Genomic DNA, 72,089 nt, shown 5'->3' with positions numbered 1-72,089 from the left:
CATGCCCAGTTAAAAGGAACAGGTAGCAGGTATTGTGGAAGGCCTCTACCAGCAACCCTGGAAAGGTGATCCCACTCAGAATAGCTAAGCTGTACCTTGATAGACTAGTGGTCTGCCTCAGAGGGCTGGTACAGATGACACCCCCATGGCCCATGAATTCACAGTGACGGAAAGCAGGCACCATTGCTCTGCCCCTGCATCCATGCAATTGCCTACTCATCAAGAGGGTGCAATCACACAAAGGAATTGGCCTTCCAAACTCTGCCCTCACTGTGATCACTGACATTTGGAAAGCAAGCACTTCTTCAGGACAGCTGCACTCTGCAGACGATCAGGCAGGGGGCAGAAGCAGCGTGCTCACAGCCATCAGGACCAGGCTTGTAGGAGGCAGCTGAATGAGTTCATGTCTCAGAAGCAGTGCATTAAGCATGGCTCTAACATTCTTAAAAATTGAACTGGGATGTTTCAGAGAAGGCTGCTGCAGTGTACTGTCTTGAACAAGCACAGCTTGTGACCAGCCTTAAAGAGACAGTATTCATATTTCCCTAAATTGTCCAAGTGGATGTGAAAAGTAGAGGCTTTTCACATGTTTTATGAGTGCATGAAGGGGGACACTAGAAATCATTCCCCCCGCCATCCCAATTTCCATGTGTCTTTTTAGGCCTAGAAAAAGAAAGCCTTCATAAACACAGTGATAATGTCTACATGTAATTACAATGCATATAATGCCTACAGGGGTCTCTGCACATAAATGAATATTCCACTCATTCAGTGTTTCTTAACACTCTGAAAAAGTCCTACATGTACATTTGTACATGTGTCAAGGTTCTATCCTGTTCTTGAAAGTAATGTGTGGAGTGGGAATAGCATTCAGGGTTCCATTCTCCTTTTCTACCTATTCAGTGAAAAGCACTAACCATTTTCTTATGACTCAAGTTCCATAAAAGGCTAGTATGCATAGCTGATGGTGACAGTATGAGAAAGAACTAAAGAAAACTATTTTCAGTTAACAGAAGCAAGTGACCTGTCCTACATAGACATAAACACAGGTGATAGCCTACTGGTGAAAATGGCTGGGGTGGGGGGAATGGTAGTTCATTTATGTATTAAAAAAATAAGCTACCTAACTTTTCCAGTGTCTAGGCTATATTAGTGCATGACATGAAAATTAGAAGCTTCAGATTGCCTAGAGGAAATTGCATTGTTCATCTTCAGCCTCTTGACAAAGGAATAATTTGAAAGGGAGTAAAAGAGCAAAAGTTTCTCTTTAATATTTATCAGAGGTTTAAGTCAACTTGTCACCACCCTGAATACAGAGAAATAGATCAACAACAAGATTTAGCAGGTGTTTAATGTGATTAAAGAGGTGCCTCCTGATGGGATAAGTGTTCTATGTAAATTTCAATAGCAAAGAATTAACTAATCTTCAAATTCACGTTTAAAGGATAAACTGATCCATTAGGAGTTTGTGAAATATCCTGAGTCCTCTTGGGATGACTCTCAGAGGGAAACGAGTCAGCTCGTCACTTGTACATAAGCCAGATGCAAACATTTTATTCTTGCTTTGCTCTGTGGCATTATTCGTGGGCCTGGCTCTCATTTGTTCCTTTTATATTCGGAAATTACCTGAAGGGAGGGTAGGAGAAATTATTTAAAGTTCTCATAAATGCTGTTTCCAAGGAACAAAATCACTAGAGATGGGCAGGGTTCTGTAAATGCTTCCCACCACCCTTCCACTAATCTATCCATCAAAAAATGAAAATAGCTTTGCATCAAGCAACTCCTTGTCATGCCATAAATTAGTATTGCCCACACTATTTTAGTAGTGGCCTGTGCTTTTGTCTGCCATTATGTTTTGGGTTCATAAGAGACAGTTGTCATTACTTTATTATTATATGGCAAGCATGAAGAAGAAATTGCGTTTACACCAATAATGTGAATGCCTTTGCATTGTGGAATTAATTATTCACAAATTATTATTGTTGATTTCTTGTAACAAAATAACTCCAATCTGATATACTACCTCCCAAGGATGCTGTAATATTTTTCTTTCTCCCTACCACATCAACATCCATCTAGCAATCCATATTATTTCACAAAATGAAGTCTACTTGATGACAGGCACAAACAAAGAACCTCCTGCTAAAAGCCTTTGAAAAAGTAACAATTTTAAGACAGCTGCTTGAGACCCAGCAGTAGGCCACTAAAATACTGTGCCTATAATGCAAAAGTAATGGATACTCTAGCCCACATTTTCTGGAAGTCTCAAAGTAGGTACCTATAAATTTATCTTAAAGAATGCATTATTCCAACAAAACCAACTGAGTAACATACAAATTGTATGCAGAATGCTATTAGTTTACTTTTTTTGCTCAGTAAATTTACTACGGTCAATGGGTTGCAATTACTGGTAAATGGGTTTCAGGCATCAGTCTATATTAATCACTAACTGATCATTTTCCAGCTTGGCTCATATTTTGTTCAACAGTTCCAAGCAGAGAGCAGATTTTTGATGGGCTGTTCAACTTGTTTGCAAGGAACTCAAGCTGTTTTGTCATTTGTGTTTGTGTACTCAAACACTATACAGAGCAATTGGCACTATTTGGGTGTGCGCACTGTTCAATAATAGCCCTAAATTTTATACCACAGACTTGTTATTACTCATTGCTTGTCAGTCAATCAAATAAATAAAGAATAAGCAAATTGATTGATCAGCAAGGTATTATAATTTAAATTTTTATTTTAAAAAGTTCACGCTCAAATAACTCTCAAGGTTATTTCATGAATGTGGGTTGTTGAACAGCATTGTGGAATTCATGGAGTGTTTCACAAATGATCTATTCAGCCATCCATGGCCCTTATAGAGAACTAATTTCACTTAGTATGAGGATTGCCAACCTACAGATGGGATAACAGAAGAAGTAGGAATACACAGTGTAGAAAACTCATAAAAAGAAGAAATTGTACTGTGTAAAATATACTAAAAAGTCAGACAACTAATTGTTGGCTAAATGTTTTTCTTTGTCAATGCCCCGGTGACTAGGGCTCCCCCTAGTGCCTGATCCAATTGCTGAGGACCACATCCCCCTTATGGAGGGCTCCAAATGCGTGGTGGGGAGGGGGGTGTCCCTGTCTCAGTCCTCGCCTTCCTCCGCCTTCTCTAGTATATGGGTGGGCTCGAGCTCCAGGGCAGAAGCCTGGGCTTCAAGCTGCTAAGGTATGCCTCTAGCCCTCTCTTGCCTCGACTTTAATCTTCCTTTCTTCATCCATTCTCCCCTTCTCCATCTCTTCTATAGTTTGCTGTCTCTTCCTCCTGTCCATCTTCCACTCTCCTTTCTCCTCCTAGCATCTGCCCCCTTACTACCTGTCTGTCTCTCTTTTATCCTCGCCACCTCCCAGACTACCTCCCCCTGAACCCACCTCCTGAGAACACAAAAACCCTGCCCAGGGTGTCAGTGCTTGTTGAGATGCCACTTGCCATGCCCCTGGAGTCCCTGGGCTGCGGCAACATGGGCACAGCCTGCCTGGCCCTGCAGACCGGATCTGCTCAGCAAGATTGGATGGACTGCTTGCTGGGGTGCCTGCCTCTCATCCAGACTCAGACAGTCCCACAGGCAGGCGGCCTTGTGAGCAGAATGGCTCCACTGTTCAGAGCTGGGGCAGGGCTCTCTAGCTTTCTGTGTTGCAGTTCTGAGGGATTGGCAATCGTACATCAACAAATCTCCTTCGCAAGCAAGCATGCCTCTTTACCTCTGTGAAACCATTATGCCCTCCTTGCACCCAAGCTGGGTACCTGCTCTCAGCATGCTGTCGCCTCCCTCCCATCCAACTATCCCCTCTGCGTTGCCTCCACAGACACCGGCCACCAGACCCCAACTCCCCAATACTTATCTAGCAAGAAAAAGAGGCAACCAAAAGGAACAGGCTGGAAGAAAAAATTGTGGAAGTCAACGTAGCTAGCAGAAAGAGGCAGCATGCATGTCGTGGCTCCCTTTTACCTGCTGCTGCATTCCCCACCCAATTCTGGCCAAGTGGCTAGTGTGCACCATGTGGGGATTCCCCCCCCCAGCCTCGAGCGCACTTTCATCTGTGTTTTATGGCCACCACAGTATTTAGTCAGGAGAAACCACATTTGCAAGGTCAGATTTACAGATTATTTGTCAAATACGAGACATAGTCCAATAGATTTGAAATGTTATGATTAAGTGGATGCAAAACTTTAACCAAAAAATAAATTTGAATTAATGGGAACAGTTATCATCCAAAAATGTTAAATTAACAAAATGTCAAACTGTGAAGGGAAATTTGTATAAAATGTTTTGTATGTGGTATATTACTCCAAAGGTGATTTCAAAAATATTAAATAATCATGATGGAAAATGTTGGAGATGCAAAGACAAAGTGGGTTCATTTTACCATACATGGTGGAGATGTGAAAAGATTAAATAATATTGGACTAACATACATATGATGATTGAAAAAAAGTTAGATTGTAAATTTATGCTACAGCTAGAGTATATGTTATTGAGCATAGTACCAAACCCAGTCTTGAGGCAGCCAAAATAATTGTCCTTCCATGCCACTAGGGCCACAAGATTGTTGGTTGCACAAGGCTGGAAAAAACAGAGCTTGCTGACCATGTCAGTTTGGTTAGATAAGATGGGGGAACTTTGAAAAATTGGCTGAATTAACTAATTTGGCTAACAGATGACCAACTGAAGAATTTCAAGACCATTGGAACTACTACTTGAAATTCATTAACAAATGAGTTACAGATATTATATAATCTGTTATGATTAATATTGGACAAGAACAGTATTATTGATATATAATGTAGCCTATTATTGAACTATTTTCTTCTCTCACACTCTTTTCTTTCTTTTTTCAATATAAGGACCTGCTGCGTACGCACGTTTGTGCAGCGCCCGGATCGTCCTCACCCCCACCAGTCCACAACACAGAAAAGGTTGTGGACCGCTGCAATAGAGAACCATCAGAAGAACCATCAGTGAATGCTCATGTGTAAGGAACACTAGACTCTATTTCAATGTAAAAGTCAAAATGCAGTATGAGAGAGATAAAAGGTAGCTAACAAGCTTACAGTTCCTGTCTGCATAATTTTGGAACTAGAAACAATGCCCCTAGTTCCAATTTCTGCAGGAATTTCCCAACCAGGGGTAGCAATGTAAAGTCTCAATGCTCTTCTAGAAATGTTGGCCATTTAGATATTCTAAAGTTTGGAAATTCAAGAAGTGTGGATAAGAACCATGGATCTTCCTGTGTCTTCATCATATAGACCTGGAATACCGATTATGAGTTTGTTTCACTCTTGATAAAGATAGATTTTCCTTTTCTTTTTTTTTTACCGAAAAACATTAAATCACCTCCACACACATAATGAAGCCCTCCCACATCTTACTTTTATCATATGGAATCTCTTGTTGACAGAATTTAGACTTCATCATGTCATAATTCAGCCCTAGCTCTACCAATTTTACTCATTTTTTCTGCAATTCCCTGCTTTTCAGCTCTCTGCCTACTCCATTTCTTTTTGTTAAGCCTTATTAAGCACTATGTTTCTAAATTTTCCTTACTTCATCTTGGTCTACTTACTGTCAAAAACTCACAATTCTCTAATGTTTTTACGCTTTGTGTGAGTATTTTTATTAAACCATTGACCTTTCATTTCATAGCCCACTTCCTCTCTCAAGCAATTTGAATTCTTATGAAGATTTTATGACATCACAGCAGGACAGCTAGTGGCTATAGCTAGAGAACATTCACAAGCAACAACAAATGACAAGCAGAGAGAGACAGAGTAAGAGAATAATTATAAGAGAATATTTTCATTTCTACATTTTAGTTGTCTTCTTTTACATACAATTCCAAAACTGCTGGACATTCTACAGATGGTAGGAGCAGGGAAGACTTTTGTTTTTGTTTGTTGATATTTGTGTAACATGTTGGGGAATTTAGCAAACATTTATGATATTGTTGGTGTTTTAGATTATTGCCTTCTCTTCTGCTATATAAACTGTGATAATAATTACATTGCTTTGAAAATGCTCTGCCTCATGAGGCCCTTTTGCAGAGTGTACAGTAGGGAGACTACTGAAAGACTATTATGAAAAGATTGTCTTGATTATTGGGGAAATAATGCTATATGTTGTAATTTTCCAGCTTACGAGGTTATTGATTTTTAAATGAAAATTTGAGTTTCCATGCACTCAAATGCACATTTGGGACAATTTCTTTACATGAATCAGGTTAATTTTTTATTTGAACAATCTTTATTCAGATTAATAACCCCTAAAGAAGGCACTTACTTAAAGCATACTGAGAAGAAACTTTCCTTAAAGCATCCATTAGAGTCAATTAAATACTGTTTGAGTTAATGTTTATGTTTAATCATGAAACACTAGAATATTCCTTTCATCTGGACTGATTGTAAAATGTATTTGGATGGAATATCAGTGATTCTGAATAACAAGCCAAGAGATTAATTTCTCAGTTGTTTATGCATCCTGGGTAAGGTGACCAGATTGTTCCACTTTTGGAGGGACATCTGGGGGTACTTGGCAAATTGTACTTATGTTGAAATTAAAAATATATATATTACAATACTATTTTCCCATTCTATGCATTCTATGAAACTTTTTGCTGCTCCATATAGACCAAATTTTTAATCAAGACCCCCCCCCCCCCGTCAATGGTGTCCTGCTTTACCAATGTTACAATCTGGTCACCTTAATCCTGGGGTAAATCAGAGGCTCAGGTCATTTGACAGCTCTTGCCAGGATCAGGGACTTTGAACTTCAGCCATCTCATTTGCAACTTGAAAGACACAGCAGCTAATTCTTCCTTTTGGTTAACATTCATTCATCTGTAGAGCAATGCTTACTTGTAAAGGCCCAGGAGGAATCTCACATGATGATAGCTATTTGTAAGCTATTTATGAGATTATGAAACCTTTCTCAGTGAAAGAGCTGCTAGCCTGAACTTAGACATCACCAAAGCAGATGGACAGCAAAACCAAGTGCTGTCCCATAATTAGCATTTTAAAAATACAAATATGCCTTGTTTCATTTAAAGAATTGTAAAATTAAAAATAAATTCAAGTGCCATTGAAAATACAAGTCTAGCATTTTAAAAACTGTGCTGTTATGGTTGAAGTGTTCAACTAGGACTGGGAAAACAAGGATTTAAATCACCTTGTTATGAAGTTCTTGGCTCTATAGGTTCCAAATTTAAGGAGTAGTAGGGCCCAAATCTAGAATGAACTTTCCCAGAGGTCAGAAGAAGAAGAAGAAGGAGGAGGAGGAGGAGGAGGAGGAGGAGGAGGAGAGGAGGAGGAAGAGGAGGAGGAGGAGGAGGAATTGGTTCTTATTTGCCGCTTTTCCCTACCCGAACAAGGCTCAAAGCGGCTTACAGTTGCCTTCCCATTCCTCAGAAGGACAGGGTGGAGGGTTAGAACTCTTTATCACCATCTTTTAATGCTTAGTGCCAATGTTAATTTTAATGGGTTTTCATTCAGTTATACTGGTTTTTATCTTTTTGTGAACCGCCAAGGGTCTGAATGGAATGTGGCAGTATATAAATACAAAAATAAATAAATTAAATAAATAAATAAAACTCCTCTACTTTCCTCTACCAGGCAACATTACATGGAACCAATATCTTAGTCTTGCTCTGCTTCCTCTGCTGGTCTATGGGTGAGCCGATCAGGTAGATCACAACAAAGATCATTTGATGTTTACCTGTCTCTATCAGATGAACAATCAGTTTGCACGTGATTATTTTCACACAATCCCACAGAAGTAGCATTCTCCACATACCTCCACAGTGTCCCTTAATTATCTTACCAGAATACAGTTTCCAGGTCCCCCCTTGGTATCAATGGGGCATGGAAGGGTAGGGTGGCCAGATCTAGGCTGGGAAACTCCTGGAGACCTTAGTGGGATAGTGCCATAGATTCCATCCTCCAAAGCATCCATTTTCTCCAGGGATACCAATCTCTGTATTCTGCAGATGAGTTGCAATTCCAGGGGACCCCCAGGTCCCACCTGAAGGCTATTGTCCCTAGACCCAACCTTCCATGCTCATGAAGAAAAATCAAGTTTAGCTACTGCTCAAGTACAAAAGTGTCTTCAAGGCATGGTACTTGAGTCATACACAGACAGTTAAGATAAACCAAGCCAACCAAGCTTGGGCTCATGGATTAATTTGATTGAGGCAGAAGGTATGTGTGCCAATTAAGTTTTCAGAATCCCTAGTTTCCACTTCCAGTTTAGAGACAGCTTCAGAGGGTTAAGTGACAGACACTTTATTTCAAAACCCTGCTCACCTGCAGGAATGAATACAAAACTGTTTGTTCCAGCATATAGCATCCAAATAGCATATGGCTATGTTAAAAAACAAACAAACCTGTCTTTGGCATAGTTTTAAAAGTACGTGCACTGGGTTTTAACTTTGTATTGTAATTCTCTGTGTATTGCATGTTAAGTGCCCTCAAGTAGTTTCCCACTTATGGCAATGCTATGAATGAATGGTTTTAAACTTGTTGCTGGAAGTTCATGATGTTGTGGCCTTTCAGCTTTTGCTGTGTTTTAACCAATTTGAGTTTGTGAAGATGAGACAGGATGCAAATATTTTATACAGGGCATTTGTGTTAATACTGCATGCTAGTACATTAATAATCACTGTTTTGTTTGTCTTCATTGTAATCTCTCACAGTCTCAGTCTTGCTGTGTTTTCACTCCTCTATAGCACAGCGATTTCACCTGGATCTGCTTTGTCACACCTTTTGTTCCCTGAAAACCAAGAATAGAATTGATTTTCTCCCACTGCTTTTTGGCAGATGTTGGTGCATTCTTATGTTATGAACAGGCTTACCATTGTAAGGTGCACAGTAACTTCCTTGTTCCAAATAAGCTTTTATTGTCAAAGAACAATCAATGGTCAGAGATTCATATGAGGTCTTTGAACATAAGTACTGCAGGCTATGGAAGTATTTTGTACATTCTCAGTATAGTGAGATTTATAATAAAACAGTGACAAACTGAAAGGCAAAACTATTGCTACTGATTATAGTGGTCTGAAGTGGCATATAATGTCTGGATGTACTCTGAAATCCCCCTTTCTACTTGATGGGCCAAGCTACACAAGATGCTGAGTCCCATGAATGGAGATCCCAGCATTATCAAATGTTTGGAGGCTAGAGCCTTGTCAACAACCCACTTGGCTACTAGCATCCTTTGGTCATCACATTCTACCCTCCTACTTGGGGCTCAACCTGGCATGCCAAGCCTCACAACCAAGTAATCTGGTGTTTATAATGTGTGGGTTTTTTGCAATATACATCTTGAGAGATTTATTTAATGCACTAAGTATCAAGCTTCTATGATCAGATTCTGCTCTACTAACTAAATAGCCCAGTAAATAATAACCCTTCATCTCCCCTCCTGAGAGCAAGGAACTCCTTCCCTTACTGGTCTGGAATGCTTCCTTATTCACAGATGCCATCAGCAAGATGATTTCTTTAACTCAGAATTATAGAAACAAAAAGGTGACAAGGGACCTGAACACTTTCCAGTCTAAACCATGCAAGATGCCCTGAAGAATCCCTGGCAAATAGTTGTCCAGTCTCCACTTAAACACCTCCAAAGATGGAGAACCCACAACATCCCTGGCAACCTTTTCCACCACCGAATTGCCCTAATTGTTGAGCAGGTATTCCTGATATCCCATTAGTATCTCCCCACCCATAATGTAAACCCATTGGTTCAAGTCCTGTCATCCACTGCCAACTGAAATAGCACCCTCTTCTCCAATTGAGAGCCCTTCAAATGCTTACAAAATCATATCCCCCCCTTAACCTCTTCTCCTCCAGGCTGAACATTCCCAGTTCACACAGCCTTTCTTCATAAGGCTTAGCCTCCCAGCCCCTAATCATCCTTGTTCTTCTCCTCTGCTGCTGCTCTAAAGCTTCAATGTCCTTCTCCTATAAAAAGGTCTCTGGAACAGGACAAAATATTCCAAGTGGGATCTGACCACTGCAGTATATAATGTCTTGTGTCCTAGATGATATACTTTTGTTGATATACCCTAAGATCAATTTGCCTTCTTTGCTGCCACATCGCATGAACACCAAAACTCTTAAGCTCCTGTCCACAGATGACACTACCCAGAAGATAACCCCCTACCCAGAATATGTGCATAACATTTTTAATACCCAATTATAAACCTTACATTTATCTTTATAAAATCTCATCAGATCTGTCCATTTTCCAAATGTAGCCAATCTGATTGTATTTTATCTCTATCTTCCGGAGTGTTCACTAACCCACCTAATTTGGTGTCATTTGCAAATTTTGGCAATGATCTATAAATACGTACATTTAATGCAAAATACTACAAAAGAACATGAGGAGTGTTTTGCTACTTATTACTACTACTACTACTACTACTACTACTACTACTACTACTACTACTACTAATAATAATAATAATAATAATAATAATAATAATAATAATAATAATAATATCTGTTGTTTATAGCCCACTTTTCCCCTAGGGCTCAGAGCAGACAAAATATTTTTAAAACAATAGAACAATATTATAATTATTTGTGTTAAAAACATAACAGATCCTTTAAAATAGTTGTCACTTCTGCTGTCCTTGTAGCGAGAAGGTTGATATAGATCAAATATTCAGGCTCAGATTTGACTGGTGTTTTGATCAGCAATACCAGGATTTCAACACTGTGTGCCTGTTAATGGTTCAGCATCCTCTTGGAGAAGAGTGACAAGTGGAGAGCCCCTGGGACCTGTCCTGGGGCCTGTGTTGTTCAACATATTCATAAATTATTTAGATGAGATATTAGAGGAGGTACTTATTAAATTTGCAGATGATACTAAACTGGGAGGGGTAGCAAACACAACAGAAGACAGAATCAGCATACAGGATGATCCTGATAGGTTCAAGAAGTGGGCTAAACTGAATAAAATGAAATTCAATAGGGACAAATGTAAAGTTCTGCATTTAGGTAGGAAAAAACCAATATAGGATGGGGGACATTTGTCTTGGCAGTAGTATGTGCAAAAAGTATCGAGGTGTCTTAGTAGACCATACATTGAACATGAGTCAATAGTGTGACTCAGTGTCTAAAAAGGCAAATAGGACTTTGGGCTGTATCAAATGGAGTATCATGTCCAGATCACAGGAGGTTATGGTGCCGCTTTACTCTGCTTTGGTTCAGCCTCACTTGTAGTACTGTGTTCAGTTTTCAACAGCACAGTTGAAGAGGGATGTAGAGAAACTGGAGTGTGAGGTGTTTGGAGACCAAGACATATAAGAAAAGGTTGGGGGAGCTTGGTCTGTTTAGCCTGGGGAGGAGATGACTGGAGGGGATCTGATAACCATCTTCATGTATTTAAAAGGTAGCCATATAGAGCAGTGGTATCCAATCCCCGGTCCGGAGACCGGTACTGGGCCGTGGATTGGTCGGTACTGGGCCGCAGCTCCTCCTCGTCCTCCTCCCCGGCTGCTGTCTTGGGGGCTTCCCTGCCACTCTGCCGCTGGCTCACCTTTGGTGCTCTCCAGCGTCCGCCATGGTTGGGGCTCCCCCTCGGCGTGGCACTGCGCAGCTGCAGCTGGCAGAGCCCCCCAGCAGGCGGCGGGAAGTCAGGGGCACCAGCAGGAAAGCAAACGGAGCAGGGGCTCAGGCGGCGGTGACGTTCCTTGACAAAAGACTACCTCCCCCCCGGGCCTCAATAAAATTGTCAAGCATTGACCAGTCCATGGTGATTAAAAGGTTGGGGACCTCTGATATAGAGGATGGAGCAGAGTTGTTCTCTCTTGCCCCAGAGGGACGGACTAGAAATATTGTGATGAAATTAATTCAAAAGAAATTCTGTTTAAACATCTGGGGAAAGTTCCTGACAGTTAGAGCAGTTTCTCAGTGGAATAGATTTGCTCAGGAGGTGGCGGGTTCTCCATCTTTGGAAATTTTTTAACAGAGTCTGGATAGCCATTTGATGGAGAGGCTGATTTCAGGGGGGTGGCAGGTTACAGTAGATAAGTGATAGGGTTTTGAGTGTCCTGCATTTTGCGGGGGATTGGACTAGATGATCCATGAGGTCCCTTCCAACTCTGTTATTCTATGATTCTAACACTCTTTTTAAGCCTCAACCACAGGCCTGGAAGAACAGCTCTATCTTACAGGCCCTGTGGAACTGTCCAAGGTCCCAAGAGCCCGGATTTTTCCATGGTGATTGTTCCATCAAGCCATGGTTTGGGCTGAAAAGGTCCTGGCCCTGGTTGAGGCAAATTTGATATCTTTGGGGCAAGGGATTTTGAACAGGTTTTGCTCTCTAGATCTTAAGTTCTTTGGGGGGATATATTTCTACATTGCCCTACCTAAGAAAGGACACAAGACAGAGACACAGATGAGCATACCTTGTTCCTCTAGTTTCAAAGCCCTGGCACAAATTGACAGGGTCTGTATCCTATCCTCCAAAGTCTCACTTCTGAGCTACAATTCAGGGTAACATATTTTATGGATTTTTCTGTACTTAGGACTCTCTTCCTGGAGCCAATCATACTTTATGAAGAGGAAAGGAGCCTAGACACCACTTTTCACTAACCAAAGGAATCCCAAACTGGCTTACAAAAACCTTTCCCTTCCTCTTAGCAGATACCCTGTTGTGAATTAAATGGGGATATGAGAACTCTAACAGTATTGCTCTGCAAGAAGAACCCTAAGAGAACCGTGACTGGCCCAAGGTCACTAAGATGGCTGCGTGAAGAAGAGTGGGAAATCAAACCTGGCTCTCTGGATTAGAGTCCACAGCTCTTAACCACTGCACCACACTGGTGCAAGTTCAAAGTTGCCCTCCACTGCAAAAGTTGGGATTAAAGGAATTTAACCAACCAAAAGAGAACATAGTAATGATCTATTGGAGGTGCTTAATCAAATGGTGAAACTGAGACTGAGATTCAGTTTCCTTCTTCGTATCAACTGATTACCATATACATATGCATTTCTTTCCTGGAATGTATTAGTTACTTCATTTTATCTTGGATTGCCAGTCCCTAGTGGGATCCCCTAGAATTATAGATTGTTTTCTGACTAAAGCCATTAGTTTCCCTGGAGAAAATGGTTGTTTTGGAGGGTAGACTCCATAACATTATACTCCACTGAAGTCCCTCCCTATGAAAACCATAGAGCAGTAAAGAAACCTGCATGAAACACTGAGCCTTAGGGACTATTTATATGATAAAAATCACTGAGGAAGAAAACAACATTGAAAATGGGTTATTTATTTATTTATTTATTTATTCATTCATTCATTCATTCATTCATTTCATTTCATTTCATTTCATTTCATTTCATTTCATTTCATTTCATTTGTATCCCGCCACTCCCCAATGGGCTCATGGCAGGTAACATGGTCTTAAAACCCCATTAAACACCCCCATTAAAAGACTTAAAAACCCATAACATGGCGGATGATCTCCCAACCTACTTCCCCATCCTAACTAGAGGCATTGAGAGCATGGGGCGGCATGATGTCCACAGGCCCACAACCTCCCTTTGCCCTTATTGAAAAAGAAAAAAAAAGTGTTTATCCTGAACCCATTTTGGTTTATGTTTGTACATCATAGATATGAAGGCAATATCTATAGAATAAACTGGAATAATTATAAATAAAAAAGATTATATTTTTTCCCAAAGGGGGCTACCCAAGTTGAGTGAAAAGTGTTGGGACATTTAAGATCTGCAGTGTGCATAACTGTGCAGAATATAAAGGGTGTTCTGAAGGGGGCATCAGAGGAGATGTATATTTAGCAAAGTATAGGAACATCCCGATGATTTTCAAATTATTTCTTCCAGTATCCTGATTGGCTCACCAGGAGACTTCTTGCTTTTTGAATGCATTTCTTCCCTGATTCCCTCTGCAACAGTTGAACAATAGAAGAATGACTGCAAACAACATTTATGGTATGTCTCTATCTGTACATTGGTATTTCTCATCTGAATAATATTTATTTGTTTGTTTGTTTATTTATTAATTTATTTATTTGACTTATTGACCACCACTCTCATAATAGGCTCATGACGGGTTACAACAGTCTGTTAAAACCCCATTAAAACCCCATTAAAACTCATCCGGACATACATTAATACAGATTCCTAAAAACTGACTAATAAAACAGTTAAAATCATGACAGTCACTAACCCGCTAGCCCATCAGAAATCCAATATAGGAGTGGGAGGAGGGAGCACAGATCACATTACAAGTGCTACATTCTTAATGCTGTGGGGCTCATCAGATCTTCCTTACCATGCCGAGGAAACAAGTGAAGTCTCATCTTTAAATCCAACAAGAGAAGCAAATGAATTCTCACCTTTAAATCCAAACACCATACATGACATAGTACATTAGCAAGTTCCGATGGTGATTCAGTATGTGTGGTGAAATGTGAACCTCTACTAGGCTCAAGGAAGAGAGGAGGAGCAAGAAGTCCTAAAAGGAAGGATGAGGGAACAGAAACTGCACAGGGAAAGAACCCAGTAGAGAAATAGTTACTAAAAAGTTATGGAGCAACAGAATCCAAATATATATTTTGCCCCTCATTTATTTTGACAATGATTGTTCTAAACAATTCTCTTTGTGAACTTCATTTATGGAAATATCACTAGAGCACAGTTGTAAGACAGTTACTGCAATGTCAGCAAAAAGCATTCTATACAAAATATGTCCTTTTGCTTCCTGGCAGGGATTCAAGGTCTAACTTATGCTACTCTCTTAACAATACACCTATTGAGCTGCCTCAGGAATGTTCAGTATTCTCTTTTCACAGGCACTAGAATTGTATGTTCCCTGTGTCTTTTCAAGCTATCCTTGCTGTATATGTCATTCCTGGCTGATAAAATGTTTTGAGGATTTTTCCAGCTCTGATATAGCCAAATACACACTCATAGTTATTACTTGCTGCACATCTTAAGGCTTGGATTTCTTGTGACAGTAAATTAGTCACTGACAGGAATTAGTCATTGAGAGGCTCTTGAATTTACTCAGCACTGGAACTTTTTGGGAATTTGTAAGAGCCCAGTTTTCTTTAAACCTTTGTCAAAATGGCACAGGGGCTTTGTTAACAACCAAGAAACAAAAGGTTTTATTTTATAAAGAGGAAAGGGGTAGTTGGAGATTGAGCAAATCAATTATTTTACTGTTTGAAAGTTTTGTGACAAGCTTTGAGAATATTCTCCTCTCCTTAGAAGAATTCTCACTTCTCCATTTGGCCTGAATTGGGAGTATCAACTTACTAACCACATTTCCTCTACCAAAATATCTGTCCCAGTTCTCCAGACACTGTATAAGTCAGATTTCAGCAAAGGTCTTTACTTTAACTAAAATTTCTTCTTCAAGATGATGTTCAGATAAGTGAAAACAGACTCTGTCAGTATATCAAATAGAATGAATTCTCTCCAGCACACAGCTCTGATATAAATTCTTTTTCAGATGAGGATGGCCTTTGAGCAGCCCTTTGTGAAGATTTTAACCTTTCACTTACTTCTTGCTGTTTCTTAATATTTTAGTACTGTCCATCACACCCTGTTTTTCTCTTCATGCATTCTCCTATACAGAGAGATTTTGTCCATCAAAAACTATATCATACATTGCAAGACCATACATCTAACTCCAGTAAGGTTTCCTCTTTCCAGGTTTCTTCAAGTAGTTCCTTAGCTGTTATCAGAAATCAGTATTTTGTCATCAGAAAAAATGCTTAAAAACACTATGCTGGGATAGCAAAGGTATTCTGAGCCCTAACATTGAATTAATTATTACATATATATACATCCAGAATTTATATACTTGGACACTACCACCAAATATGTAGTATAGTTTCTGTTCTGCTATTAAATTGCCAACACTTATTGGAAACCATAGATGATACCTTAGTTATTTATATCAGATAGTACTACCTCTACATCATTTTTAATGTATTTTCTCTTATCCCACATGATAGACATTATTTTATATCTTTAGGTAATTTACTCCAAAGATCTTCTGAACGACTTATTAATAGGTCTTTTACCCATCTATTTTTATGTTATGAATTCTTTTCCTAAATCTGTGAACAATCCAAATACTGTAGCTTCCAACTTTTTCCACTTTATTAATTATTCATGTGCTATAAGTTACTCATCTGAGCTTGCTTAATTTGAACGTGTGGGGGTATTTCCTAATATTTTGTAGCTGATGTTTTGGAGTTGGCTCTACCTCTTGTTGCAGCAGTTTTTTTGGGTTGACTCCCGTCCTGTGGCAACCATTTTACAGTTGCACCCACCAGCCTGTTCCAAAATGCCAAAGGTTCCTGCAAGCTGAAAATGAATGAACACCCTTGACCTAAACTAATTCAACATCCTGCTGGATTTTAAAGTATCAGTTGAATCAGTGTAAATAAGTGAGTAATCTTCCTGTTGAAGCTTGCAAAACTGAACAGTGATTTTCACATTATTCCAGTGCAATTATTCATGTTTTTTAACATTTGAATCCTTGGTTTGCCCATGAAAGCTTTCCCAAACACACCCATCCCCTAGTTTACAGCCTCTCAGCCTATTACCAAAGTGATATTAGTCCCTCTCTATGAGGGCTGAATTTCAAACCATTACCCATGAACATAAGGTTCATGGAAAATGCTTTCAGAATCAATTGGACTTCTTCTTTTTGCTGTGACTATTTTATGTTCCTCTTTGATTTGTTTTACATTTGTATGCCAACCATCCCTCTACTCACCTTTATTTATTCAGTCAAAGATGAAACAGAAATGGGAACCTAACATTTTAGCTTCACATTTCCTGCCTTTATGGTATTTCTCTTCATTTCTCAGACCCAGCAGCAGCAACATATGAGAAGGGAAGGACAAAATGAAACCTCTGGCTTCTAGGTCTGCCATGAACTTCCACCCTTCCCAGCATGCCCAGGCACCAATTGGTCAGCTGCATCACCACCTAGACCCACAGCATGGCTCCCTGCATACTGCCTTAATGGGATTCAGGCTTTGTGCCTGAATTTATCTGTAGACACAACTCTATTAAGATCAGTTGTTTTGCACAGGCAGACAATAGGTATAAAAAGTGAAAATGGGCCACTGCATTTTAAATTGGCAAAAATATGCCCTGGTTTCTATTAAATCTCTTTAAATAGTGTTTTATAACCCAGAAAGTATTCTTCAGTCTTACTAACTATAAATAAATAAAGCTCAGCTATCCCAGTGCTTGTTTCACAGCAGGAATAAAAACACATAGGTCTAGTATATTTTTAAAAGGTTTTCTATATTTTTGCAACAACTGCCCACCTAACATTCCCATCTTGCAAAGATTAGAGCTCACTCACTTTCACAGAGAGAAAGAGAAAGAGAGAGAGATAAAAGAGTCTACCAATAATTATATCATATCTCTCTAGGTATTGAAATTGATCCTCTGATGCTTTTTAAATATACAGCTGTAGCCATAGCCTTTACCAAATACGATTTCAAAGAAAATAACAGTTCTTTTAAAAAGTGTTTTCACTTAAGTTAGTGGGTTTTGATTGTTGCATTATATCAGAGATATATCAGAAACTCTTGAGAAATGAGCATCCAGAAACTGAATATATAACTTTGGATCTTAGATATGATGATTTACAAAATTCATGCTGATAGTAGTAAACCTGGGGAGGGGGGGGGGGTGTTCCAGTGAGGCTGGATATGAATATGTGAAGCTTAGTACAGATTCAAGCAATTGATCCTTACAGTCCTGTACCTCCAAGGGGTCTGCAAAGAATGGAGTGGGGATAATCCCCAGTCTGACTGAGCAGAAATATCAGGGCTCTCTCAGCCTCACCTACTTTACAGGGTGTCTGTTGTGGGGAGAGAAAAGGGAAGGCAATTGCAAATCACTTTGAGACTCCTTCTGGTAGAGAAAATTGGTATATTATGCACGGCCGCCGAAACAGCAATTTCGGGTCACATGGAAAACGCGGAGGGGGAAGACGCGAAGCACACCGGTTATGCACGGGACGGGGCACGATGGCGGCAAAACCCAGAGTAACCGATTATGAACGCGGCGATCCCGGCGCTGCTTCTGGTTGTGCCCCAGTCACCCGAAAGCTGCACTTTCTTCCGCGTTTCGCTAATGCGGCTTTTTCGGCGGCATGCACCGAAGCTGTGGCCGGTTGCAGCCGGCTCCATGCGTTATCGGTGATTTTAGTCGCCGCCATTCCACCCCGAATGTGCGTTATTCCCCCTGTGCATAATGGGTCGAAAAGAACCAAACTCTTCTTGTTCTTCTAAACACTTCCTAGAGATAAAAAAATTAACTTATCATGGAGAAGAATAAAGTAGAACCCTCCTTCCAAGAATCTTTGTTTATACATTCCTTTTTTAATGGAAGAATCTTCTATCTGAAGTGGTACAGCCCACACACAGATTACTACCTCAGCTTGAAGCACTTTACTGTAAGTTAAGTTTGGCTGACGGTGTGTGACTGCCATAAGGTAACCAAGCGAGATTCCGTAGCTGAGTGGGATTCAAACCTTGGTCTCGCAGATCCTAGTCTGACCATTACACTACACTGGAGAGGTAAATCTCTGTCTGCGATATATCCCATCAAAATGTAGATAGTGCTCTTATTACTGAATATTTCCCAATATGTCCCCCCTCCAAAAAAACATCCCAAGTATATAGAAAACTATGAAAGGGCTCCTCAATTCACATTTTCATTTCACTAGAGACACTGTAGAAGAGACTCCACACCCCAATCTCTAATTCTTGTAGCAGCCAACTGGCACGTGGATCCTCTCACCATGATAGTTGTACTGATACAATTAAGGAGTTCTGATTTTTTTTTACAGGTCAGGATAAGGATCAGTAGCTGTTGGAAGGTTGTTTCTGCTTTATCCTTATAGCAACTGTGCTTTTCTGGCTAGCAAAATTCATATCTTCTGACTAGAAAAAGGAATTCATTAACTCTTATCTTCTATGATATTTGGGCCAGGAGAGGAATCTATCTTAAAAAGAGCAATGAAAACATTTTTTAAAAAGAATCTCCTGTGCTGCTTTAAAGAAAGGATGATTTGTGCAACACAGTACAGACAAATTAAATTAAATTGGCCTTGGAATTGGACTACGGGCAGATTTGCATAATCAATTTAGCACACCCAAATGTGCATCTCTGTGCTTATAGTGCACTCTGTGTTCAACAAGAGCACAAATTACCAGCGGGTTCATGCTGAACCATCATTTCATCAGTGAACACAGACATCTTTATGATCAGCCATTTGTATCATTTCTTGACCAAAACCACAGAATTCACCTCCTGGCAGGCTCAGTATTCACATCTCAGTCCACTCCTCAGTCCATAAGGGCTGCATATTTCACATTCCATCTCAAACAAGCTCGTTGTTTGCTTCATAACTTAAAACTCTGCAGTTTGTTCTCTTTTTGTGTTGTGAAGAAAAGTGTACTGTGAGTCCTACAGAGCTGTGGGCTTCCACAGCTGGTGGGCTTCACTGCCAGCAAAGGCAGACCAAAATTTACATTGACATTTCTCCCAAAACATGTTTTGTGCTATTGCCAGCCTCTCCTGAGGAAACTAAATGGCAGTGAGTCTCACACTCAACGGATGAAAGCCACCTGCTCTCCCATCATCAAGCCGCCAGTCTTCTATAACAGCCTCCCTTATGGAATGGTCTTTTCATGCACATCTCATACACTTTTTACATTTATTAGGTTTTGTATGAACAATTGCCTCATCAGCAGTGCAAAGCTGTAAGGTGGCAAATAAGGATAAGGAAATGTCAGCAATAATAATCATTATATGAACATTTGGGATGGGACCACCTTATTCTGTCAGGCTATTGGTCCATCAGAACCTAAAAAGAACCCCTCTGGATCAGTCACAGGAAATCTAATGCCGCCAAGGAGGTATACTTCTGATTCAGTCATCAGTTATTTCTGGTACAGTAACTAGTTTTCAGTTCACTCTGTTTTCTAAAGCAAAGGGATTTGGCAGACAGCTAGAGAGATGTAGAGAGATCTACATCTATATACAACAAAAGCCAATGGCAGTTCTGCTAGTTAAGGGTTTGTGAAATACTAGGCTTTTTTATTTCTTTTTTGCAGCACTGCAAGTTTTTCAAACCTCTTCCCACTCCACTTCAGCCAGTCTCTGTCTCAAAGCAACTTAATCAATAAATAAGTATCTTGCTGTCTCTGGCACAAAGTCCTTTCCAGTCGAGATATGGCATTGATTAGATCATGGGCCAGCATCTTTAAAGTGGGGCTGTATGGAATCAGCTATGCTCTGAGACCATGAGCAGACAACAAACTTTTCCTCCCTTAAACTTGATTTTGAAGTTCATATAGTACTCATTGTATTGTTCTAAAGACACAAGGGGATTGAGCCCTCCATGGGTAGTGCTTCAAAAGGGGCTGTCCAGTACATACTAAGTGCCATTGAAAGGTCCATAATATTTTAAAAATCAAAATGGATTCCCCGGGTTGGCAAAAATTGAGAACCATTGACCTAAATGCTTCCATCTGTGTATGGAACCTTTGCTGATTTTCAGTTTCAGGTGAATCTTATCTCATTGTAGCCTGCTTCAGGCAGCACTGCATGATAGGAAAGTGATGCAGAGAATGTAGTCTGGAAGGGAGTCCTGTCAGGTTCCAATACAAAGGATCCCCAGCATTCAAGGACACAAAGGGCTATGAGGGGAAATATCCTGATCCATGCTAAAAGCCCAACATGCCTTTTGGTTCCTAGTAACCAACTAGAACAGTTAAGAGCCTTGCCTCAAATGTCAGTTTCCATGTGTCCGTAAGAAACAGCAACAAACAAATTGCAAGGGCAAGCACCCACTCCTACCAAAAGCTTGTGAAATTAATCAATGGGTTAGGTGCCTTTTGTGAATAAGATGTAGCAAAACACTGTTAGTTCAACAATGATCATTTGTGGCAGACAACATCATGGGAAAGTATCTCATATATACATTTGGAGAATGTATGGAGCCATCACTGGTAACATATCTGCAAGTAGTGGCTTTTCTCTATAATTTTTTTTATCTTGGTAGGAACTATGCACTATACATGACACATGACAAATCTGAGTGTCCTGCAGCCATTACAGCTTTAAAGGCAAACTAACTGAAATTAATTAGGTTTTCTTCGCTAGTGACCCATCCATGTTTCATTTAGGTCTATCTCTTAGATGAATATCTTCTTGTCCTTTGATGGCTGGGATTATTTTTCTTCTTAATATATCCTGAAAAACTATAGTTAAATGAATTACTAACTTCAGTCTGGAAGTCTCCTTTATCCACTTGCATCCTTTGAACGAAGAAAGAAAAAAAGGAAAAAGTGGCAAGAGCAAAGCTCAAGAAAACAGACAGCTGCCCCCAGGCTATCCTATTTGCATAATGAATGTTCTCCCATCAAGCAGAACACTTAAAGCCCTTTTCTTTTGGACTTAGCTTTAGCAACAATCTTGAAAACTGTCTCAGTAATGTAGAATATGCCTGTGTAATGTGGTTTGGTTTTTTTTCCCCCTACTGGTGCCAGAAATTATTATACCTTAAGGATATTCCAGTTAAGCTCATGACTGTCAGGCACTCAAATGTCTTAAAATACCTTCTGATTGTTCCCATGCTGAATTTCACCACAGATTTGTACAAAATGTTACATATGTAAACAATCTCCAGAGATATGTCATGGGATATTGTGGGCATGAGTGGAGGAACAATAAGGAGGAGGAGTTCCTAAATTTTTCTCTCCCTCCTCATTTTTCACTCAAAGTCACCCTACCCTATATCTCTATATCTCCCTTATAGATCTATAACCTTGTCATGTAGCCAAATAGAATGAGGGGGAAAAAGCAGAAACAAGGGACCAAGGCAGCTCTTTTCTCCCCCACCCTCCTGGTCACAGCTGGCAACACTGGACTTGTCCATGTCTCCTGTATAATTTCTAGACCCTGGTGGATTCTGAGCCAGTTCAGTTCCTTTCTCATGCGCTTGAACATAGTTACAAGAGTCCACAGTTCCGGGGTCCATTTCATTCTTGGAGGCCAGAAGGCCTGGCAAGGTGCCCCTGGAGGTAGTTGCAGCAAAGGTGATCTGATCTTATGTGCATTCTTTAGTCATTTTTCAATTAACAAATCATTGTTTGCCATTAATCAAACTGGCAAAATATAACTTGTGCTACTTGTGCAAAACATGGTCAAGCCTTATCTTCAAGGATTGCAAGATTGCAATGCCAGGATTGCAATGCAGGCTGAAAGGGGGCTGGAGGAAGTTTCATGCCCTTTGCCAAAAGGAAGGCAAAGATGAGAGCCTTGGATGACCATGCTGACTAGCGCCGCATCATTCCAGGGGCAGACCAGAAGTTTCGTAGAGCCTTCCCAGTCCATTTAACCTGCTTTGGCTGGAAGCTTCATCAATGTGGTTTTTCTCTGTGGATCCCCACTCACCCTCCCAAATTTTCTGGATCTTTAAATATGTGTGCTTATTTGTCACAGCTAAGCAGTTTTATACATTTGGTCTGTTCCTTTTTGGGGGAGATGGGTATGCCCCCCTTTGGGGGGACTACCATACAGGATGCTAGCAATAAAGCCCATTTAAGGAGGTTGAGAGGGGACATGATAGCCCTCTTTAAGTATTTGAAAGGTTGTCACTTGGAGGAGGGCAAGATGCTGTTTCTGCTGGCTGCAGAGGAGAGGACACGCAGTAATGGGTTTAAACTTCAAGTACAACGATATAGGCTAGATATCAGGAAAAAGTTTTTCACAGTCAGAGTAGTTCAGCAGTGGAATAGGCTGCCTAAGGAGGTGGTGAGCTCCCCCTCACTGGAAGTCTTCAAGCAAAGGTTGGATACACACTTTTCTTGGATGCTTTAGGATGCTTAGGGCTGATCCTGCGTTGAGCAGGGGGTTGGACTAGATGGCCTGTATGGCCCCTTCCAACTCTATGATTCTATTATTCTATGATTCTATGATTCTATGATTGGATGCTGAGCCCAGCTCAGAAGCTGTGCCTAGGAACCAGGTGTCAAATGGTACCATTCAGCATTAACCACTCCTGTTTTTTTTCCAAGCAGGCAGGCTGTGTGATGGTTATTCAATAGCAGGCAGGTTGCTCAATTTTCAGGAATCCACCCCCATTTTTCACCAATGCTTCTTGTTCTGTAACCAATAAAAGCCGTGGCCTGTTTTTTTATTCCAAAATGTTGTGTTGTATGTTTCATGGTGCTCCTTTAGACCTCTTCTTAATAAGCCCTAGGTCTGCAACCAGGAATCTAAACTCTGCTCCCCATATGTAATCCTGGTTTGCAGGGCAAGTGGGAAGCAAATTTTCCAGTTCAGAAGTAACAACAAACCACAGCATGCCAAAAAGCATTTATTAGTCGGTGAAATATCCATGAAGGCAAAAATGGGATGATGGATTTAGTAAGTCTTGCAAGCCATGGTTTGGGGTTGTGTCGGAACCAATCATCTGATATGACAAGTGGCCAATGCAATAATTACGTGTTGTAGGTATACATATAAACAGTCACTTAAACCAGAGTGGTTAAGACTCAGTTCAGTGTTTCACAAATGACTAGCTCTGTTTTTATGAGTCAGGCAACTATTGCTAGACTTTTATGAATAGCTGCCACAAATTTGCTCAGGTTCCTGTGACTCTGTCATTAGACAAATGGGCTTTGTAAACTCCCACGTCTGCTTTTTGTTTTTAAATGCTCAAAGGTTAAACTAATACTTATTTTTAAGGTGTTTTAAGGCTTATTTTTAACAATATTGGTACATTTCTGAAAAGTGCTGACAGTTTCCAATAAAGCACTTGCACAAGTTTGCCTATTTACCCTCCAGGAACCTTCTTAAATAGATCAGCATTAAAGAACCAGACACCACAAATAAAAGAAGCGGAAACAAATCTCATCAGTCTTCAGCAAGCACCCATCTTTTCATACAAAGGGCATTCAAATAAGATAGCACTTAGTGGAAAAGTTCAGTTCGTGGTGGCTTGGTAATTACACAGAAACTTTTCCTCCCTTCTGCATCAAATTTTGAATGACATAGTCACATTCAGCAAGATTTTGCTTTCCGTTTTCATCATGGAGCTTTGGAATTTGTGAATAAAGGCCTCCAATAGAACTATGTTCTTGAACAGATGGTATGTAATCAGGTCTGCTGACACTGTCATCCTCAAATACATTATTTTCCAACATTTCCTTGCATATTCTTAGCATCTTTCTGTGCAGCTGACAGGACCCCAAATGCCTGAGTTCTAACTATCATGTTTACTCATGTTGTTGCCAATATGCACATGCACAGTACTGTATAAAAACATGTTGGCAGCAGATGTACATAATTAATGGTTAGACAATTAAGTGGGCAGTAAATAGAGTTGACCTCCCTAGTAATTGTATTAAAATTGCAACAGAGGTATCTGAGCTAAATGAGGACCAGCATTTATGTACCTGCTAGCAATAAAGCCCATTGTGCTAAAAAAAAAAAATACAAAGGGCTCTAGAAAACAGTTGTTGGTTAGGGCTGTTCATACTCTCACCACTCTGCCCCCACCTCAGCCTGTAGGCTGACCTTCATCTCTGCCATTACTGCTCATCTCCAGACAATAACAATCAGCTCCCTAGGCAAAACTGGTGGCTTTGGAGGGTGGACTTTGGGCAGCAGAGATCACTTCTCCTGGAGAAAATGGATGCTTTGGAGAGTAGATTAAATGGCATTGTACCTCACTGAGGTCCCTGTCCTCCCTAGGCTCCATCTCCAAATCTTCAGGAGTTTCCTAGCCTGAAGCTGGTAACTCTACCCCCTCTTCTCCTGCAGGTGGGGCCAAGGGGGACCTGGCAACCCTATTGTAACCCTCATCCAGTTCCTCAGCTAATATGGGAGGTAGTATCTTGTCTACACACTAGCTGCTCAAGAAGAAGATGTAGTGGCCAAGAAACTATGCATCCTGAAACTAAATCCTTTGTTTACCGTAAAAACTCCCTTGCTGCCAAGATTACTCTCATCAGCCAGACATTAGATATCAGCTCGTTTCCAGAAACTTCATATATTTCCCTCAGGTATCCCCTTTTGTTAATCCTTTCACTGTGATCAGAGAGCTCGTCTTTTGTCTAAAGGCTCCCCAGCCAATGTGCCTTCTCACCACTGCATGGCTGAGGAAAGGGTATAAGATACCTTTGCTTGGGCCCCCAGTTAACTCTCAGGTGATTATTGTTCTTGGTATGGATCCCACCAGAAGCCCATCTCAAGTGCGGGTTCATTCGTGTTGCTCTGCCTCTTTTCCAGTGTACCCCATGTCCGTATTAATAATTATAAAACTTACTGACTCTCATTTCCCCAAATCTAGTAATTTCCTTCTCTTTGTTTTCCCTTGTGTAAATGTGGTAGTGTAATTGCATATCTGTTAGTCCAGTCTATTATTTGTCTTGTGTGCTGGTCCAAGTACTACTGAATTCTTTTATTTTAATCTGTTGTCTGCCTCATCTTCCTGAAAGAGGGCACTTACCTTTTACAACACTGGCAAAAGGTCTTGCTTGTATAGAAAACATATTAATGCATAGGAATGCAATCCTCATCAGTTAGAACCTTACAAGTCCATTGAAATCACAAGCTCAGTTCCAAAGTCAATGGGTTTAGAAAGGTATAACTATTTGTATGTATTTGTCACCACTTTCAGCCTGGTTGACTAAGTTGGAAAGACCCAGCTTGCTAATTGGTCATGAAATAACTGAGTGCATCAATTATATCCTCAGATGAACAGGTGAGTCATTGAAGTAAACAACGTATCAGTTTTAAAACTCAGGAAAACCCATTCTCTTCAGCCCATTTATGCAAAAAAAAAACCCCAATTCCTTTCTGAGTATAAATGTGTTCTTTTTTCTCAAAATAGCAGAATGTTCTTAAAACACATACAATGGTAGGATACTAATTTTCCAGCACTTGCCACATATATTAAAATATAAAACACTCATATGTGACTCTTCACATCATTCTTCTGCCTCTGGCTCAAAAGGACAATACAAAAGGGCATTTTAACTGTGCTTTAGATCTATGAAATGAGGATTTTACTCATTCTAACAGTTTTATTTTCTTCAAGACATTTTTTCCATTGCCCTTAAGATGCACAATTTCCATTTGTCTTCAAAGAAGAAATGAAATCTGTTACCCTATAGCCTTTCCTCGTGTATTACTCTTTATTAATATTTGGTTTGCTGCTGAGAGAGACAGCCGGAAAATGTTTAGAAAACAAGGCAAATAACACTGCAGCCCAGCCAGACATTTTGCAAACTGTACTTTTCTTGCACCATGTTGAAATAATTAGCAACTTGCATTATGAACAACAGATATTTCTGTGCTTAATAACACACTACTTATTTCTGGGGTGATCTGCAAGATGTAGGACAAGAAATAACATGTGAGAAGAAATAACATGTGTATAGTTATGTGTACTGTGCAGGGGGGGGGTGGATTATTCCTGACTCCCTGGTTGTAGCAGACTGGCTACAACTGAAAGCAGTCCCTCTGATAATCCATATGCTATAAACAGATGCAAAATAGCTATAAAAACTCTTACTTATTTCTTTATTTATCCAACACATTCAGGTTCCACAGTTGGTAGCAAACAAATTTAACTGTATAAAAACAATAATATGGTAAAATCATTAAACACATCATTAAGTAAATAAGCCAGAGCCCACAGAGCTTGGCCAGAAATCTAGGGGTGATTTTTGACGCATCCTTCTCAATGGAGGTGCAGGTCAGCAGAGTAGTCCATCTGACATTTTTCCACCTATACCAGGCGAGGCTACTAGCGCTCTATCTGTTGATGGAGCATCCAGCCATTGTGATCCATACAATGGTCACCTCCAGGCTTGACTTCTGTAACTCACTCTATGCGGGTCTGCCCTAGTCCTTGACCCACAAATTGCAGCTAGTACAAAACGCAGCTGCTAGAGGCCTGACAGGAACATCTTGAAAGGTCGATATCCAGCGAGTACTGGGGCTGCACTGGTTGCCAGTTGGGTTCTAGATCAAGTTCAAGGCTTTAGTATTGACCTTTAAGGCCATCCATTATCTAGGCCCCACATATCTGAGGGACTGCCTATTGCCTTATACCCTCTGCAGGGTCCTTCACTCTGCTGGTGCAAATTGGTTAGTGAACTCCAGCCGGCAGGAAATGCACCTGGCCTTGACCAGGACCAGGGCCTTTTTGGTCCTTGCCCTTACCTGATGGAATAAGCTCCTGGAAGAGATATGAAGATGACACTATATTACTGGCAGTGAAGACTTGAAACGACTCTTGATGAAGGTTAATTCAGAAAGTGCCAAAGCAGGATTATAATTGAATTTCAAGGAGACAAAAGTAACTACTGGGAAATTACATGTTAATATTTATGATGAAGAAATTGAAATTGTGAAAGATTTTCTATTCCTTGGCTCTATCATCAACTAAAAGAAAGAATGCAACCAAGAAATCAAAAAGCAATTGAGACTGAAGAAGGCCGCCATGAAGGAGCTAGAAAAAAATGCTTAACTATAATGATGTATTGCTGGCAACCCAAACCAATATAATAATTTATATAATATTCTTCATTACTATGTATGGATGTGAAGGTTGGATAATTATTATTTTTATTATTATTATTATTTAATTTTTAGAATAAAGCTGAGAGGAAGACATTTTATTTATTTGAAATGTGATGTTGGAGCAGACTTTTATTGATACTCTGTCAAATACTCTGTCAAACCTGTCAAATACTTCCATCCTGACTGCCATGTCAGCTAGTTAGCTGTTTCCCCAATTTGTTTGCTTGAGAGTTTATTTACAATATTTAGTTAAAAATGGAAATACTCTCAAAGATATTCCAGCAATTAAAAAGCAGTAATAAAATGAAGTGTAAAATTCTGAATGAAAACTAAAAGTGAACATCTAAACACCCACAGAAGAGGGTGTCCAGAAATGGATTTATAAAATTCTATCATCTTTCTTATGCTCCTTTAATTTTTTTCTTCCCACTCCTTCATGAGGCTTCACAGAGAGAGTCTGAAGCAAGCAGTAATATATGTAAGCATGACATCCTAAATTATTTCTACCAGTCTGGACTTTTAAAGAAACCTGTAAGGAATTCTTTGCTCTTTTCCTTTCTTTCTTCTTTTTCTTTTCTTTTCTTGATGATGTTTTGGAGAGACTGACCTCAGAAAAACCTCAGAGCTTCCATTTATTCCCTGGAGAGACAAAGGGGCATCACCACATCCTTTCAGGCAATTTTTTCCCTCTGTCATCCTAACTTTCTTCCCTCCAATCAATTTGTTCTGATTACTGAGAAGGTGTTGCAGACACCCAATAATCTTCCCTAGATTATAATAAATTTAAATTTACTACCAAAGAACTTTGACACATCCATGAGATATAATACCTGTACTTAAAACTTCTGGTTTGGCTTCACTTGGAGTACTGTGTTCAGTTTCGGGCACCTCAGTTGAAGAGGGATGTAGACAAACTGGAGCGTGTCCAGAAGAGGGCAACAAAGATGGTGAGGGGCTTGGAGACCAAGACGAATGAAGAAAGGTTGGGGGAGCTTGGTCTGTTTAGCCTGGACAGGAGACGACCGAGAGGGTATCTGATAATCATGTTCAAATATTTGAAAGGCTGCCATATAGAGGATGGAGCAGAGTTGTTCTCTCTTGCCTCGGAGGGACAGACCAGAACCGGTGGGATGAAACTAATTCAAAAGAAATTCTGTCTAAACATCAGGAAGAAGTTCCTGACAGTTAAAGTGGTTTCTCAGTGGAACAGGCTTCCTCGGGAGGTGGTGGTTTTTCCATCTTTAGAAATTTTTAAACAGAGGCTGGATAGTCATCTGACATAAAGGCAGATTCTGTGAAAGCTTAAGAGGGTGGCAGGTTACAGTGTATGAGCAATAGGGTTGTGAGTGCCCTGCATAGTGCAGGGGGTTAGACTAGATGACCCATGAGGTCCCTTCCAACCCTATTATTCTATGATTCTATGATTCTCTTGCCTCTTCACAAAGAGTTCAGCCTCTTTTTGTTCTTACTTTCATGAAATAACCCCAGAGTACACCTCATCACAGTGCTAAGGAATGTGCTGGGTATAGGTTCAGAACAAATCAAAAGAAAGTACATCTTCACACAATGTGTAAATTAACTCGTGGGTTTGCAGACAAAAATTGCAGTGATGCCTATTAACATAGATTATTGTTTTGTTTTTTAAAGGATTAGACGAATTCATGAGGTATAGCTAAGTGCAGGTTCAAGGTTTGTCCCAAGCAACGTACACCTACTGCACTGCTCTTAGATGGGTTCTAACTTAGCCCCGGTGGCCACAAATCCAGGAGGCAATGCCTTTGTCACCTCCTGCGTTGCTGGAAGATGGTAGAAAGCTGAATCCTGCAATGCTTTGATGCCTTTCACATTTTGCCTTTCACTCTGAAGCAGTTGTCTGGAGAACTAGCCCTGATTAATAAGGACCTTTGTTTTCAGAGAACTAACGATAACGAAGGAATTGGTCCTTGTGCCCTGCTTTTGAAATTCCCAGCAGCACCTGGTAGAAAATTGTTAGAAATGTCTGGATTAGAGAAGCCAATTTACCTAGGACTTATCTTATTTGCTTTGAGTGCATCTTCCCCTTAGTATGCCATCTCTTTAACACTATTGCCCAATGTGCCACCTGCCCCATATTTCAGGAAAGTGGGCAAAGCCTTGTATGGTGGGGCATGTGATTGACAGCTTTCACCATAAAACAGCCCCTGCCAGAGGAAAGGCTGAGCAGCAAGGGTCCTGATGTACAGGCCTTGTGGCAGTGACAGAAATAAATGTGACTCTTTGGGTTGATGGAAATTGTGAATAAGCTTTATAGCGAGTACCATTGACTAATAATATCTGAATTGCATATGGACCGTAGGAGTGTGAGATCAAGCAGTAACGTCTTGCTTGTGATGCAGTTTTATAATTTCTAAGCACATCTTGTCATATTGTAAAGTGAGCCTGATATTGAAAATGTATTTCAATATTGTTGTTCTTTACACTGTATTCTGGTATATAGTCATTCATAATAAGAAGGCTCTGATTTTGAATGTCCTCCAGTACGGGATTTTTATTAGGCCTGTATGGCTTTATTAATACTTCAATTTGGAAAGTGCATTGAATTACAAACATTTTACAACCCTAATGACTTTCCTGAAGTACTACAACAAGACTTCCAGTCATTACAAATTTGCCGTTCCAACTTTGAATGAATGAACTATTGACAATCCTCAAAATAAATAAAATATTAGGATAATATATGTTTTTCCCTAGCTTTGGTGTTCATGAATATACATCCTCAATAAGCTGAGTTTCTGATGACACACATACAAAAGCTGGCAAATTACACAGTTTGCCTATTCACACAAAAAGGTGACCATGTGTATTGATCACATAGTATATGCATGGTTGAATGGCCAACTTTATAGGGAATCAGTGAATGAACAAGAGATCATTTATATCAAAAGGTCTTAATCACCTTCAAGTATAGCAAGTAAAATTTGATTCAAAGTCAATGACCCCCTTTTCTCCTACAGAAGAAAAGGTATGAAGGAATGCACATGACAGACTACAACTGAATACAAAATTCCATGAGAAGGGCAGTCAAGAATCTAGAACCATTTCCTGAAAAATGCATAAGGATGTCTTTGATTTTTGGTGTAACAAAGTCCACTTGAACTCTTCTATTAGTATGGCCAATAAGTGCATATCATTCTACATTAAATTTAGCAAAATATTATTTTTATGCTTATTTCCCTCTGCAGCTTAAAGTAATTTTGCATGTTATGCTGCAGCCATTCCTTCCCACAGCCATATCTCTGCACCTTAGAGGAGATCCTCAGGGGACTCAATAGAACTCTTTAACTGCTTTTTCATCAGTTCCACTTGTCATTGACTAGGCTTATGCACTGCTGAGCACACTGTAGTGCAGCTGAACATTCTCTAGAATGATGTACATATGCATGCCTCATGAATACTCCTAATGTCTTGTAGAGAAAGACATTTTACTGATGGTTTAATTACAGGAGTCGTATTCAAAATCACATTGAGATATGTGCAGTGTGGTGCACAGAAACAGATCGATTCCATCTTCCTTTATAGAAGCATAAGTGATTCTCAGCTGAACATATAAGCTACCTTTGCTTTAAAAAATTGAGGTAAGAGGATAGGAAAGATCTATCTTTAGATCAGCATTGTTTGTTTCAGGACTGCAAGTCATAGTTTGATGTGGCAATCACTAAGAGATGAATTTGCTGGTATCTCACCCCAGTTAACCAGGCAAAGATTCTCAGTATGCGTATCATGTTTCCAGTCTGGAAGCCAGACAGCTAAATATTCTCCTTGATCAAAGATATATCAGAAAGATTTTTTTAAACCCAAATATGGGAAATCATGATATCCATAATTTGGGGATGTTACAGAAGGGGATGTTACATGTTGCAGATTTATGAGTCTGCTTTGTTTCTTGTATTGATAATTTGGATCCCACAATAAATTTCCACTAATAAAAGGGGGGGGGCAACTTTGGCCGATTACCCCTTCCCTCCATTTGCCTCTCATGACGTTCCCCCCAAGGGTCCTCTCATCCCAAGGAGAAGGATTGGAGGAGTATTTGCAGCCGTATGAGAAGGGGAGGTAACAAAGAACTGTTATTAACTATGTGTAAAATACTTCTGCTATCAGCACTGAACAGACAGCATATGCCCTTGCTCCACATATAAATTACCCTTCAATCACAATTCAGAGCTTTTGTGAAGACTCTGAGGTCTTACCAGATACATGAAAGTTGCTAGTGGCATACATACAATAAATGTTGGCTATCTGATATTCTCTGAATAGGGCAAAGAATCAACTGAAAAGGCAAAAAGAAGAACACGATTAAAACAAAACAATTAAGCTGGAGAAGATTCACAGAAGTAAAGAAGAAAGCAAAAGGAATTTAAGAGATGTAATGAATTTATGAATAATATGAATTTTGAATTAATCACTTACTGCCTACTAAGGTAACTTATATGTTCAGCTATCAGTTACCACCGTTCCTAAGGAGGGCAGGATTCATGCACCACCACTGAACTGCTGCTAATCCACATTCATACTCTGCCCCATGGAGGATAGGAATGCATTCCTCTGTTCAGCAGTTCCCACGATGTCTGGAACCTAGTGTAGATGGAAGAAAACTATAGTGATATAGTCCTATGGTTAAGTCCAATTATAATCACATGTACATTTTGGACCTTCCTCCCATTTCTTCTGCCCTCCCTTCCTCTTCCAACACCTCCTAGTACCTAACACTAGGCTGGCTATTAACTATCGATCCAGTACTCTTGGCTGATGTTATTGTGTCCAATTTGTGGTTCAAAAATTTAATCTGTTTTATAATGATTTATATGAATATACTGGTTTTATAGAAGAGCCTCTTGTGGCGCAGAGTGGTAAGGCAGCCGTCTGAAAGCTTTGCCCATGAGGTTGGGAGTTCGATCCCAGCAGCCGGCTCAAGGTCGACTCAGCCTTCCATCCTTCCGAGGTCGGTAAAATGAGTACCCAGCTTGCTGGGGGGTAAACGGTAATGACTGGGGAAGGCACTGGCAAACCACCCCGTATTGAGTCTGCCATGAAAACGCTAGAGGGCGTCACCCTAGGGGTCAGACATGACTTGGTGCTTGCACAGGGGATACCTTTACTGGTTTTATTGAGTTTTAGTTTCTGTAAGCCACCACAAGACAGTATGTTCGAGGGGGGCAGTATATAAATCCCTAAATAAATATATAAAGGAAGAGGTGAGGCTAACATACATAATCATGGCTGGGATGTGGGCCCTAACTTGGCTCTCAGACTCCCTCCAAGGAAGTGATCATCCAATAATTCTTGCCCCTTCCTGCCTCTAAAAGCATGATCGGCATTGTTTCACCTACTCCAAAAATATTTGGAACAGAAAATTTGTTGTCCTCATTTTCTTGTGTTTTATGACTATTCCCCTTGCTTGTTTATCAAAATACAACACAGGATCCCAACATGTTCCACCTAAACATTCTTAAATATCAACTAAAGCAATTAACTTGAAGTGAGGTATATCTATGATGCAGCTTCAGATCTCAGTGCCCTCCTATTTTTCCTCACTTATATTGTTTTATAGGAACTAAAAACTAAGTTTCAAACTTCATAACAAGAAGATATATGGAGTAATTGCTTTGGTATACTGTTGTACAATGAGTAACTTAATGGAAAAGAAATTTACTGACTGCATTTCAGCTGTCATCATGTCTGTCTGAAGAACATTTTAAAAATAAGAATTTCTTTCACTGAGTGGGAATGCTTGTATTCAAGGCACTGCCTATCCTGGCCAAATGCTTTGAAATCCAATCAGTTACCCATGTTGCAAATAAATGTATCTCTGACAAAATTAATTAAGATTAAGTATGAAGACTTTGATCTTTTCAAACAATTGTATATTCAAGTTATTGCCCTATATTCCAACCCCAGTATGTTTTAATTTGCATCTTGTCAATCATCCTGTGTTTTCAGTGATAATGTCTTCTAGCATATATTTCAGTTGTTGAAGTTTCTGACAAAATGGAGGAAAACAAAGTGATTAATAGACAATAATGAAATTTCCAGATTACTGACTAACATCCATTGACTGACAGGAAAGTTCCCTCCTTTGACACAGTACGTCCTCTCCACTTCCTGGCTTTTGCAGTTCTCAGACTCAAAACAGCCAAAAGATGCCAAATTTCTGCTGGAAGAGAGCTCCAGGCTAAAAGGCACCACACCATGTAAGCAAGACAGTTAGTTACTGCAGATGACTGTGAGTCATCACACAGTAAGGACTGAGAGGCTGCTGACAGCCTATATTAACTTTAGTCTGAAAGGCCTGGGTTATGGACACAACCTGTGACCTGCTCCTTCTGCTGATGCCCTTGGATACCTGAATGAACCCTTGACTGAGTTAAAATATATATTGCATTCTGTCTGTCCCTTGGCATTCTGTTTTTGAAATACTGATTCTTGTTGCCTGCTTTCTTTCCGTGCTTCCTTCCAGCAAAGAACCGAAACGTGCTTTTCACTGCCCAAAGGAGTCTTGGAGTGGTTTATAATCCTTTCCTCTCCCCAGAACAGAGACCCTGTGAGGTAGGTGCGGCTGAGAGAGCTCTGAAAGAAACTGCTCTCTAAGAACAGCTTCTAACAGGAATGTGACTGGCCCAAGGTCACCTAGCATGTGGAGGAACAGGGAATCAAATCCAGCTCACCACATTAGAAGCTGCTGCTCTTAACCACTACACCAACCTCTGCTCCTAACCACTACACCACTACAAATTGCTATTGCCTTAAAGAGATGTAGGTAGAACACAGACAGAAGGAGCTGTTGGAGGAGGATGGTGTAAATCTTTTTTGACTTGCTCATTGACTGTTGTGGGATTCTTTTCCTTTAAATGGAGCTTCTCTGAGCAGTCCAAGGAGGGAGACTCTCAGGTATTTCTTACATGGAAAGGTGATTGTTTGGTTAATAACATTTGCAGTTTCAGAAGGGAGGAATGCTTTTGTCTTCTGCTCTCCCTCCCTCCCTCCCTCCCTCCCTCTGTCTCCCCCTCTCTGTGTGTGTGTAGAAGGGAGTGTCACACACACACAGGAGGCAAAGGAAATAGCTGGCTTCCCTCCCTTACCTGGGGGAGATGGAGGATGGGACAACGTACCAGCAGCTAAGCCTTTGAGAAAAGCCAGCACCTCCCAGCAAGCAGCAGGAAGAGGACAGATAAGCCCTACAATTGGCCCTCATTGGAAAAGTGCTCTCTCCCTATTTGTGGCACACCCCCAGGAGTGCAAATTAGGTCAGGAGTGAGTTGCCTGCAGGTAAATTCAACTGTATGTTTAGATGACTTTCATAAGTAGCAATGTGTAAAATTATTAGTAAAATTGGTAAAATTATTATCATTTGTTAATTTCTTGTACATGGTCATGCAAAAAAGGGGATAGAATTTCAAGATCAAAAGAAAGAATGCATTAGAACTTCAGAATTCAAACCTGAAGGTTGTCTTTAAAGTTTCTACAATTCTTCCTATTTCATCTGTACTACCTCAGCACTTCTCATACCTATCGTCACCTGGATTATGCCCAGTGCTGTATTCTTTCAGCCTCACTATCTTATCTAGAACAGGAGAAATGGACAAAACCTATAGAAGGAATTCTGACACTAGTCCTGTTTGCCTAAACCTAAAAATGGATTTCTGCAGAAAAATCCTTTGGCAATTTAAAATTTACTTATTTTTGACCTACTGACCATTGACTTTTCAAGTATTATTAGATACGAGTTTTTATTTACAGATTCTGTACTCCTAAATTTTAAACTTTTTAAAAAGATCCTTAGTTTCTACAGCTGAAATTCTCACAGCCTCATTTCCCAGGGAGTTTGTTGTGAGGAGAGGAAGGGTAGGTGATTTTAAGCCACTTTGGAACTTCTTCATGTAGTATAAAAGAGAGATATAAAAAGGCAAGTGTTCTTCTTTGAGACTTAGTGTGATGTGTTGGTTAAGAGTGGCAGAAGCTACTCTGGAGCACCATTTTGATTCCCCACTCGACATGCAGTCAGCTGAGTGGCCTTGGGCTAGTCGCATTTATCTTAGAGCTATCCTCACAGAGCTGTTCTTCTAGAGCTCTCTCAGCCCCACCTACCTCATAGGGTGTCTGTTGTGGGGAGAGAAAGGGAAAGTGTTTGTAACACATTTGGGGATTACAGGTAGTGAAAAGTGGGATATAAAAACCCAGCTCTTCTCCTTTACACCAGGTTCAGCCTCTTCATTTCTCCCTACCTAATCCAGCAGCCCTCCTTTTATCCTATCTTTCTGGCTTTAACCTTGTTCCGCTTGGGGGTCTGGGCCAATCCTACCCCATATTCCCTGGGTCTTGGTCTAGCTCATCCAGGACATATTCCCTCTCTCTTTGTCACGGCACCACCCATTAGGCTTCACCTAAGAGCTCTGGCCAGCTGCCAAGAACCTCTATCATGGCAAGGGAAGGTTGCTGGCTCTGTGAGAGCCAGTTTGGTGTAGTGGTTAGGAGCGCAGACTTCTAATCTGGCATGCCGGTTTGATTCTGCACTCCCCCACATGCAGCCAGCTGGGTGACCCTGGGCTCACCACAGCTCTGATAAAACTGTTCTGACCAGGCAGGGCTCTCTCAGCCTCACCTACCTCACAGGGTGTCTGTTGTGGGGAGAGGAAAGGGAAGGCGATTGTAAGCCACTGTGAGCCTCCTTCAGGTAGAGAAAAGCGGCATATAAGAACCAACTCTTCTTCTGTGTCACAGGCAATGATGTTATAAGCAGGTGAATATAAGTTGTTACAGGAACTAGCTGTTGTGAGGGCTCCCAACCAGCGCAGAACTTAGCACTCAGATAGGGCCCCAGCACAGCTCCATACCCAGCATCCACCATTCCCCCCAACCTAAGGATGGTGGCAGTACTGGGCCCCATGTTGTCAACCCTGTTTTGGGCAATGACAGCAGTATTGGACCCATGGAGCCTGTCTCTCCAATGGTGGTGAGGCTGAGCATGGTACTGGGGCTTCCCCATGTGAGGGTCTCCTCCCATTGGACCAAATAAGAATGATGGGCCCAGGGCCCTCTCTGGATAGAAGGTAGGTGGCGTTCTGCAACCAGACACCCCCCATTTTCATCTTTCCCCTGACATTCTTGGGAATAACCTAGCAGAGTTGCACTGTGGCTGCCTGTTGTACAGGAGCTGCTGTCAACATCAGGCTGAGCCCATTTGTGTAGTGGTTATTGTTGCCATACTGGGCTGAGTTGTTTCGGTGGTTAGTCTTCAGTGGTCACTACGACACCTTTCAATGGCAAGTCCTTCATTGGGAGATATAACTGGGGAGAGGGGCAGGATATTTTCCAGATTGTTTGGGCCTTCAAGTCCCTACTCCCCTTTGCCACAGTTTTGCTTTACAGAAACCAAGGCATGGGAGGTTTAGTTGTATTTTGTGGTTGCCTAGCTTATCTCCCAATGGCCACCAAGACCTCAGAGGTCATTCTTTTCTTAAGTGTTGTTTCTATTATTTTGGGAAGAGTTATAATCCCCCAATATTTGTCTGTTTTAGATTCCAGATAGTTCTGAAAACCTGGGATTTCTTTCACATGGGCAAGTGGGGGTAACCCAGAATCTGTCCCTAGTTCCATTTTGCAGAGTTGTTGATTATCTTCTCTATTAGATATATGATTATTCTAATGTAGCATAGTAAGTCTTTGAACCAAGAAGAAATATATATATATAATACTTAGGTATGCCAAAAAGTAGTTGTTGAACTACAGTCCAATTGTTGGCAATCAACCAGATTTTTTGGCATTAATCGTGAATGTGCCATTTTTAGTGTGTAGTGCTTTGCAATCATTATCTCATTCAGTGATTATTACAGTGAATCATTACCTCATTCTTCCCAACAATTAACTCCTTGGTGGACCATTATTGTTTCTCACTTACAAATGAGGAGCCAGTATTGGCACACCAAACCTATTCTTCATTATAACTGTAGTTTTTGCCTACTTATGTAGCAGCATCTCATTTCCAGCCTTGCTTGACCAGAGTAGATTGCATGTGCCTTTTCTTTCCAAGCAACTGGGACTAAAATTCATATTGCATCTTCGGACCAGTTGTATTTCCAGAAAGTTATTTCACTGGAAGAAATGTCTAATTTATTGCTTTGAACACAAATTTATTAGCAAAGCTAATGATTGTTATTTTTTAATGATTCCTGTTCTTACATATTTCTAGCAATTCAGAACTTGGGAAATACTCTTCCAAAAAATGCTGGTACTCAGTATTAGGGAGCACCACCATAAAAAATAATCCCAGTATAGCCACCCCACCATTTTTTTGTAACATGATATACAGTTGAGAATTTCAAAAGAAAGATCATCATGTAACATGTGTGTAATGCACTGGGTACCACAGTATGAGACAATCAATATAAGCCCTATCCCCCCACACACACACACACAAACTTTCTGTCACAATAGAAAGTGAGGGAAAGGGAGCATGTAAAAGAAGGGAATGATCAGCAGATACTAGGATGAAACACACAAACAAGCATATATACACAAAGAACCTCAAGTAGAGGTAGAGAAAATAAGAGGTTAAATAAAATGGGAAAGCCTAAGAAAAAGACATGAGTTTCAAAGCAAGAGGAGAAAAATTGAAATAAAGAGAATAGAACTTTCAAAAAATATATGATGTATTTAAAAGAATGATGATATTTAAAAGAATGATGAAATCACAAGATGTCATAGTCCCATTGTATACGGCAGTGGTCCCCAACCTTTATCAGGTTGCCGCGAAAAAAAAGTTTATCAGGATCGGGCCGAGCGGGTGCGGCCTGCACGGGCGCGGCCCGGCCCTGATTCCCTCTTCCCGCCCTCCCGCAGTAAGTAGCTTCCCGGGCCGCAAGCTTGCGGCCTGGGAAGTTTTTTACTGCGGGGGGGCGGGGAGAGGGAGCCGCGGCCCGGCGCCATGGCCTTTGCGGCCCGGCGCCGGGCCGCGGCCCGCAGGTTGGGGACCACTGGTATACGGCACTGGTCAGACCACACCTGGAGTACTGTGTGCAGTTCTGGAGACCTCACTACAAGAAGGACGTAGATAAAATTGAAAGGGTACAGAGGAGAGCGACGAAGATGATCTGGGGCCAAGGGACCAAGCCTATGAAGATAGGTTGAGGGACTTGGAAATGTTCAGCCTGGAGAAAAGGAGGTTGAGAGAGGACATAATAGCCCTCTTTAAGTATTTGAAAGGTTGTCACTTGGAGGAGGGCAGGATGCTGTTTCTGTTGGCTGCAGAGGAGAGGACAGTCAGTAATGGGTTTAAACTTCAAGTATAACGATATAGGCTAGATATCAGGAAAAAATTTTTCACAGTCAGAGTAGTTCAGCAGTGGAATAGGCTGCCTAAGGAGGTGGTGAGCTCCCCCTCACTGGCAGTCTTCAAGCAAAGGTTGGATACACACTTTTCTTGGATGCTTTAGGATGCTTAGGGCTAATCCTGTGTTGAGCAGGGGGTTGGACTAGATGGCCTGTATGCCCCCTTCCAACTCTATGATTCTATGATTCTATGATATGAAAATATTGAAATCATGAAAACACTAAACCAAGAGTGTATTAGTATATGCCTGTGACATGGTAATAACCACAGTTACAACTGTTTATCTCTTACATGCAGGCAGATGATTTTTGAACAAGATCATGCCTTTGCATGCTGGACAACAGAGACTTTTAGGCAGCCTCATACTAGAGACTACCCTGTCAAAATCTTTGATAGAGCACAGGATGTGTGGAGCTGCTGTAAAGAAAGTCGGTTCCTTCACTGACTTGTAGGATTACCAAACTGTGTTTCCTACCTCACCATGTGTTCTGAAGTAAACCGAAAGCTATTGGAAACCAGAGCTTGGTCCGTCGCCATCAAATTCTGGCTAAGGATCCATATCCAAGTACCCCTATTTAACCCTTATAAAATATGTACTCAAAGATCTCTATTGGACTCCTCAACTGGATTGGATAACCAAGATCGGAGAAAAAAATTCCCAGACATGCATTGACTTGAATTCTTTTCTTCCTTTAGGTGAGCTATATGTTAAAAACAATCACACAAAGGATCAATGATCATGAGTTTCAGTGTAAATTCCCATTACTTCTGCCAATCTGTTCACTTCAATACCTTGGAATTTCACCTAATTTCTGCTTCAATTATCTAGACCAGGGGTAATCAAGCTGCGACCCTCCAGATGTCCATGGAATACAATTCCCATGGACTACAGTTCCCATTGACATCTGGAGGGCTGCAGTTTAACTACCCCTGAGACTCTTTAGACAATCCCAAGCTCAGAAAAGCCTTCATGCAAGCAAGAACTAGCTACTTCATCTCAGTGATCTTATACAACTGATTCCAGAGAATACTTTATCAAGAAAGACTATGTAGATGTGGAGTGAGTTGTCCTGACTCCCTGTAACACATACTTTTGGACGGCTGCCTTTACAATAATTTATTGTTCCAATACCTTGTCCAAATAACCAGAAATTGATCTATAAATTACTAGCTGACCAAGACTCTAAGGTTACAGAGATGGTGACAACCTTCTTGGTGGCAGTATCTAAAAAATGTAATCTTAGTTCGAAGAAGGATAATTATACTGACATGTGCTGGGATTGTTCATGATATTGGAGCTGTATTTGTCAATATTTTAAAAACTGAACATTGCCAATAAAGGTCTGTCTGCTGTAAAACAGGGGATTGGGTATCATCACCCCCACTTCCCTCTTGGGCTGGCTGAGCCTCTTGAACAAGCAAAAACTCTGCTGATGAAAGAGTGAGGAGGTTTAATATCATCCAGTTCTTCTGTTCACAACAGCCTTATGTCTAATATTTTTATTCTGAACATTAACTTTGTTGAAGGTCTACTGAAACTATGGGGGCAAGTGGAGAAGTAAGGAAAGCCTCATAGTCATGAGGACATGTGGTTCATAGGAGCCAGTCCATGAAGCTAGGTCAGTGTCTGGATAGCAAATTTCCTGGATAGCCTGAGTGCTCATTTTGTGTTCCATGATGAAAGAAAAGTATAATAAATATATTCAAATATTGGAAATGAATTGCAGGATTATTTTGCTGACGTGATCACAAAGGGAGAACTAATGACAGCCTGACTATTGCTGTTGTTTTACTAGGCAGTCTCAGCACACATCAAACATTTCAGGGAAGATTTAAATGTGTAAACCACAGAAAAGAAAGACATTTCAAGTAATGGTTGATTGGGAACATTTCCTAATGGTAGAGGTCTGTTAAACTGTGAAATCACCTCCCCATAGAATTGGTTAAAACCCCATTACCTGAGTAATTTGAAACCAAAGTAGACAGAGCACATGAGAATACACTAAAGGAAAACAGTCCTGCAGCCATAATAACAGGGAAAGTTCTTGTCCATCACAGTCTTATTGTTCCACTTGCAGCATACAATATAATGTAATTTCATTGCTGGGATTATATTTACATTCCTAGCAAAAGCCCCAGCAGGCTTCTATAATAGTGATGCATAACACAGATGAGAAAAAGATCAAGCTATGCCTATAGAACAAAGATCAGAAACCACTGTAGTCGGTCACCGTCTATTGCACAGACATTGTGTATTGTGCAGAATCTGATGTAAAACTAACTTGTCAATAACAGAGGGTGAAAATCAATTGTCATATATAGTCTTAGATATTAACAAATAAATTATTATTTATTTATTGTATTCATATACCGCCCTCCCCAAAGGCTCAGGATGGTTTACATGAAACAGGAAACAATATAGGTAACTCCATTTACTATCTAATTATCTAATATGCTGCTGAGATTCTTGAGCATTCATATTCTAGACATCCAGCCCTGTTGCCATAAATGTACTAGGTGGGATGCCATACAGATAATAGAAGGAATTGGAGGTAGAGATCGGTGGAGTCATACAGACAGATGCCCCTGTAATGATAACCTGGAATAGATTACTTTACTTGATGTGTGGATTTGGGTTAATAGATGAGGGAATCCCAGTAGGTGGCTTGTGTCGAAATCTCTAGATTTCATTATTATTTCTAATACTGCTGGGGGTGAGGTGCTGAAAGAGTAGAGGCTGTATGACAGTGGCTTGTTGTATGGTGTAGAAGAACTTATTGAATACCATCAATTGTAAATTGTAAGTTTCCTGCTTCTCGCACAAGTGATCAATGCAGAGCTAGATGCAATCGAGCAAAAGAACTTTTTCTCTTTCACTTGGTAGAAATTCCAAATAGATATCCTTGCAATGCTGCTAAGAGTGTTGAAAGTACCACTACTAAGCATGGGGGGTGGGGAGGGGGAATTCATTAAATTTTGGATTCAGCCAAAAACAAATTGGCAGAATCCAAAACACACGAATACCCCTTCACCTTTTCATATTTGGTCGAATTGATTCGGCCAAATTCAAAAAGTTATGGGGCTTCCTTATCAGCTGATTCTGGCTGCTTCATTTTAACTACCTAAGAAAGCGAGGGGGAATTGCATTCAGATGGCCAAATCATGGCCAAACTGTCCGAATGCAAGGAATGGGTGGGTAAGCTTGGATAAGCCAAAAAAGTACCCAAATCAGCATTGATTCAGGTACTTTTTGGCTTATCTGAGCAGAATCACCCATGCCTAGCCACTTCCATAGCTCTATGAAAATGTTCCAATCTAGAAACATCGTTTTCCAATCTAGAAACAAACCACAGGTTATAAATTAGGCATACATATTTTTTTCTCTGAATATTAAACTCAAAAACTCAAATACTTTGGCCACCTCATGAAAAGAAGGACTCCCTGGATAAGAGCCTAATGCTGGGAGCAATTGAGAGCAAAAAAAGAAGGGGACAACAGAGACTGAGGTGGCTGGATGGAGTCACTGGAGCAGTTGGTGTGAACTTAAATGGACTCCGGGGAATGGTAGAGGACAGGAAGGCCTGGAGGATCACTGTCCATGGGGTCGCAATGGGTTGGACATGACTTCGCAACTAACAACAACAACATTTATTTTCTGAACAGTTGTATGTGAATGTGTCCATATATGTAACATGCTAACCATGGCAAGAAGAAGACAGCAGGGAGGGGGGCTAAATTAAGCTTTTGGGGAACTGAGCTTAGCGCCACCTTCTGAACATAATCCAAATAACTGCAGTTTAGCTGATACACAATCACATTCGGGTTGATAGATTGGGCAGAAGAACTAGCATGTACAGTGTTGATTTGTACATTGAATTCATGACAGCCTCAAATAAATCTCTGGAAGTCACTTGCATCGTTTGAAAGACTTTTATAAGTGCTGTAAATTGGCCATAGTTCAAATCAGTAAGGATCTGGGAGGTATCGAATGAGTTTTATTATGACGGCAACTTCATTAATTAGGCTCGATGTTCCAGTGCACCCAGAGTACTACAAAAAGTGCATATTTGCTTTGAATGCCAGCTCCCACATTTTCTTTCCTTTATGTCTGTTAACAGAAATGCCATCATGTCATGATCTACAGCAGTACTGTGATAAACCATCATAGTCTCCCAGAATATATAGATCTTTAAACCTTTAAATAAAGCATTTAAAAAAATACTGGAGATTTTGTGTCATATAAAAATGAGTTTCTTGGACCTGCCTAAATTATTCATTGGGAAAAGAAAGTCAATATCCTTGTGTGACGTCAGTAGCACACCAAGGAACAGTTGTAAAATATGGATAATATATTGATCTAAATGTTCAGAATGTACTTAAGCTGGATATCCTGTATCCAGTTACATATGTTAGCCATGTGGCTTAACAGAAGGCAAACAATTACATCCAAAGAATCTCAAACAGCTAAGACAGAAATTAGTACTTAAGGAGCCTTTCAGATACTAGATTCAGTGTACAGGAGAGGCGATGTTTCCAAGGCACACATCTCCCAGGTGGGAGCAGATTCAGTTCCTAAGCATAGATATTGCAACTTCACAGGGATTACCACAGATACATGGCATTTGTAGACAAAAATTAATCATGTGCCTCATCACAACCCCCTCCTTTTCTCTTCTTCTCTCATTTCAGAGCTCCACCCTCCAACCTAATTTAAAGTTCTTCCTCTCCCTTATCTATTTTACAAGTCTCTTCCTTTCCCTATACCATGTGTGTCCAAAGAGTATAATACCCCCTTTTCCCTATCAGAAGTATACCTGATTAATGTGAATGTCTTGTACTGTTTCCTATTCTACAACCAGGGTAGATGGGACCTCTTCTGGGTTATGGGCCTTGAAAGTTACTCCATTATGCTGACTCTTGAAGTTGGAAATCTAACTTTAGTTGAAGATTCACCGAAAATCTGGCTTAGAAGGTCATGAAGATATGGTCAAGTTTCCTAGTATTAAGTATTAAGCACAATGACAGGCTGAAATCTTTATAAGTACAAAAAGTGAAGATTACCCCATGATGTGCTATGTTTTATGCATATGCGGTTCATAAGGTAAAGGTATCCCCTGTGCAAGCACCGGGTCATGTCTGACCCTTGGGGTGACGCCCTCTAGCGTTTTCATGGCAGACTCAATACGGGGTGGTTTGCCAGTGCCTTCCCCAGTCATTAACATTTACCCCCCAGCAAGCTGGGTACTCATTTTACTGACCTCGGAAGGATGGAAGGCTGAGTCAACCTTGAGCCGGCTGCTGGGATTGAACTCCCAGCCTCATGGGCAGAGCTTTCAGACTGCATGTCTGCTGCCTTACCACTCTGCGCCACAAGAGGCTTTATGTGTTTCATACTGCTATGCTTTTAAAAACAATCACATGCCGCAGAGACCTTGGAGTGTTGGTTTCCCTACAGACCCATTCTAAATGAACGTTTTCATTAACTCCCTTGATATCTGATTTGAGTTTCAAGAGTACCTACTGTGTTAGAAATTCTGCCATTATCAGTACTTAGAATACAAAGCTTACAAGGGTGGTTAACAATCACCATGAGGCAAATTTGCCATCTGTACAACATTCCTACAGTTTTCCACCCCCTTTGCATACTGGCATCCACTCTGAACTGTCCTGCAAAAACCAACAACACTGTGTACATCTGTATACAGTGTTTGTGGTTTACCTAACTTTATTTTCCTGGTAAACTTGGAGAAAGGGACTTCCAGTATAAAACTTTTTTATGACACACTCAGAAAGGTTTTTTTCTTTCTTTGTTTCAAGTATTTGCATTCTGCAGTCTAAACCCCTGAGGAAACTTCCAAACTATCACACATAAAATAGTTTTTTCTTAAACTCCAAATTCATAAAAGCTAATATTTTAAGAATACCCCTAGAACAATTTTGGATCCATTTCAGAATCATAAATTTACAAAGGGAAGAAAGCAAAGTGTCTTTAAAAAGTGAAGAACTGGTTTTTATACCCCGCTTTTCACTACCCAAAGGAGTCCCAAAGGGGCTTACAAAGACCTTTCCTTTCCTCTCTCCACAACAGACGCTCTCTGATCCCCAGCAGGTGGGGCTCAGAGAGCTCTGATAGAACTGCTCTGTGATAACAGCTCTAAGGGAACTGTGACTAGCCCAAGATCACCCCGCTGGCTGCATGTGGAAGAGTGGGATATCAACCCCTGTTCTCCAGATTAGAGGCAGCCTCTCATAAATACTACGCCAAACTGACAATACACCAAGCTTAAGGGGGAAAGGGACCAACCAGAAGCTTAGAAGAAAATGTTTTCATTTGTTACCTATAGCTTATCAAACTTGTTACCAAATAAATAATTCTGAGGTGTCCCTACACAAAAAGCCTTGAGTTGGAGGTAAATGCTGTATAATTTTATTGTTCCTCTGTTATGTCGTAAATGAGGCACATTGAGGTACATAACTCCATAGCATCATCCTACCTACAGAGCTTCCTCCACCATATTAAACAGCATAGCATCTGTCTTCATTTATTTAATAGGTAATACATTGCCATTGTCTTGTTTGATGGAGACATGGCATGCAGAAGAATTTGGCTTTAAGACTATTGTTCTCGTTTTAAGACTCTATGTCACGAACCCACCCTTCAGCAGGTTTATAGAAATAATCAGAGGCATTCTTCAAATGACTGACATGGGATCTTCCAGCTGCTTTGTACATGTCCATCAGCAGGATCAATTTGTGATCACAATATCTAATAGCAAGATTGCCTAGATTAATTGGCAAATGCCAATAGCATACAAAGACATTTAAGTATTCTCAACTAAGAAAACCCATCTTGTTTTATTTTAACTGTATATCTTTTAGCACACCAGAAGTAATGATGGCAGTAGATGGGCAGCTGATTGGTAACAGATGCATGAAAACACTCTGGTCATGAAAACAGAAAACAGATGCATCCAAATGTGCTTGGACACATCAGATCAGTTACCCAGTGAGAATTCAGGTCCCAGATTGGAATTAGTGAGCAAGCTGAACTAGCAGATAATTAGATATTGGTGATATAAAATCAATTTTCTCCTTCATTGTTTCTAGTTTTTAAAAATGACATTTTTTTGCTTTTTTCCCCTCTCTATTTATTTGGGGCATTCAAGAAGAAGAAGAAGAAGAAGAAGAAGAAGAAGAAGAAGAAGAAGAAGAAGAAGAAGAAGAAGAAGAAGAAGAAGAGTTGGTTCTTATATGCCGCTTTTCCCTACCCAAAGGAGGCTCAAAGCGGCTTACAGTCGCCTTCCCATTCCTCTCCCCACAACAGACACCTTGTGAGGTGGGTGAGGCTGAGAGAGTGCTGATATCACTGCCCAGTCAGAACAGTTTTATCTGTGCCGTGGCGAGCCCAAGGTCACCCAGCTGGTTGCATGTGGGGGAGCGCAGAATCGAACCTGGCTTGCCAGATTAGAAGTCCGCACTCCTAACCACTACACCAAACTGGCTCTCTCAAGTATATGGTACCTTCCTATACAAGGAAGATATCTTCTGCTTATAGAAGAACTGCTTTATACTTCATGCCAGAATATTGCTGCTGCCAAAAATGAAAGTAAATGCAAAGATTTGTTTAAATTTATTTTCTGCCTTTTTCATTTTAATAATATAAAACAGCACAGCGAGAGAGAGAGAGAGAGTTTCCCAGAGGTCTCCTATCCATGTATTGATCAGATTCAGAAATGCTTAGCTGCAGCCAGATTATATGGTACCTCCAGCTTTATGGCCTGAACAATTTTCTGCACAAGAAAAAGCCCAAGAATTGTTATCTACTATAAATTTTTGTGAACTCTCATGCAAATATTTGCAGAAAAACACAGCTGGCTATTTTCCCACTGATAAAAGTTCTTTTGATCCAACTCTGTATGTGAAAAATATGTCTTCATTTCCAAAGGACTTTTTCTTCATACACTCAAGATTAAGTTTAAATTTAAATTCACCATTCAATCCAATAAAATGGTGGTAAATAATAGGAGAATTTCACACTATAGATTGATGGAAACCAGATGCTCCCTCTCATGCCATCTAGAACAGTGGTCCCCAACCTTTTTATCACCAGGGACCGGTCAACACTTGACAATTTTACTGAGGCCTGGGGGGGGTAGTCTTTTGCCGAGAGACGTTGCGCCACCTGAGCCCCTGCTCCACTTACTTTCCTGCCGGTGTCCCTGACTTCCCACCACTCACTGGGGGGTGCTGCCAGCAGCAGCTGCGCAGTGCCACTCCGAGGGGGAGCCCCAGCTATGGCGGCCGGCGGAAAGCACCAAAGGTGAACTGGTGGCAGAGTGGCAGGGCAGCCCCAAAGGCTGCGGCTGGGGAGGAGGACGAGGAGGAGCTGTGGCCCTGTACTGACTGATCCATGGACCGGTACCAGTCCCCAGCCCGGGGGTTGGGGACCACTGATCTAGAACATTAAGCTCAGCTGATAAAAGTTTTTAAGTATTTGACATTTTAGTCTCTGGAACACTATTTGATCAAGTGCCAACTGTGAAGAAATGCATTTTTTTCTTTGGAGGTTGATATGAGCAAAACTTCACTTTTTGTTTTAAAAAGTACCCCTTTCCTGGCAGAAAACAAGAAGAGAGAAGAAAGTCATTCAGTGGTTTTCCAGGCTCACTTTAGCTACCTCTTAAGAAATGCTAATAGGTCTAGCTATAGACAATAGGAGGGTTCAGTATACCCCTCCCCTTCAAGCAGGGAACAGAGACTTGGTGGTGTTAAATACTAGAGAGGTTTCAGGAATGAATTCTTGAAACATTTCTAGGAAAGGTTTCTCTGATATGGTCAATAGGTGAGAACTCCTGGAAGCAAGGAGCATGCTTTCTTTTGTGCTGAGTTCATCAGAACAGACAGAACTCTCAGCTGGAGTCTGAAGGAAGCAGCTATTAACCATATGCTGGCCTGATGAGCTGGAGGAAGTTGCAAGGTACTGAAAACTCTGCAGAGATCTATAACTTCCTAAGCTAAGAAATCTGCCCTATTGTTTTACCCATTTCTTTTTAACCCTTTGGTCAATCTGGTGCTGTGCTAAAAGAATGTTTACAAACATTTTCTCTTCAATAAATACATGGATGCTGGTAATGGTTCTCTATACCACATTGGGCATACTATTTTAAAAGGAGCACCATAGAATCAAAGAATAATAGACCTGGAAGGGACTTCATGGGTCATCAAGTCCAACCCCCTGCACTATACAGGACACTCACAACCCTATCGCTCATCCACTGTAACCTGTCACCCCAGTGGGAAGGCAGGCAATTAGCAAGTGGCAATTAGTCCAGGGTTGCACAAAATGGTAAATAACAAAACAAAATCAGAGTCCAGTATCACCTTTAAGACCTACAAAGATTTATTCAAGGTGTGAGCTTTTGAGTGCAAGCACTCTTCCTCAGACTACCCACTTGAATCGACCCACTTGAATCTATCAAATTGGTAAATGATCACCATGGTGACCAGGCACCGGGCCGCAGGAGACACAAGGCTCCAGAACTTGGGGCCATTCCGCACCAGGATCTATGTAGCAAATTGGTTGCGGAAGGAAAAAACACCATTTTAAATAGTGGAATTCATTGTTATGCATACCTGCCTTTGCAGTGGAATCCAGTTGTGTTTCTATCATTTCCCACAGGTTTCTGGTCTCGGCAAAAGTCGCTAGCCAGGAAGCGATATTGCAGAGCTTTGTCCTGCCCCTGGCTGTCAAGCAGCATGTTATCATGCTCCCAAATAGCCACTTTCCCTTTAAGGAAGGTTTTTTAAAAAACACACACACACACATTGCAACAAATCTGCGTTGATTCGTTGCAATGGAGAGACCCATCTAGCTAGCAGGTGGTGTTTGAGCTGCTGTTTCATCGTTGCCACGCTCCCCCGAGTGAAAAAAAAACAAACCCCTGCACGGGTGTGATTTTCGGCCGAAAATAGAGTGAAAAATAAAGGGAAAATAAACCAGCAAACAGGGCTGTGTGGTGCTTGGTGCTTGGTGACTTAAAACAGCTCTGGGGAGGGACTGCAGCCAGGGAAGCCTCACTGGGTAAACGAAGGCTCGCCGGTGCGTTGATCTCCGCTCACTCCGAGAAAAAAAATGGCGATAGCTTCACCGGAAGATCAGAGGAGAGAGCCAGGGGGAGGGACTTTGCAGAAACCGCAACAATGGTAACGCACAGAACTTTCCCGCTAGTGCTGCAGATTGGTTGCAAGAATGTAGCGCTTTCCGGAGGGTGAATCCACTTTTTGGGATTTCCCTGAAAGAGCTACAACGAAGCGCTTTTTGCAGATCGGTTTCAGGAGTGTTGCAGATTATCAACGACGTTGTGCATAACAGCAAATCAGTAGCGATTTCAATTTGCAACCATTGTGCAATTTTGAACGAGTGCAGAATGGCCCTTGGAAAGGAGTCCTGACCCTCCCACTGAGCAATTCATTACAAAGATCAGGTGGTGGTTAGTGGTTCCCAAAAGAAAAAGAAATCTCCTCAGGTGTTGGAAAAACCTTGGAGGATTGGGGGGGCATGGTTCTTCCACCAGTCCAACCATCTATGAGTTCTGCTTCATTATACAATTGAATTTGTGTGTGAAGTCTTCCAGGGATCTCTCTTTCATTCACAACTCCTTCATTAGCTGAAATGACCTTTCTATTCCTCTCCCATCAGCTCTTTTAAAGATTGGCTTTTTGTTGCTGGTCAGAGTGACTCATGATTAATTATAGCTTTGCCATTATCCTGCCCTGCTAAGCATATATTGATTTTCTCTTGAACTCACAATAATAAAATTTTGATCCCTTCTGTTTGTAGTGACTGTTCTAATTTTTAGATGCATACTTATAGGTCAGGAACATAGAGGATGCAAGTTTCCAGAAGATCCCCTCTGGCTAGCAGGAAGAAACTGCGGGCAATGGGACATTTATTAATTGATTGAATAGATTTATATTCCGCCTCTCCCAGCAAGCTAGCTCACGGCAGATAACAAAAAAATAATGGTCACATAAAATCAAAACATCAGTACAGTTAATAGTTATGAAATTCCAATTAGAGAGTATTCAAGGAAGCTAGGAGAATATTGTGTTTGTTTGGCAAATACTATTAGCCTTTAGTTTTCCTTTGGTGTGTCCCTTATATGATGGAATCCTAACCTATCATTTGGTATTTCAACCAGAAGAAAAGCAGCTAAATACTGTGGGCAAGAAGGATTTGAGGCCTGTGTGCAAACCAGCCACAGGAGGGAATAATGACATTTTGCAACCACTATGTAGCCTACACATATCAGGTAATATTGCAGAAAACTAGAGGACATTCAGGCAAATATTTGAATAGTATCTAGAAGACTGAAGGCTGAAGAATTACCCGATTAAGTAAAATTAACCATATTGATATATGTGGCAGGAGAGAAAGCGCTGGAGATTTGTAACAATTCCATTTTGCAGGAGAACAAATGACAGTCAATGTAATAGAGCAAAAAAAAATGAAGAATATCTTATGCCCAAATAAGATATTTGACTGGAATAGATTTTTTATACATGCAAAATAATGGATGAAATTATAGACCAATGTGCCACATAGAAGAAGAAGAAGAGACCTGTGTTTTGGGGACTTCTGCAGACTCTCTGATCAGGGAGAGGATTATATGCAGTATTAGAGAGAATGCAATAAGGGGAAGTCATAGCAAACACTCTTTTCCAGCAACCCAAGAGACGACTCTACACATGGACATCACCAGACGGTCAACACAGAAATCAGATTGACTATGTGCTCTGCAGCCAAAGATGGAAAAGTTCTATCCAGTCAATAAAAACAAGACCAGGAGCTGATTGTGGTTCAGATCATGAGCTTCTTGTTGCAAAATTTAAGCTTAAATTGAAGAAAGTAGGGCAAAGCACTAGGCCACTCAGGTATGAACTAAATCATATCCCCGACGAATACACAGTGGAGGTGACAAATAGATTTAAGGAATTAGATCTGATAGACAGAGTGCCTGAAGAACTATGGACGGAGGTTCGTAACATTGTACAAGAGGTAGCAACTAAAACCATCCCAAAGAAAAAGAAATGCAAGAAATCAAAATGGCTGTCTGAGGAAGCTTTACAAATAGCTAAGGAGAGAAGGGAAATGAAAGGCAAGGGAGAAAGAGAAAGATACACCCAATTGAATGCAGAATTCCAGAGAAAAGCTAGAAGAGATAAGAATGCCTTCTTAAATGAACAGTGCAAGCAAATAGAAGAAAACAATAGAATGGGGAGGACCAGAGATCTTTTCAAGAAAATTGGAGATATGAAGAGAACGTTTCATGCAAAGATGGGTATGATAAGGGACCAAAATGGTAGGGACCTCACAGAAGCAGAAGAGATCAAACAAAGGTGGCAAAATTATACAGAAGAACTACACAAGAGCGAGCTTAACATCCCTGATGACCACAATGGGGTAGTTACTGACCTGGAGCCAGACATCCTGGAATGTGAAGTCAAATGGGCCTTAGGAAGTCTGAGCAACAATAAAGCTAGTGGTAGTGACAGCATTCCAGTTGAACTATTCAAAATCTTAAAGGACGATGCAGTAAAAGTGCTACACTCAATATGCCAGCAAATTTGGAAAACTCAACAATGGCCACAGGATTGGAAAAGGTCAGTTTACATTCCAATCCCAAAGAAGGGCAATGTCAAAGAATGTTCAAACTACCGCACCATTGCACTAATTTCTCATGCTAGCAAAGTTATGCTCAAAATCCTACAAGCTAGGCTCCAGCAATATGTGGACCGAGAACTTCCAGAAGTACAGGCAGGATTTCGAAGAGGCAGAGGAACTAGAGATCAAATTGCCAACATACGCTGGATCATGGAGAAAGCTAGGGAGTACCAGAAGAACGTCTACTTCTGCTTCATTGACTATGCTAAAGCCTTTGATTGTGTGGAGCACAACAAATTGTGGCAAGTTCTTAAAGAGATGGGAATACCAGAGCATCTTATTTGTCTCTTGAGAAATTTATATGCAGGTCAAGAAGCAACAGTGAGAACTGAACATGGAATCACTGACTGGTTCAAAATTGAGAAAGGAGTTCGGCAAGGCTGTATACTGTCGCCTTGCCTATTTAACTTGTATGCAGAGCACATCATGAGAAATGCGGGATTAGAGGAGTCACAAATTGGGATCAAGATTGCAGGGAGAAATATCAACAACCTCAGATATGCAGATGATACCACTCTAATGGCAGAAAGTGAAGAGGAACTAAAGAGCCTGTTGATGCGGGTGAAGGAGGAGAGTGCAAAAGTTGGCTTGAAACTCAACATCAAGAAAACAAAGATCATGGCATCCGGCCCTCTCAATTCCTGGCAAATAGAAGGGGAAGAAATGGAGATAGTGACAGATTTTATTTTCCTGGGCTCCAAGATCACTGCAGATGGGGACTGCAGCAAAGAAATTAAAAGACGCTTGCTCCTGGGGAGGAAAGCTATGGCAAATCTAGACAGCATCCTAAAAAGCAGAGACATTACCCTGCCAACAAAAGTGCGTTTAGTCAAGGCTATGGTCTTCCCAGTTGCAATGTATGGCTGCGAAAGTTGGACCATAAGGAAGGCCGAGCGTCAAAGAATTGAGGCTTTTGAACTCTGGTGCTGGAGAAGACTCTTGCGAGTCCCTTGGACTGCAAGGCGAACAAACCGGTCAGTCCTCGAGGAGATCAGCCCTGACTGCTCTTTAGAAGGCCAGATCCTGAAGATGAAACTCAAATATTTTGGCCACCTCATGAGAAGGAAGGACTCCCTGGAGAAGAGCCTAATGCTGGGAGAGATCGAGGGCAAAAGAAGAAGGGGACGACAGAGAATGAGGTGGATGGATGGAGTCACTGAAGCAGTAGGTGCAAACTTAAATGGACTCCGGGGAATGGTAGAGGACAGGAAGGCCTGGAGGATCATTGTCCATGGGGTCGCGATGGGTCGGACACGACTTCGCACATAACAACAACAACAAATAAGGGGAAACCACTGTAGAAAGAGGATCTCACCCTAGAAAAAACTCTTAAGAACTATGATATATTGATGTCAATATATTATCATATATTCAAAGGTCTTGACTGCTTACCAGGCAGACATACAATTCAGATTAATCAGTTTCCCCAGAGCTTCATCCACCTGGAAAGGGATTGTTTGCAGTGTATGTTAAGCGTAGGAAAGCGCTAGAAAGAATGGAAACATTAAAAGATATATAGAAAATTCAGGAACCCACATCATGCCGAGTTCCTTAGTTTTGAATATGTCTAGATCTCTTCACAGCAAAGTTCTGAGGCATCCTCACTGGTTTGAGGCTAGCTCATGACACAAGGCAGTTTTCCTTTCATGGGTTCTGCTGCATCCCCACTATTGGGAGGTAATTCTCTAGGTCACAATTTGCAGCCCCAAGCAGGTCCTTCATGGCTGCAAGTTTGGGGGGGGGGGCTGATCCAAGTCCTGTCCTTAAGGCAGCAAGCACATGCCCCTTCTGGGCAATGGCCGCAAGTCACTGTACTGTATTTTTTGCCATATGGTCAACCACAAGGTATTCTCAAGATTTTGAGGGTATGCAATTGCCTATCAGCTTGGGGGCACTGGGCCATACTTGCCACCTTTTCATCCTCTCACTGACCAGTCGGAGTGTGGTCAAGGTTCCCTCCCAGTTAGGTCTGTTTTTGTAGGTGATCCAAGTGAGTAAGAAACTGGCCTGGTTTCTCACCAAGATGCAAATCAATGGGCAATTGGATGAAGCAAGTTGGCTGAGGGGGAACAGAGGACTGTTAGTTCCACTCATCCCAGTGCTCAGCAGAAGGGAGGAAGGAAACTTGCACACAGCCATGTGTACACAGCTCAATTGATTCATCCTCTTCTGAAGATGAAACTGATACTGGACAGAGGGATGGGATTTATTGGATTAAAAGGTACAGATCTGAGACCATTTTAGAGACGGGGAAGGTGTGGGAGCTCCCTCAGAGCTGCCAAGCAGTTACACAGATAACGATGACCCTCTCAGGATGCATTTATCTTGCAAACTGAGGAAGCATGCCTTAAATAGGTGTTCAAAGGATGTTTTTTGTGTCCGTGAAGCCTGATGAGGACCCAGCTATAATGGGCCCCAATGTGGATAGGAAAAGTAAAGGGATGGCCGCTGAGGACCGCTCATTTAATAACTGGTTAATGGGGTATGGTGAATATTTGTGCCTGATGGCAGTGGCATTCCCTGAGAGGGGTTGGCCCTTGGAGTGTCACCTCAGTAATGTTTTGGAGGCAAGGGCAATTGTCGGGGATTCTGCTGCTATTGCATATGACCAGTCCTTTAGGAAGAGGGCTTCCAATACTTTTCAGTCCAGGTGGGATGTTCAAAATAGGGTTGCCTGGATGGTTTAAGTGAGGCATAGATTCAACAAAAGGCACCTGGACATCATCATTCAGCACCCAGTGTCAGACTGGGGAATGGATGTTTGGCTGCACAGCATTTGCCATGCTTTGTAGTATTCTCTGTGGGTCTAAGCTTTGGCAGAAGCATGGGGGCTCCATCCGCTGCTTTGTGGTCGTTGTTGTGCGTGGGGTGGATCCATATTGGGGGGAGGCTGAGCTTCCACAGGCAAGGGGGCCTCCATAAGAGGTTGTGAGGATGCTGATCCACAGCACCATCCCCATTGAGGAGAAGATTGCCTGGTTGCATTTCCAGGCGGCCGGGAGGACCTATTAGAGGCTGATGCCCACAGGCCCCCCAACCAGTCAACCTCCTGTGCCCAGCAAGCCTTTGGTTGGCAGTATCACATATATATGTGGACAGATGCTTACAGGTCTGACTACTGCAGTGTGGACTTCCTTGCGGCCTGCTAGCCACCAGATGACTGGATCCACCCATGCTTTGCCTACACTCATTTGCATGATAATAAAGCTGTGGCCTATTTTTTGCCGAAACGCCATTTGAGTCAAATCCTCATTCTGTCGTGGTCATGTCTCCTTGCAACATAATATATTTTATACCAGAAGCAAGCATAATATGATCTCTCAGCCTCCGAAGAATACTTTTCATTTCTAAAGAACTTGAAAGAAAAATACGTGACTGCAGATCTTGTTTGGGCTAATGAAAGAAGAACATCTGTGGAATTTAAGAACATATTTCATGCAACAAGCAAGCAAGCTAGGAAATAGGGAATTAATAAAGTTCCTTAAAATGCACAATATACAACAAACACATGTCATATTTGATGAATTATATTGTAAACCTCATTCCTAGATCTCAATTATCCTTCATGTTGAATTGGCAATAACCCTATTCATATTTCTCATACAAATTAGCATTCACACATGCATACTAAAAATGCAAAAACATACTGATAAATAAAAATATACTAATGAAGCATACCATATTAAGGACTCAAGGTTAGTTCTTGAGCATAACCCTTTCTTTTTTTCCCCTTCTTATACAGTCTTTAACACAGACCACTAAGTAGAAAAGGTCTGATGTTCATATACCCTGTTTACATGATATTTAAAAATACTAGGGCATGTTCACTGAGGCTCAGTAGCTTTGTGGAATGTTTGTTCGTTTGTTATTTTAAACATTTGTCTCCCATACATGCAGCTGGTTAGAGTTCTCAGAACAGCTTACAAGAAAACCAAGAAATACAATGCATAAATAAAATAGAGAAAATGTATTCTTAATCTTCATCTAACAAAGTGAAAAAAATAGCAAAAGCCCTAAGCAAAGGAAAAAATGTAAAAGCATTTTAAAAAACAATACAATAAAAGCTGGTAGAAAAAAAATCCCTAAAATAATAACCAACCAACATGGACAAGTACCATTAAAATAGAGTGTGTTCTAGAGCAGTGGTCCCCAACCCGTGAAGGCCTTGGCGCCGGGCCGCTGCTCCTTCTTCCCTCCCCCCCGCCCCGAAGTGAGAAACTCGCCAGGCCGCGAGCAAATCGGCCGCCAAAGCGGCAAGCTTCTTATTTGGGGAGGGTGGGGAAGAGAAACTTGCCGAGCCGCAAGCTAATCGGCCGCTTTAGCGGCTGATTTGCTGGCGGCCCAGAGGGGCCGGGAGGGGGAGCCGCGGCTGGCGGCGGCGCAAACGCGCATGCGTGGACTGCCACGCACGCACGTTTGCGCCCCTGCTGGGCGCAAACGCACGTGCGTGGCAGTCCGCGCATGCGCGTTTGCGCTGGGGCTGCCGCACGTGCGCGGACCCCCGGGCCACCCTCTCCCCCCACTACGCCACAGCGGTCCGCAGCGGGAGAAAGCTTGCGGACCGCTGTTCTAGAGTACAGAATGCAACTTTCCGTGCTCTATACAGGCAGTTCTCCAAAATTTTAGATTTTAAAAAGAGTCATTTAGGTTTTAGGAAATGGAAGGAGAGCCATATAACCAAGGATGAAAATAAATAAGTAGCCAGTGCTTGTAGGGAGAATGTTAGAAAAACAAATCTCAGCACCTAGTGTGGGATGCTAAACACAACAAAAAAGGGTTCTTTGATATTGTTCAGAGCAACAACAACAAAACAAAAACAAGGAAGCAGTAAGTCCACTGTAGGGAGAGGAAAATGCAATTTTAACATGTAATGAAGTGAGAACAATGTTAGTGGCCAGACCCCTCCTTACCTTGAGGGGTTGTTATTGCTAGTATAGTCCTTTGGGTTTTGTCCAAATGTTTTTGTGAATGACAATTGAACCTAAAGGACTGTTTTTATCCCATAACATTTACAGTGCACTGTGTGGCAGGAGTGGACACTGGAATAAATGTAAGTTCCACCTAATGGGTCCAGAATGCACTGTCTGCTCCCAAGCAGGAAACATGGACACAAGCCTAGGGTCACATTTCCAGGACCTATCTGGACATTGAGGTTAGAGTATATGAGATTGAAGGGTCTGACTCATGAATGGGTTGTTTCTCCCCATGCAGGACAGGAATGCATATCTTCAAGACAATAGGCTCTCTGAGTCAGGTGGTACTAATCTCATCAGTTCCCAATCTCTCCTTCCCCTCACATAGATAACTACAAATATGAGTACAAGGAGAGTACAGTGCATGAGAAGAATGACTGGAAAATGGCAGTTAAAATGTTAGTCCTAAACAGACATCTGATGAAATTGCCATTTGTATATATGCTCATTTATACACACAAATATCATTAGTTATTTGGAATGCTTATATGCCACCTCTAAGATTGTTCTACCCTTATCTTTTACTAGTCTGAAAATAAACAATTCTAGTGCTGTGCTTCACCTGGATCTGGTTTGTGGGCTTTACAAGTTAACATTCTTGGGATACCTGACACCAGGAATCTCTCTTGCTAGAACTTTCCATCAGGGTTAAGGTCTGCTCCTAATTTCTCCCCCACTTCCATATGGTTACACAAGTGAGCACAGATTATCATAATTAACCAATTACCTAATTCTTGAGTCTGGCCTTGAAAGAGATAAATATGGTATCTGCAGGGAGGCCTGAATCATGGTCACCTGCAATGCAGACGAGGCCCTCTAATAACCATGTTAAGCTTTAAGGGAAATTAGGGTGCTTTGCTTCATAAGGTATATTAGGCAGTTCTTCAAATAGACCTATGTTACTGTCAGTATCTAATTCAAAAAATGTCTGATTTTAATTTGACTAATGTTGTCTAAAAAGGGCATTTCATCTGAATAAACATCTGCTCCATCCTTACTGTGGACATTGTTGTGCCCCTGGTCTATGATGGCAGACAATGCAGCAACACTGTTAAAACTGAGTAGGTCTAGTTCTGCCAATGCCTCAATGGGAGGCCACCAGGGACATCCACATAACTGCCTTGGGCTCCAGTAAAAAAAATAAAGGAGATAAACATGCCATAGTAATCAGAACTAAGGGCAAAAGTCTTAAGCTAATGACATGGGGTATATCATAAGCTAAGAGGTATACTGAGGACCTTCTCATTTCCTGCTTATCAGGCTGATGCCAAAACATAATGTGACCCAGCTTGGATAGATTGTTATCATTTGGTCTGATGTGAAGAATCTACGTGGTCAGATATTGGCAACAATCACAGAGCTTATTATGTCAACAATATCTAATTGAATGGAATTGGTCTTCATTGAAGCAGATTGCATTAGGAACTAAGCCAAGCTTTGTTTATATAACATAAGTATCAGGACACTGGCTTTAAAAACAATAATAAAGAACATTATTATAAGTGTCTATGCTGCTTAATAAAATGCAAAGACTAAGAAGTAGAATAGTGCCATTATCATAAGAGGGTCACTGGTATAGTAATTTTTGTGGAAAATCTGTTCTTTGCATATTTGTGACTCAGAGATTATGGAGGAATCTGGCAAGTGTAATTCTCTACACTTGTAAAAGTCCATTAATTTAGCTTGGCATTTATCAGCCTAGTTACATTTCATCCAGTATGAGCAGGAAGAGCAAGTCTTATCTTGTCACTTGAAGTTTCATCATAATGGATAGCTCACTATTTCAACCACACAAAATTGTACACATCCTGATAGCTCTATGGTGGCTGAAAGCAACCATAAATGAGTTATTCCATCATAGCCATGGCCACATCAGTGATGTATAATGGTACCAAGGGCCAGCACTACAGTACTATGTCTAGCAATTGTTGCAGTTTCTATTATAGTAGCCTTGAGACATGCAGGTTACTGGCATAATACCCAAGTCAGCTTGTTCTTTCAGTGCAGTGCTACAGGCTATGGCTTGCAACTGGAGGAGTATCCAGGAGGTGGAAACAGGTAGAAATGGCATTGAACTACTGTATCATATCACTAATAGCTGCATAACCAGAAGTGATATTACCAAATTGTGGGATGTTCTAGGGTTTCCCTGAAACCTATGGTATAAACCATAGCAATTGGTGGAAATAGAGTGTCACATAAGACAACGATATCACTCCCAGGTCCCTGTCTGGGGTCCCCATCATCACCAAGCAATCCTACTTACACAGGTACAGTCACCCTATTTGCACAGGTATGTGTCATCATACAGACATAGGGCTGGTGTACAGACTTAGAAATCTGGCTGCAGGTAAGGGTATTCAAGGTTAATGACACCATTAGTAATCATTAGTATAGAAAAAAGGCCTGTTTTCCCTATGGGGACACTTCACGTGTCAGTTCCTCTTCCAATGTGTGCTATGTCAAGCAGGTTCCATCTCACAGGTGGGCCTAACTGTCATCCTCAGCCCTGAGACTTGGAATGGGATGTTTGGCTATGTGAGTCCCAGAGTATCTCAGAATGGGAGGGGAAGAATCAGACTGATGATTTTTCAAAGGGTCCTAACAGGAACATGTTTTAATTGGTTCATTGTCACCGCCTGACTCCGGTAAGCCAGAATCTACAAATGGCCTAAGAACTAGGAAAAGAAAGGCTAGCCTGTATTTCCAAAGTCTGGTGCAACTAGATGGAGAGAAGCTGTAGCCTGCAATTGGGAGCATATAAGATTGTGCCACCTAATGCAATCCTTAAATTGTTAGGCAGTAAGCTAGCTGTTATTATTTTTTGAATTGCTTGTTTTAGATATATTGATAAGCTAAATATACTGATAAACCAAATTATTTCTAATACACTTTCTATATTTATTTATTTTTATTACTTAGACTTGTATATCGTGGCTCCCATTTGAAACATCATACAATACAATCATTAATACCCTCCCCCTCCCCCCAAAAATACACACACACGCACAACTAAGCGATAATACAATATAAATTTCTACAAAAGTCTGGTTATTTGCACATTCTTGCACTGGGAACCCACGGCATTCAGGCTAGAACTCCTTGGAATCACCTTTATAACGAGCTCTCACCAAAAGCTTGCCTGGCTTTGGAAGGAGGGACCTGCTTCTGCCTTGAGGACTGTTTTATGAATACCAGTTTACACAGCTCAGCCATGTGTTTTATGCTTTTTTGCATCAAAAGGTAACCTATTTTATGTGATTTTGGCAGAACTGCTGCCTCTTCCTGAGCCCCCAATCTGGGAAGTCTTACCATTCCTACTTAACTCCCCTTCCCTGGTTAACTTCCCTTCCCCTTGTCCTCCGCCAGCTGTGACAATCTATATAACAGTCCAAACTAATACCAAACATAGAACACTCCAAATACCCTTTTTAAAACAGGGTGGGAGGGTGGGAAGCAGCTCGCTTGGCTGGCCTGGGAGACGATGCTGTCCACTGAGCACATGACACTTTATAAAGAGCCACACCCAATGTTCCTCACTCCCCCCTGTCCTCAGATGCCCCCTATAGAGCACCATCCTTCTTGCCCCATATGCTGCACCTTCAATGGCAGCCATGTTAATTCATGGCCACTCTTAAGTGGCCAGAATTTCAAGTGGAGTTAGCTTGAGAACTTACATATAAAGAGCTTATAGGAAAATAGACAGTGAGACTTTGGGGGGAAGTAGGTTTTCCAGTTTTATTATGCAACAATTTGGCTTTCTTGGGCAACAACAGGAACTGCAGTTGCCAGCAGTATGTCTCAGGCTTCAGAAGGGCAGACATCACCAGCCAAGCAACAGACTGTGCTAGCTGAGCCCAGTGAAATTGAGGTTTGGAGGTGGGGCTACAAAAAGGTACAATACCTCAGAGTCCACCCTCCAAAGCAGCCATTTCTGTTTTGTGAGCTGATTTTCATAGTCTGGAGATGAGCAGCAATTCCAGGAGATCTCCAGACCCAACCTGGAGGTTGGCAACCCTTGAGTTGGTAATATTCCTTGAAGTTGGGAAGTGGGGCTTCAAAAGGGTATAATGCCTCTGCAGCCACCCAACCAGTCACATAGCAATCCCTGGCCTATTTCAGGTCAAGAAAATATTGCAGAGAGGAGGTAAGGTTGCCAGATAGGTGTAGGTTCATGTTTTGGAATTCCACACTTCCTCGGTGTGCTTGAACCTGACTTGGCTCACAACTGTTGTGCACAGAGAGATCTCCTCTTAGGTTGCTGGATTTCAAGTGAGGCACAAAACTCACACCAAACCATGAGTTAGCACCCGTTGCATTACAGAACACAATGGGCTTTACTACTAGTAATAGTAATGAGGATTTCAGCAACAGAGAGGAGAAAGATAGTGTGGTTGGTTATCAGTTGTCTGTTGCAAATACCGTGCCAGAACATGGTGCTTATTTCAAAAGTTCCTTCTGATTACTGTCCTTTTCCTATTCATGTACCTCTTTACTTCCCTCTGACCTTCTCTGTCTTTGCCTGGGTTGGTCAAACAGCATTTTTCCTTTTGTGATGGTTCAGCTGCATTAATAACTGTTGCACCAAAGCCTGTTACACAGGCTCCTGAGCTCACTATCTCACCACAGAGACTTTTTCTTTCTCCCCTGGGCTGTGTTTTCCTTAGCCCAATGTTTTGTTGTGAAAACAGCATACCTCGACAGGATAGAAATAATTAAAGCATGAAGACTGCAACCCATACCACTTTCCCTTTGCAGACACAATCCTTAATTGCCCAAAGCTCATCTATAACATGTTAAACCAGTCTCACTCAAAGAAATGGTTATCTTTATAGCCAGCCATCAAACAAATGTGCCATGCATCGACAAAGGGGATAGCAAAGTTATAAAGGAAGCTTTAGTATTGGCTTTCATGAGGCAACATGTGACTTACTTTATGCTACCAACAAGTTTCTGAATCTTCACATACTTACACTGAAATACGTTTATGGAAATCCGTGGAAGTAATTTCCAGGAGTGGATTTACATCAACCAGAGAAAGGACATATTTTGGATATTTTCACTCTGTTTTCATATCCAAAAATACCTTAATATTTTTCAGGTTTATTCGGGAATCTGAAAAGACATTCAAGATTCCTGAATATTTTCCGAAATGTTAAGGCTCCCAGACCTGTTTTTTTTTCTCTTCATTTTAACAGATGGGGCAGGGGCAGCTCTCCCAGGCAATGGGATCAGAAATCCAGGGTAATGTCTGACCAATCACAGTTATTCTCCCATAGCTTTCCATGGGTCCCTGAGTACGGACAAAGACAATAAAAAGCAGGCCTGGCTGCAGTCAGCCTCCCCCACCCCCGGGTTCTAACTTGGAAGTCTGCCAACCCCCCCCCCCGACCCTGGGTTCCATCTTGTTTCTTTTGTTTTGCTCTGTTTTTAAAAGGGTTTACAAGGCAACTGCTGTCTTGATGGGTTCTGTTCTCTTGGCTTATTTTAGAATTTATAACTGCTTTGCATTCTCTCTTTCAAAAATATTTTTAATTATTAAAATGTTTGAACTAGAGGATTCCAACTTGAAAGTTGCCACTGTTTTTATCCATGTATTTGTATTCTTCTGTTTCTGGTTTTATTACTGATCTTCTATAGTCAATTTAAAGATCTTTCTGTGTTATATGTTCAGGGGAATGTTTTCATGGAGTTTTGGAGTGTTCTTGTAGGTCTTATTATAGGTGGTTCTGAAGAAAATCTCTAGTTAGATGAAGATTTGGGGGGGTGTTTTTAATACACAAAATAAATTTCAAATACTACAGCAATTATTGAAACATTGCATTAATTTGTCATGCAAGTAAAGTGGTGTTCAAAATCTTACAATTGTTACCATATGGAAAAAGAAATGCCAATTGTTCAAAATGAATTCAAAAAATAAAAAGGAGAGAGACTAGAGATCATATTGCACACTTGATTGTAAGCCGAGACCCATATTGCAAACTTATTTTAGTTATTGGAGCATACAAAAGAATTTCAGATAAAATCAGCTTCTATCTAATAAATGACAGCAAAGCCTTTGACAATATTCTGATTGAACAGAATACAGAAAAACAGAATGATTTCTAAGCAGCAAAGATGTCAGACAAGGATGTATTTTATCTGATGTCATTTTATCCATCCAATCTGTATGCAGAATATATCATAGAATCATAGAGTTGGAAGGGGCCATAAAGGCCATCTAGTCCAACCCCCTGCTCAATGCAGGATCAGCCCAAAGCATCTTAAATCATCCAAGAAAAGTGTGTATCCAACCTTTGCTTGAAGACTGCCAGTGAGGGGGAGCTCACCACCTCCTTAGGCAGCCTATTCCACTGCTGAACTACTCTGACCATGAAAAACTTATTCCTGATATCTAGCCTATATCGTTGTACTTGTAGTTTAAACCCATTACTGTGTGTCCTTTCCTTTGCAGCCGATGGGAACAGCATCCTGCCCTCCTCCAAATGACAACCTTTCAAAGACTTAAAGAGGGCTATCATGTCTCCTCTCAACCTCCTTTTCGCCAGGCTGAACATTCCCAAGTCCCTCAACCTATCTTCATAGGGCTTGGTCCCTTGGCCCCAGATCATCCTCGTCGCTCTCCTCTGTACCCTTTCAATTTTATCTACGTCCTTCTTGAAGTGAGGCCTCCAGAAGTGCACACAGTTCTCCAGGTGTGGTCTGACCAGTGCTGTATACAATGGGACTATGACATCTTGGATTTTGATGTGATGCCCCTGTTGATACAGCCCAAAATGGCATTTGCCTTTTTTACCACTGCATCACACTGCCTGCTCATGTTTAGATTACAATCCACAAGTACCCCAAGGTCTCGTTCACACACAGTGTTACCTAGAAGCGTATCCCCCATCCAGTAGGTATGCTTTTCATTTTTCTGATCCAGATGCAGAACTTTACACTTATCTTTATTAAATTGCATCTTGTTCTCATTTGCCCATTTTTCCATTGTGTTCAGATCTCATTGAACTCTGTCTCTATCTTCTGGAGTATTTGCCAGTCCTCCCAATTTGGTGTCATCTGCAAAATTGATGAGTAGCCCCTTCACCCCCTCATCTAGATCATTAATAAATATGTTAAAAAGTACTGAACCGAGCACCAAGCCCTGAGGTACCCCACTACTCACCTCCCTCCAGTCTGATGAAACACCATTGACAACAACTCTTTGAGTGCGGTTCTCTAACCAATTCCCTATCCACCTATCTGAAAATCCAGATTGCAGTCCTTCAATTTATCCATCAGAACATCATGGGCAACCTTATCAAAGGCTTTACTAAAATCCAAGTAAACAACATCAACCGAATTTCCACGATCCAGCAAACCTACTTGGTCAAAAAAGGAAACCAGGTTGGTCTGGCAGGACCTGTTGGAGACAAATCCATGCTGACTTCCTTGGATCACCAAATTGTCCTCCAGATGTTTGCAGATCGCTCCCTTTAATATCTGCTCCATTATCTTTCCCACAACAGAGGTCAGACTCACTGGTCTGTAGTTTCCCGGGTCATCCTTCCTCCCTTTTTTGAAGATCGGAATAACGTTTGCTCTCTTCCAGTCCTCCGGGACATCTCCATTCCTTAAAGAAGTCCCAAAGATGATGGACAAGGGTTGTGCAAGTTCTCTGGAAAGTTCTTTGAGCACTCTCGGGTTCATTTCATCCAGCCCAGGGGATTTGAACTCATTCAGTGCAGCTAAATGTCTCTCGTCAACCTCTGTGTCCATGTCAACCTGCCACCCAGGCACTATCTCTTGGCTACTGCCATCTCTAGATGTGCCTAAACCCTTTGACCTGTGGGAAAAAACAGATGTAAAATAGGCGCTGAGCCTTTCTGCTTTCTCTGCATCCTCCATTAGAGCTTGTCCATCCACTCCCAACAGTGGGCCTATTGCCTCCTTTACTTAACATTTGCTCCTCACATAACTAAAAAAATCTTTTCTTGTTACAGTCAGCTTCCCTGGCCAATCTTAGCTCACTCTCAGCTTTGGCCTTTCTGATGATTGATCTACAGTGGCTAGTAACCTGTAGGTACTCTTCTTTAGAGCTCTGTCCTTCACTCCATTTCCTGAACATTTCCCTTTTCTTTCTTAGTTCCCCTTGAAGTTCTCTGTTCATCCAAATAGGCTTCTTAGAGCTCCTGCAGTGTTTTCGTCTTTCTGGGATAGTCATTGATTGAGCATGCAATAGCTCTTGTTTGAGTAGTGCCCACCCTTCACATGCTCCCTTCCCTTCCAGCATTCTCGTCCATGGTATGACACTCATCATGTCTCTGAGTTTATTAAAGTTTGCCCTATGAAAATCTAACATCTGTGTCTGGATAACAGCTTCCTTGCCTCCCCATCTCAAAAGGAATTCTATGAGGACATGGTCACTTCCCCCTAGGGTCCCCACCTCCTTCACCTCATCCACCAACTCTTGCCTATGAAGGAGCTAGAAAAGATCCTTAAGTGTAAGGATGTGTCAGTGGCAACCAAGATCAAAATAACGCACATTTTAGTATTCCCTATTACTATATAGGAGTGTGAAAGCTGGACTATGAAGAAAGTTGACAGAAAGTTGATTCACTTGAAATATGAAATATTTTTTTATCTTGAGGAGATTATTACTATCCATGAGGAGAATATTGCTATCCTCATGGACCACTAAAAAGCCAAATAAGCAGGTTCTATATCACATCAAACCTGCACTCTCCTTACAAACTAAAGAGAGCTTCCTGAGGCTATAGTACTTTGGTCATATTTTGTGAAGACAAGCCACCAGAAAAGACAATGATACAAAATGTTGAATGCCGCAGGAAAAGAGGAAGACCAAACATAAGATGGATTGACTCTATAAAGGAAGCCACAGATACCAGCATTCAAGACCTTAGCAAGTTGTTGATAATAGGATAGTTTAGAGGTCATTAATTCCCTAAGTCGAAGTGACTTGACAGCACTTAACATACACACACACACAGCATTTCCCCCCTGCTCTAATCAAGCTAATTACAATGTGCATTGTATCTCTGCATCCTGAGTTCCTTCTTTGCAGCACTGCTCCCACTTTCTGATTGGCAAATAAGGACTCAGAGATCTCCATTCCAACTTGTTTCAGATGACTCTTAAAAGCTCATACCCCATAATCTTATTGGTTACAGGACTTGAACATAGCTGTTCCTTAAAGTCAGAAACAGGAGATGATCTACTCCAATAAATATGGACTCATTTTAACTCAGCACACCTAAAAATTGTTATACAATGAAAAAGGTTATACATTGGCACATTAGATAATGAAATTGCATGAAAAGCTACGAAGATGTCATTCAAATCAAGGATGTCTGAAATTAGTAAGCACCTTGCCACCTGTATTCCTCAACAGTAACTTGCTTTTGTAAACCCTGCTTGCTCTTTCTACCTTTTAGATTCTCATGCATCATGCAACATGTTGACAGCCTGCCTTTTTCTTTGCAAGAGAGCACACTGTGTCCTCCAGCCTGATTCTCCGTTAGTCAAAATGGCACTAGGAAGGAACATGCAGTACTTTAAAACTGCTTTCAGCTCTGGGGACTCACTGACTGTTTACATGGGTTAACGTGGTCTCCAAGTGAAATCTTGGTAGGGGGACTAAGGTGACAAAGTATGCAATTGGCTCTGAAGGATGAGAATTAATTCCATGTTCTCAGCTTTCCCATGCCATCAAGACAAAAAATAGATTTTATTTATGGTCATCGAAAGGCCATTAAGGCCAAATACATGTTTATTTTTGCTGTGTAAGTTTTCTCACAGACAATTAAAGTAATATTTATAAAGCAGAAAGCATCCTGCATGTTTGCAGGATATTACATGTGCTCAATTACCTGATACAGTTCAGATGTAAAAAGCTCTTCCTTGTATCCACTGGGGATAAATTGCTTCTGTAATTTTGTTTTCACTGGAAAGGAGTCATTGGTTTATATGGGAAGTCCTAGCATAAATACTCAAGATTCTACTTAGGCAGCTACAACCTTTCTGACCCTTTTCTCACTGAAAGCAAGGCCAAAACACTGTGAATCTAAGTGATGCCAAACTGATATGTTTCACTGCTAAAACTGTGTCTTACAGTCTTTCCCATTTTTCCCCTCCAACTGCACCATTCACAGATGATCATAATTATAAGGCACAGGTGCTTAGATCATAACAGTGTTGACCATCCTGCAAAAGTTCACAAGATTTGCTACTTACTCAAACAGTACAAAAAATTGTTCCAGATTCATTGAATTTTAGGAGCACTGGGTTTGAATGAAGTAACAGAAATGTCAGAGCTTCCATGTTTCCTGTATAGAAAGGAAGTCAGTGGGCTCTGGCAGAATCTATAAATCCATTAAAAAATTATCCTAGCCTTTCTCCAAGAATCTCAGGGATATGTGTATAGCTGTCTTCTAAAGTGGAATTCTCCCAGAATTACAATTGAACTCCAGATTATAGAGATTTGTTCTTAAGAATCTATGGTGTACCACTGAGTCTAGGAGAAATGGAAGTCCTAGAGTAGTTACAGAAGATAAACTGTATATTATCATGTTCCTGCTGAGCTTCCACACTTCCCCAATCTCTGCCCTCTCCACCTCCAGGAATTTTTCATGCAGAAGTTGGCAACCTTACATCTCCTGTACTTTATCTTTACCAACAGCCCTCTTACTCTTTGAAATAATTATTGACTGAAGGATACGTTGCACTTCATCAGTGAGCAGGGGTTTGTATCTAGGTTGAATTCAGGTTTCAGACCAGAAGTGATTGTACTGTTGGAGTCATGGCAACTGACATGGCCCCACTTCCCACAGTCTCCTGATAGTTGTCAGTACTGGGTTAGCAACTATTGTTACCTTCCATCGTTTCCAGTTCATGGTGACTTTATGAACAAATGTCTGCCATCCAACTCTGTCTGTAGCAATTGCTTAAAGTTTTTGTAAGGTCAATCCACTTATGTCTTTGATTCTATCCATCCATCTTGTCCTTTGTATATCTCTTATTCAGCTTCCTTCAGTCTTATCAAGCATAATCATTTGCACACTTATGTGACCAAAGTATGTGAGTTTTTGTTTACAGATCATTGCCTAAAGAGAGATGTTGGGTTTAATTTGGTCCAGATCAGATCAATTTGCTCTTCTAGCAATCCATGGTATTTTTAGTAATCATCTCCAGGTCCATAATTCAAAGGCATGAATCTTATTTCTTTCACACATCTTTGGGGTCCAGCTTTGACATCAACAAGAAAAAACATTGCTTTGACAATTCTGAACTTTGTTGGCAATTTGTAAAAGCCTTTCTTCCTAGGATTAGCCTTCTCTTCACTTGTTCAGCACACCATCTATCCTTGTCTATTCTGGTTCCCAAGAATATAACATTGTACATTTTTTCCAGTCATTCTCCGTCAAGTACAAATCTCTTAGAGGCAAATTTGACATTACTTTTGTCTTCTTAATATTGAGTATTAGACCAAATTTTGCACTATCCATTTTTAATTTTCTTATGAGTTTCAACAGATCTACTTCAATTAATATAAATTTTACCTTTTACAATATATGTCTTTGGAGCTTATTTACTGCATGCAATGCCATGCTTTCATGACTGTGTCACTCTACCATATTAATTATTACATATCTCCAATAATGCAGCACTTTAAAAAAATAAAAACAGCAACCAAGCCCTGCCTATCTAAACAACACTTCAGAGTCCCCACTAGACTCCCTGCCTATTCCAGGATACCTCCTATACCTTCTCCCTTGAAAAGACATGTCTCCATTTTTCAGTTTCTTGTTTTGGCTGATCAACTGGCTCAGTGGTTTTGTTTACATTCAGTGTTTTGGATCTAAGAAAATAGGGCAGAATGTTATCCTGTCTGTCACAAGTATACTTCTGGTCATCATTTTTGAAACTAAGATTATGCCTTATCCCATACTTCCCTTCCCACTTGCAAATTCCCTCTGCCTCCTATATCCCAAACCTTGTAAAGTATTGTTCCCCAAAGAAATTCAATATGTACTGACTCCTTTATTTTCTAACCATTTATTCCTAGATTAATTTTAGTTATTAATTACTTGCATAGTAATTACTTTTTCTCCAGGCTAAGTAGAAAAGTTATGGTTGTCCAATATTCTGATTTAAAGTAAATGAAACATTCCACTTTCAAGCAGTTTGCCCAGGAAGTCAGAAGTACTTACAGTCTATTCCAAATCATTCATACTGTGAATGGACATTTCAGCTACCATATCTACAGCTGTGGTTTCTCTGCTTGCCCGGCATATATACAGGGGGACATTGGGCATCTCAAAATTTATCCTACAATGCCACCCTAGTTCAGCCCTAGTTTTATGCTAGCTACCATTTAGCCTTTAACTGGTGTTTTCAGTGTTCAAAGCACTTCACGTGTATTATTACAGTAATCATTACAATAACCTAATAAGGGATGCCACCATTAATAACTTGATATTTGAAATAAGAGAGTGAGGCTAAGAGAAAATGCCTTGCCTAAGATTATCTAGTAAAGTTTTGGATGAGATTTGAACTTTAACTTCTCGTATCACCACTCCTTAGCCTACGCATTCTGGAATGTACTCATTTAGCTGCACAGAGTGTAGTGTAGTAGTTAGAATGTCATATTTGGAGCAGGAAAAGTGGATTTCAGTCACCGGTCTGTCAGGAAGGTCATTACATAAACTTGGGCTACTTACCAGTTCTTTTCTTAAGGTCATGTTAATATAGGCATGTTCTAAAGGATAAAATTGGGAGACTGTGTGGGAGTGCTTTGGGGAAAGTGAAAGATTACAAATCAAAGAGATAATGGGGATTCCATAGGTAAAGTATAAGCACATCAGAAGAAATTCTGTTTCTTTGAAATTATCCAGGAAACAATATTACTGGATTGGCTGGTAATAATTCAAAGCCCAGTTATTGTTGGCAAACCCAACAGCTATCTAGCTGTAGTTTCAGCAGTAGGCCAACAATACAATGCATTTCTGTTGCTTCACTTAATTAATTCTTAACACATCACTGAGGGAAGGGGTTGGCACTGGTTTCTGCCAGCTGGACATTAGCTTTCAATCCAAAAAAACAAAAATGAAGCTTAAACATGACAGAGATTAGATGTTCTACCTCTATGCAAATTCCAATAGGTAGTTGTGAAAGTCTCCTGGAGCAGAAGCAAAAACAAAAGAAGTCTTGTGGCATATTCAAACCTAATAGATTTATTGAAACCAAAAATTGCATGGGCTGTATTCTTCAAATGTTGCTTGTTGGTCATAATTTATTCCACTTGAATGAGCACCTGCAGTTGATAAAGGCATGACTGTCAGAAAGGGGAAGGAGAAAAAACAGAAGTGGAGAAGCACAAAGCTACCACTACCGATGTCTACTCCCTTGTTGCACTTCTGAATTGCTGTATTGTGCTGTTAAAAATTTCCATAGCATTGCCTTCAATGCCCCTTTTTCCCCACTCTTTTCCCCCACACATTCTTCCACTAACTTTTTAAAAAATATCTAAGTTGAGCACTATAGGACAAAAGTCTAGCATTTCAGTGCTATAGTGGCGCTACTGAGATGCCTTGACTCCATTGAGTCTGTCCAAACATGCATGGTTCAAGCCTGGCCCCCCACCACCTAAGAAAGCCCAACTCACAAGGAATCTGTCCCCATGCAGTAGAGACCTTCCCACCCAAGTCACCCCCAACTTACCTGGAAAGCTACATTACAGAGGGCAAAATGGGACCCACTGGGACCCAATTAGGTAGCCCCAATGCTTGGGGTAAGGGAGACCATGCCCACAGAAATACTGAGCTCATAGTAGCTCAGGAAGGTGCTGCCTTGAACAAGATTGGCACATCAGTGTGAGAGAGGGATGGGGGGAGGCACGGCAGGCTCCTGGGTGGGTTTTTAGGTGAGGGAAGTGATGGAAGCGGAATGGAACCACAGAGAGAAGAGGAAGGCAGAAGCAGAGTGTGTGGTGAAGTATAAAGGGGATTCAAGAACCCTAGCTGGGAAGAGCAGAAAGTCAACTGTCAGTCTGCAGCTAGGGAAGGAGACCATGGGTGACGTTAACCCCACCTCCCTAGACATCCGAAGCCAAGTGAGCCCCTGAGCAAGGAAGACTCCAATATGACAGAAGGCACTAGTGGCATGCAAGGCGGTCCAGAGACTCACAGTCAATGGACTCAAGGCATCTCAGTGGTACTGTTAGAGCACTGAAGGACCATATCGGTTTAGCCAGCTTGGTGTAGTGGTTAGGAGCGCGGACTTCTAATCTGGCAAGCCAGATTTGATTCCCTCCTTCTCCACATGCAGCCAGCTGGGTGACCTTGGGCTCGCCACAGCCCTGATAAAGCTGTTCTGACCAGTAATATCAGGGTTCTCTCAGCCTCAGCTCCCTCACAGGGTGTCTATTGTGGGGAGAGGAAAGGGAAGGTGACTGTAAGCCACTTTGAGACTCCTTCGGGTAGAGAAAAGCGGCATATAAAAATCAACTCTTCTTCTTCTAGCATTATAGAGATCAACTTTTAACATTCAAAATAACTCAGAGTCAGACCATGCAGCAACAAGAGGCAGAGGGAAAATACTGTTTGAAATTACCATACGTCTTCAGAGACAGTTCACTAAAGGAATGAAATTAACTTTGCGAAACCCCTATCCCTGTATCACTTTACTCAAAATTGGGTCATCAGTGAATAACATCTGGTTTAGAATGGTAATGTGAAAATCTCCAGAGTCTTCCAATGGAAATGACTTTGATATGCTGGTCAAGACAACACTGGCCATGTCCCAACCCCCAAGGCTTGCAGCGGTTGCCAGCAGAAGTCTAGCAACCCACAGGAAGGGTTCTAAAAGTGTTCTAAATAAATTTCAATAAAGCCAGCATGGTCAGCGTGTCAGACTAGGATCTGAAAGACATAAGTGCAAATCTTCACTGTGCCTTGGAAGCTTGCTGTGTGCCTGTGGACCAGTCACTTTTCTCTCAGCCTAACCTACCTCACAGGGTAGCTGTGAGGTTAAAATGGAGAAAGGGAGAATATTGTAAACCAGTAGTGCTAACCTGGGTAGCCCAAGGCAGCCTGATATCATCAGATATTGGAATCTAAGCAGAGTCAGCCCTGATCAGTATTTGGATGGAGACCACCAAAGAATACCAGAGCTGCTACACAGAAGCAGGTCACAGCAAAGCAGCTCTGGGTATCTCTTGCTTTAAAAACCATATGGATTCATCATAAATTGCTTGCAACTTTATGTCAATAAATAAATAAATCTCTGTCTATTCAGGCTGTATAATCCAGTTTTTAGACCACTAACAAAGACCTTTAGATATCTGTAATCATGTTCCTTGTTTTCCTGTTA

The 72,089-nt window shown here is 41.1% G+C and overlaps 1 protein-coding gene and 2 long non-coding RNA genes across 3 annotated transcripts in view; 1 reads left to right on the top strand and 2 right to left on the bottom strand.

Moving 5' to 3' along the window:
• Nucleotides 1-3,321, bottom strand: part of LOC143844011 (uncharacterized) — a 15,720-nt gene extending 12,399 nt beyond the window's left edge. The window contains exon 1 of the mRNA XM_077350943.1: nt 3,241-3,321. Coding sequence (XP_077207058.1) covers nt 3,241-3,321 — 81 coding nt within the window. The remainder of the gene's footprint in view (nt 1-3,240) is intronic.
• Nucleotides 3,322-5,796: 2,475 nt separating this feature from the next.
• On the top strand, nt 5,797-14,003 carry LOC143842633 (uncharacterized). The gene is made up of 3 exons (XR_013233240.1): nt 5,797-5,912; nt 7,655-7,725; nt 13,895-14,003. It is a non-coding gene; the product is annotated as an uncharacterized LOC143842633 (long non-coding RNA).
• A 13,193-nt stretch (nt 14,004-27,196) lies between these two features.
• LOC143843528 (uncharacterized) lies at nt 27,197-69,923 on the bottom strand. Its single transcript, XR_013233588.1, has 3 exons — nt 69,861-69,923; nt 32,108-32,272; nt 27,197-27,314 (listed from the first exon to the last, which is right to left on the bottom strand). It is a non-coding gene; the product is annotated as an uncharacterized LOC143843528 (long non-coding RNA).
• Between the last annotated feature and the right edge of the window lie 2,166 nt (nt 69,924-72,089).

The sequence above is a fragment of the Paroedura picta genome, chromosome 8, assembly GCF_049243985.1.
Source record: "Paroedura picta isolate Pp20150507F chromosome 8, Ppicta_v3.0, whole genome shotgun sequence".
Lineage (NCBI taxonomy): Eukaryota > Metazoa > Chordata > Lepidosauria > Squamata > Gekkonidae > Paroedura > Paroedura picta.
The sequence above is the reverse complement of the archived record's forward strand: the minus strand, read 5'-3'. Positions and strand labels throughout refer to the sequence as shown.